Source organism: Peromyscus maniculatus, chromosome 6 (genome assembly GCF_049852395.1).
Source record: "Peromyscus maniculatus bairdii isolate BWxNUB_F1_BW_parent chromosome 6, HU_Pman_BW_mat_3.1, whole genome shotgun sequence".
Classification (NCBI taxonomy): domain Eukaryota; kingdom Metazoa; phylum Chordata; class Mammalia; order Rodentia; family Cricetidae; genus Peromyscus; species Peromyscus maniculatus.
The window spans coordinates 39,696,504-39,768,592 of NC_134857.1; the positions used below are offsets into that span (position 1 = coordinate 39,696,504).

Sequence of the window (72,089 nt, forward strand, 5' to 3'; positions counted from 1 at the left end):
TCATCCAAATGGATCTCAGCTGAACTGCTGCTATAAACCTAAAAGCTTAACAAACTTAGTTCCTGGTCCTCACACCTTTTATACCTTTCTGCTTCCTGCCATCACTTCCTGAGATTAAAGGTATATGTCACCATGCCTGGCGGTTTCCAGTGTGGCCTTGAACTCACAGATATTCAAATGGAACTCTCCCTCCCAAGTGATAGGATTAAAGGTGTATGTGCCACCATTTCTAGCCTCTATGTCTATCTAGTGGCTGTTCTGTTCTCTGACCCCAGGTAAGTTTATTAGGGTGCACAATATATTGGGGGATACAGTATCACCACAGAAGTCTGGTCTTCACTGCCATCATTAACTACTATCACTTCCTAAGTGAACCTAGGGTCCTGTTCCTGCAAGAAGCAAAAAATACAATTCATAATTGGAAAAATTATGATAGAGATTAATAAAATTCCAACTATTTTTAAACTGTCTTTAACATTTGTGTGTAGATGTATACGTGTGCATGTGTGTGTGGGGGGGGGGATGATCATGGTGCACATATGAGGTCAGAGGACAACTTGTGGGGGTCGGCTCTCTCCTACCATGTGACTCACAGGGATCAGACTCAGATGGTCAGGCTTGGCAGCAGGGATCTTTACCCAGTGAGCCACCTTGCCAGCCTGTAAAACTGTAATGTAAAAAACACTTTTCTTTCAAATTAATTTTAATACTGTACATGTGTGTGTGTGCACTCACACACGTGGGTGTGCACATGCATGGATGTCAGAGCACAACTTGCAGGAGTCACTTCTCTCCTTGCACTGTGGGTCTCAGGATGAACACAGGTCATCAGACTTTTCAGCAAGCACTTTGCCTAATAATATATCATCCCAGCCCTAACAAGGTTATAATTTAAGCAATAGGTGTTGTAGTGTTGCTAGGGACAAATATAAACAGTAGCAATAAATCACATGAAATACAAAAGGCTCAGAAGGAACAGGGCAGATGATGGGTAGACATCTGCCCTGTAACACATGAATGGAGGCAGCATGTATCTGTGATGCTAAGGCAGACCAGGGAGGAGAGCCACATATGAGAAAGAAGTCCCTGAGGTCTAGGGCAGAGGGAGACTCAACATGTGCGCCAATCCTCAGCCTTACAGGAGGAGCCCAGTTCACTTCTGCTTTACCTCACACAAGTTCAAGTCTGCAATAGTCCTTTTCAGTCAAGAAATCTGTCTTAAAACACAAAGCAAAGCAAAACAAAATAAGGAATGTTCTAGACAGAGTTAGAAAGAGATGAGGCATGGTGTGGAATCGCCCAGCCCTACACAAGGGGCCTTGCTGGCCCAAGGCCGCCGCCCGCAGCGCCACCCCGCGGCCGTGCCCCGCCACGGCAGGTACCCGAGGCCACCGCAGCACCTGTGGCTCCACAAAGGATTGGACGGCAGGTCCCGGAGTGCAAGACACTGGGCGTCTGAGAACTGACGGCGCTCCCAGCCTCACACCCATGCCATCTAACGATGCCGGGAGCCTTGGGCTGTTACAGTCTCGCCGTTTATTTCGCGCGCGCGTGTATGTGCGTGTGTGCACGTGCGCACGGGCCCGTGGGGGTTCTGAGCCGCACCGACCCGGCCGTCCCCAACAGGCCTGGTCCTAAGCAGCTGCTCGTGGGTCTCTCGAGCTCGCCGGAGCTGGAGTTCACGCCCAGTACCCGGGAACGCGGCAGCCTCTACGGAAGGAGGAGCTTCTCTCACCCAGGACTGCTCCAAGTCCCCCGGGCTGGAGACACGCCTGCAGAGGGAAGGGCGCAGGCGCGGCGGGCTGCGCAAGCGCGGCGCGGGCGGGAAGATGGCGACCGGGTTCAAGTGAGTGGCGGCGAGCACGGAGGCGCGGGTGTGGCGCGTGCCATGACTTCAGATGCTGCATTGCCTGCTTCAGAACTAGAGTCACGTGACTGACACCCAAGCTCATCCTCTTCTAAGTGTGTCAAGGGCCTTGGACTCCAGTCCTCTTGACTAGGGCACAGTTAAGGTGCCCAATGGAGACTGGTTGCTGCTGTAAGGCCTTTTTATAAATGTGGTTAAAACCTTAGAGTGTGGAGATTGGTGTCTCGGCACCACACTCTTAGGGTCTGGATTCATGCTCTAGGATTCTCCTCTACTCTGAAAACCATTCTTTTCTGATACCCTGCGTGTAGACCTGACAGCTGGTCTTTCAAGCTGCAGTGGCCTCTGAACTTTTGACAGGATCAGGTCAAATGGTATTACTAAAAAAAAAAAATCTCAATTTATTTTCTTCTGTCCCCCAATTTGAGCTAACTATATTCAGATCAACTACAAAGCTGGTGTCATGATTTAAAAAAAAAAAAAAAAAAAAATTCTCTTAACGTCTTTAAATGCCTTAGGCATAGTAGAACTGGCTGGAAAAAAAAAGTGGCACACAGGATGGGGGAGGGGTGTCCCACCAGCTGAAATGAAATGTATCTTCACCTATGTTGACAGTTGTGGTTCTGAATTCACCAAGTTCTCTTCCATGGGGATGGCAGTTTTCTTCCTAAATGTTTATAAGGATATAGATTACGAGTGTATTTCACTTATGAAGGGGAAAACACATTAAGCTCCACTAATTTCTACTGCTAGTAGTCTAAGCTGGGGTCATCCTTGTAGATTCCTGGGAACTTCCCTAGCACCTGGTTTCTCCCTATCCCCATGAAGTCTCCCTCCATCCATCATGGTATCTCTTTCTCTTGAAAAGAGACCCATATAATTAGTTCTGGTATTTTTAAAACATAAGTCCATGTTTTCCTTCTAACAGAACTCAAGTGTTATGATGTCTTATGCAAATAGGAAGTGATTCAAATCTCAAGGAAAAAATAAACTCAGTCCCTTCTTAGATGGATGAATGAGTCTATAATACTACCAAGGTCCAGGCATAAACACAGAGTCATTAGTAAAGATAACAGGAGCTGGATCCATCTCATCTACAAGTTGAAGCAAAGGAGGATGAAGAACATAAGACAAATACACATGCTCAGAGACGCTCACAGGTCAAAGCAGCTAGTATTGCCAGAAAGAGACTCTCAGGTGACATAGGGCTCCGTGTGTTTCTTAGAATAACTTTTGCATTGGTGCACAGGGCCTTAACTTGGCCCCAGGAGAGCAGATTTGAATTCTGATGATATGGTCAATATCTCTGGGAGGGTTTCTATCTTTCTGGTGATTCCAACTGTCTCCTTACCCTTTACCATTGTCCTTGATGGCCCAGGACCAGAGGAGCCAAAGAGGTATCCATAGTGTTTCAGTGCATCTGTATTCAATGAAGGACACATATCCTTACCCAATTTCCCTCTTAGCCAACTGGGCTTCCAAGTCTCAAATTGTTCAAACCAAGCAGGCCTGTCCAGATGCAGTTTAGAATGTTCCTTAGAGAAACATTTTTTGAGCTCTTGAACCTTAAGGGAATTTTCAAAAATTGAGAGTAAATAAGGAAAGTGCAAGAATACCACTTGTTACTCCCCTTCTTACTTTTTAATAATTGTTGTTTTAATGTTCTATGTGCTCTTTCAATTATTCCCTGGCCTTGGGGATTATAAGGAATGCCAATGATTAATACTCCATTCTTTACAACATTCTTAATTTTTTTTACTACTAAAGGCTGGTACATTGTCGGTTATTATGGAAGTAGGCACTCTCATAATAGCTAGTTTGTATAAGAGAAGAGCATACTGCAAAATTATTTTCCAAAGATTAAGGTATAGCCCAAAGAAATTTAGAATAAGTATGTGATGGTTTGAATGAAAATGGCCCCCATAGCCCTATAGAGAGTGATATTATTAAGAAATATAGCCTTGTTAGAATAGTTGTGGCTTTGTTGGAGGAAGTGTGTCACTGAGGGTGGGTTTGAGGTCTCAGATGCTCAAGCCAGGCCTAGTGTCTCATCTCTTCCTCCTGCTTGCCAATCTAGCTGTTGAACTCTTAGCTACCTCTCCAGCATGATATCTGCCTGCATGCCGCCATGTTTCCTGCCATGAAGATAATGGACTAAGCCTCTGAACTGGAAGCCCACCCTAACTAAATGTTTCCTTATTAGAGTTTCCATGGTCATGGTGTTTCTTCATAGCAATGAAAACCCTAACTGTGACAATGTATCAATGCAACCATTCAGGTACAGAATCCAAGGTACAAGAGCAAAGTGGGTGATATCCATTTGCCGTAATTTGTTAGGATCATCACCTCTGGGATTGACTCCAGCTACACGGCTGTGATAGCGTAAGTGAGCACAAATGGGACATTCTTACACAATGTGTCTCTCTCATCTCAGTGGGATGTGGCATTGTACGTGAAGTCTATTAGCATTAGTGTGTAAATGTTGATGTTCCTGTCCTGGAGAAGTAAGAATAGGGCAAGTTAATGCATCAGCTTGCTTATTTCCTTCTGCAATAAAACCAGGGAGGTTAGAGTGTGCATGAGTATAAGTAATAAAGAAAAGCTGTGCATGAGTTTTAACCAGTTGTTGTAGTTCCTGTAGTAATGGGGACATAAAAGGGTGTGAAGACAAAATTAAAGCAGTTTCTATTGAAGGAAACAATCCTGTAACATAAGCAGAATATGAAACAATATGTATGGATTTGTGGATTAATTGTAATAGATGAATCAAAACAGCCAGTTCCACCTATTGGACTGAGGAGAAAGAACTATTAATTGATGACTGTCTGAACCATGAATCCATCCTATAGCATTAGATGAGCCATAAATAAAATAAATATCTGCCTGTAGGAGAAGGTTGGACAATTTTTGTAATCACAAATTCAGTTTGTATGAGAAAATCCCTTAGTTTGCCAGCTAGATAATGATTTCCTATCCTTACACAGAAATCTGCAAATGAAAATTGAAAACCCATAGACTTCTGTAACACTCTTAGAAACTGTTAGTTAAGGGTAATAAAATACAGTGAGGATTAAATCCATGTAATTGTTGACATCAGGTCTTCCCCTAATTGAGCAAGAATAGTAAGTAAGCGGTTAGTATTTGATGGCCCTTATGGTGTAAAGAGATCCATTGCAAAGGTTTATCCTTTTGTGCTAAGACATCTGTAGAAGACAATTTAGTGCAGTGGTTCTCAACCTTCCTAATGCTGCGACCCTTTAATACAGTTCCTCATGTTATGGTGTCCTCCAACCATAAAATTATAACTATAATTTTGCTACTGTTATGAATCATGATATAAATATCTGTGCTTTCTGATGGTCTTGTGTGACCCCTGTAAAAGGGTTGCTTGACCCCTGAAGGGGTTGCAACCCAGAAGCTGAGAACCGCTATTTAATGGGAAAAATAGGTTGAAAGGCAGCAAAGGAGCCACACAAGCTGCAAATGCCTCTTTTAGTCTGGATTTAAATATCTATAGTTCTTCCTTTGCCTCTCAAGACTATATGTGAGTACTAGCCAATGCCATCTCTCCTTTAAAATAGATTGGTTAATGCATGATTAGGTATTCCTAAGGTAGGATGTAGCCAATTAATATTCCCTAATAATTTCTGAAAGTCATTAAATATTTTTAAATTGTCTTGCCTAGTGGATATTATTTTTGTGGCTTAACAGTTGGTCTAGTAACTAGTTGCCCCGGATATTGCATAGTGTCTGATCTTGTACTTTTTCAGGTGCAATAATCCCATTTTTGTGTAACATATCCTGAGTCATGTCATATATTGATTGTAGCTCTTTCTCTCTGGAGGTGGCTAACAGGATCTCATCCATATAATAAATAACATAAGCCTTAGGTAAGGTGTGCCTCACAGGCTTGAAAACCTTTCTGAAGTAGTATTGACACATAGGCGGGGAGCTTGTCATGCCATGGGTATCAGATATTGAGAATAATAAATGTGTTTTAAAGTAGTTTCCAGAGATAATGGTAAGACAATCCTGTAGATTCTGGCAGTCCCATGAGAAGCTGAATCAGTATGGAGTGAAAGAGAAAGTGGAATGATTTTTATCAAATCTATGAACTTGGGAATCCATTTTAAAATGTAAACCATTTCTTTTTATGACTACTTGTTTCAAAAATGGGTATGTAGAAAGATGGACAGATCCAGGATGGAAGCGGGGCAAGAAGTGAGAAGAAAGCAAACCTGAGATCTCACCAGAGGTCTCTTGACAAGTCTAACCTGCTAAGGAGAAAGCAGAAGATCACTTCTACCAGGTTGGACTTTTTGAACTATATTAGTCTAATTAATTTAAGGCGACTTGATAAAGATATATGGAAATTTCACTTAAGGCAATTAAAGGGACAGGAAGAGGAGATTCAATATGCCATGGAAGAAATAATTAGGGCTATCCAGTCAAAATAACTGATAGGATGGATAGAGAGGGTGGGGTAGTTCTGAAGGGAATTACCATGTATCTACCTTAGGAAAGAAGGAAAAATAGAATCATATATGCAATCCACCATGTGGGCAAAGTCAAGGACATGGAGCTTCCTGGCAGCTTGTGGATGCTGGATCTCATCCATATTTAAGGTTCTCTTACAGGATAGCCAGTACCTAGGCTGACAATCTTTTTGGTTCACCTCCTCAAATCTGTTCCCTGTTCTATCCTGTCCACTCAATGTAGGCAAAATACCAAGAAGTTTGATATATAAGAATCATTTCTAGCTGAGCGGTGGTGGCTTACACATTTAATTACAGCGCTCGGGAGGCAGAATCAGGAGGATCTTTGTGAGTTTGAAGCCAGCCTGGTCTACAGAGTGAGATCCAGGAAAGGCACAAAGCTACACAGAGAAACCCTGTCTCAAAAAAAAAAGTCATTTCTACCTACTGTGCCCTAGACAATTGACATTATACACTGTGGAATACACATTATATATTGTACATTATATTATATATTATACATATATAATATATATACTATATTAACACATGCTAAATGAAGGATATGTTAGGAAACACAGGATTAAATTAGTTCAAAATGTGGGCTAATCAAAATTGTATGATACTCACTTGGCTTTCACTGGATGTGTAGTAGCCATTGCTTTCATTTCTCTGCAAGATGCAGTTTAAGACAGACTTTGTAGTGATGAAGGCCTTCGGAGTTTACCATGTTTTGTTTGCTACAACATTGGTAGTTGAGTGCAGAACGAAATTTCTCTTTTATTTCTTAAATTTTCTTTATTTGTCTCTTTAGCACATTGAAAATAGAAAATCACTTTATAAAAGTACAGTCGCTATTTGCATTTTATGTTTCCTCTGATTTGGGGGACAGAAATAATGTTATGTGTTTTCTAATTTGTTACTTTCAAATATCTGCACTTTCATTGATTTCATTTTTTAATCTGAAAAACTGAACAGTAACTCAAAGTGTATTACTTTGGAACACAATTTCTAAGTATAAGTTTATCGTCCTAGTCAGGTTTAAGCAAATACTCAACTTTCCTAGCATTCTTTGAGAGTGTGTGTGTTTGAAGATGAAACCACTCTGTTGTGCATATGAACAGCAGACAGACATAACTCTATAACTTTAAGTCTTACTTTGTTTTTCCATAAAAGAAATAATTCAAATGTAGGCAAATGAGAGTTCATCATGTATCTCATGATACGATAATTTTGTATCTCCAAGAAAAAAAATTAAAGCAAACTCCTGTTCCCACCTTTTTTCTATTACAATGACCAGCTTTGGGTACTTCACTGTTACTGAGACTTACTTTTAGATATAAATAATTTTCTATTGAAAAAAGAAAAAGTTCTTTACATATTTTAATGGCAAAGTAGAAGTATAGTCAACTTTATACCAAAGTCATAATATAGAGGGATTACAAGATATTCAAATCATTTACAAAGTCTTGGGGTCTTTCCCCCTTTCCCCAGCTTCTCTAGTGTACCCACATGTGCCATTTTTTCCAACTTTTTAAGAATTTGGTGAAAATCTCCTGGGTAATCTTTCTAAAGTGTATTTTTTCATAGGAAGCTTACATTTTATGAATTAAAAAAAATTCCTCCTTTAAAATTTTACCATTTAAAAATGGTAAAAATAAATATGTTATTGGGGTTAAAGATAAAAGTTGTTTAAAAACCAAGTATTTATTAGTATATGAAATACTGACTTGACAACAATACTTCATTTTATTTCACTTTAAACTTGGACCCTGAGTTCTAGATCTGTGTTAGTGAAATTGTTTGTGAATCAATCTCTCACACAATTATACACAGACAGGTAATTATACTCAATCCCAAGGTCCACCGCTTATTCTCCATGATCTCAGGCAAGTTACTTAACCTCTTTTGGTACCCAGATGGTATCTGCAACATGAGGCTAATAATAGGAGCCAGGGGTGCAGATCAGTACATGTGTGAAGCCCCAAGTTTAATCCACAGCGCTATTGAAGATAAATACACAAATAAATGTGTTGTGGCTAATAGGCGTGAGACTTAGGCAGAGCCTAGATTTCATAATCACCTTTGTGAAACTTCCTGCCTGTGAAAGTGGATAGGACCTATGGTTTACTGGCAATCAATAAAATATGACAAAAGCATTGGGTGTTACTGCCTTGATCATGGTATTATATAACAGAAATCTTAGCAAATGAGCCTAGAGACTTTCTTCGTTGGCTTGATTCTGCAGAATCCCACCATGCAAGGAACCACAGGTGTCTTACTGAGAGTTGCTTATAGTAAAATGCTAGCAAAAGAAAGAGTCTGCCTAATGGAACTTAATTCTACTCCAAACATGGGAACTTATGGTAGGAGGTATGTTTTTCCCTAGTGCCTATAACCTATCTAACCATCAGTTCTTGATGCCATTAACAGGACCACATACAGCCTTCACCTTATGTACCAGACCTTAGATACAATCAGGAAGTAGTTGATTACTCCCATAACATTTGTACCAGTGTTCATATCTTGTCAGACTTCACAGCTTGCAGTATTCATAGCTGGATGTGAGTGATGATTATATTTATCATATGGTAGCATGCACAGCACTTTCAGCACTATGAAAGCTAGCCAGTAGAGATGAGGTCTTCTGGCACAACAATTGCTTGATTTCTCCACATTCTATGCCTCAAGTAATTGATGACTTCAGTAATGATGCAGAGAATAGGAGACTAGGAAACGCTTAACATTAAGTGACATGGCCCCATTACAATCCTTTCCCAGGGTATCAAGGATCTTTATAGATATGGGGGATGAAACATTATAAGAGCCAGCCAGAGGTAGTGGATGACTGCAAAGAAACAGTATCTTCCAGACACAACAGGCAGTTGCACATATGAGCTCACAGTGATCATGAAAGTATGCATATACCCAGAGCAAGCTTAAGACACAATAAATCCAAGCAAGGAGGGAAGGGTAGGCATAAAGTCCACCAGTAGCTAAGGAGCCACTTAGAAACTGAATTTGGTGGGTTTTGGGAGACCAAGAGTTAGGAATTTTTTTTGGTTGTTTGTTTGGTTGGTTGTTTTGTCTTGTTTTTTGTTTTTTATGGTGTGACCCCTGGTAGATTGACTACCTAAAAGTCAAAAACTTGAAGTTGAGTGGGTAGAGAATGAGCTGGGAGGAGATGGGATGAATGGGAACTGAGATAAATATGACCAAAATACATTATATGAAACTCTCAAAGAACTAAAAAAGGTTTTATAAAAACCTGGTGCTAGAGATTTTTAAGAGTATTAAGAGTACTTATGCTCTTACAGAAGACCTAAGTTTGGTTTCCAGCACTCACATGGTGACTCACAACCATCTGTAACTCCAGGTTCAGTGGGTCAGTTGATTCTTCTGGCTTGAGGGCTCCTACATGTGGTACATATACACTCGGACAGATATATGTATATGTATATATATATATATATATATATATATATATATATATATATATATACATATAGATATGAATTTAAACAAATATATTTAATATCATAAAAACAACTAAAAGTTATAATGAAATAAAATATTATATGTAACAACTTTAAAAAAAAAATACAATGCATGCTATGTTCATCCAAGAGAGCATATGAGGAACCTGCCTAACTCCATTTTAAAGGCTGAAGCCATTATGCTGTATTGTTAAAAACGAGTTTCCATTTACTATAAGAGCTGAGTTGTTGTTTTTAAGTCTGTTTTCTGGTATCTGACCTGCCCCAACCCATGATGTTTTTGAGAATATCCTTACCCTCCTTAGCCCTCTTTAGGCCTCCTTGGCCCTCCCTGCCCCTCCCTAATCACTCTCCCTAATCACACAGTATTTTATTTTTGAGATTCTTCTCTATTTCTTAATTGTCCCATTGTCTCTCTTCTGCAAACTTACTTTGCAGCTACTAATGATTTTACTCCTTAAAAGGGGCCCAAGAAATGGTTTCAGGGCTGCCTTCTTTAACCCAACTTAGGAGGCATTTGCTAGCCAGCTCTTGGGTGCACCCCAGGAAAATCAAGCTTGCTTCAAATTTGGTACAAATTGTAGTAGTGGTCATATTCTCGCCCAGTGAGATTAACTCAGAACCCTAAGGAAATTATCTGTCACAGTTATCTCTCTAATTTTTTATTTCTCTGCATTATCTGTAATCCATTTGTATTATATATGTCTATTCATCTATCTACTGATCTATTCCTTCTTCAATCATAGATATTTTTGTATTTCTATCACTTCTGTATATATTTACTATCTACAAATCAACTATCTACTATGTTGACAGTATGTGTCATCTGTCTATCACCAGTATCCCTTTATCTAAAAATTTATCTGTAATTTATAAGGAATTGACTCACATGCTATCCACATGGAGTTAAAAACTTACAGTCTGAGATTCCATCCAAATGTAAAACATGTTTGGTATTTTGGACGTAATTGGCCCCTATAATATCAGAGGGAGTGGCACTATTAGGAGGTGGGGCTTTGTTGGAGTGGGTATGACCTTATTGGAGAAAGAGTGACACTGTGGAGGCAGACTTTGAGGTTTTCTATGCTCAAGATACCAGTGTATCAGTCAACTTCCTGTTGCCTATAAGATGTAGGACTCTCAACTACTAGAAGGTGGGTATGGTGGTATTCTATTTGTACTGAAATGTGATTTTAATTGTATGTTAATAAATAAAGTTGCCCAGGGGTCAGAGCTATTAGAGCCATAGAAAGAGCGTGGCAGTGGTGGTGCACGCCTTTAATCCCATAGATCTCTGTGTGTTCAGGGATACAGTCAGCATTGGAGCCATATGCCTTTAAGACCTGGAGGGCTGTACTTACAGTCAGTGACGAGGCAGTCATGTGTTTGGGTTTACAAACCAATGAGAAGGCAGAACAGAAAGACTATTTAAAGACATACACACAGGAAATAGGTCTCTTTCGGGGAGCTAGGAGCACCGCAGGAGGAAGGGTGAGATTTTAGCTCTGAGCTCTGACCTCTCGGCTTTCTCTTTTACATTGGTTCTGTGTTTCTTATTTAATAAGACAGTCGGTTACATCTACAGGTGGGGCTGTTGGAGTGGGTATGACCTTATTGGAGAAAGAGTGACACTGTGGAGGCAGGCTTTGAGGTTTTCTGTGCTCAAGATACCAGTGTGTCAGTCAACTTCCTGTTACCTGTAAGATGGAGGACTCTCAACTACTCCAGCACCATGTCTGCCTGCACACCACCATGCTCTCTGTACTGACGATAATGGACTGAATCTCTGAAACTGTAAATAAGCCACCCCAATTAAATTTTCTTTACAAGAATTGTCATGATCATGTTTTGTTTTTGGTTTTGGTTTTGATTTTTTTTTTTTTTTGGTTTTCCATGTGAAGCTAAGAATTTCCCATTCAAGATTTGTGAAGAGAAGAGTTGTATTGGAATTTTGATGAGGATTGCATTGAATCTGTAGAATGCTTTTGATTGGAACTGTTAATACCCCTGCTCCATGAGCATGGGCAATCTTTCCATCTTCTGATACCTTCTTCAATTTCTTTCTTCAAATACTTGAAGTTTTTATCATGCAAGTCTTTCACTTGCTTGATTATAGTTACTCAAAATATACTTTTTATAATTTGAGGCATTGTGAAAGGTGTTGTTTCCATGTTTTCTTCCACATTCTCATTTGTACACAGGAGAGCTATTAATTTTCAGCTAATTTTGTATCCAGTTACTTTTCTGAAAGTGTTTATCACCTAGAAGGGTTCCCTAGTGGAATTTTTCATGTCACTTGTGTATGCTATCTGATCATTTGCAAATAAAGATACTTTGGCTTCTTCCTTTCGAAATTGTATTCCATTAATCTCCTTCAGTAGTGTTATTGCTCCAGCTAGAACTTCAAATGCTATATAGAATAGATAAGGAGAGAGTGGACATTCTTGTATTTTTCCTTTTAGTGGAATTGCTTTGAGTTTCTCTCCATTTAACTTGATATTGGCTATGGGCTTTTTGTAAATTGCCTTCATTATGTTGAGATATGTGCCTTATGTATCTAATCTCTTCAGGACTTCTATCATGAAGGAGTCTTGGATTTTGTCAAAAGCCTTTTCTGCATCTAGCAATATGGTCATTTTTTTCCTACAGTTTGTTTATATATTGGATTATATTTACTGATTTTTATATTTTGAACCATCGTTGCTTCTCTAGGATGAATCCTACTTGATCATAGTGGATGATGCTTTTAATGTGTTCTTTTAATGTGTTTGTGAGTATTTTATTCGGTATTTTTACATCAATGTTCATAATGGAGATTTGTCTGTAATCCTCTTTCTTTGTTGGGCCTTTGTGTGGCTTGGGTATCATAAAATGAGTTGGGAAATGTTCCTTCTCTTTCTAATTTGTGGAATAATTTGAGGAGCATTGGTATTAGCTCTTCTTTAAAAGTCTGGAAGAATTCTGCACTAATTCTTATGGCCCTGGGCTTTTTGTTTGGAAGACTTTTAATAACTGTTTATATTTCACTGAGTGATAAATCTGTTGAAATTGCTTATCTGATCTTGATTTAAATTTGGTAAGAGGTTAAGTATCAAGAAAATTATCCATTTATTTTAGATTTTCCAATTTTGTTGTATATAGGTTTTTTCCGTTTATTTTTTTATTAAGGTGATTTTTTTCATTTTACACACTAATCAGAGATTCCCCCACTTCCCCCTCCTGTCCCCCCCAACCTTCCCCCACACAAGAAGGCAAGGCCTCCCCACCCTGGGAAGGGGAAATAGATGAGATATCCATGAGCGAAATGGGGGTGAGGGGTGGGCAATGGAGGGTAGGGCATGGGGGATGAGAATGTAAGTGAATGGGATGGTCGAGCAGGAACAGGGATGGAGTGGGAAGCAATGAGAAATATGCCACAATGGAGGAAGGTATCATGGGGAGAGAAAGAAACCCAGTGCTAGGGAAGTTGCCAGGAATCCCCAAGGATAATCCCAGCTTGGACTACTAGAAATAGTGGAGAGGGTGCCTGAACTGAACTGGCTTGCCCCAGTGATCAGATCAGTGAATACCCTGTCACTACAGAGCTTTTCTTCAATGGCTGATGGAGGCAGATGCAGAGTATAGGTTTTTAAAGTATGTTGTTACAATTCTCTGGATTTCCTTGTTGTCTGTTCTTAAATTCTTTTCATTTCTGATTTTGTTAAGTTAGATATTCTTTCACTGCCTTTTGCTTAGTTCAGATAAGGGTTTTTCTATCTTGTTGATATTCTCAAAGAACCAACTCTTTGTTTCATTGATCCTTTGTATTCTTCTCTTTGTTTCTATTTTACTGATTTCATCCCTGAATTTAATTATTTCTTGCCATCTAATTATCTTGGGTGTTTATTTATTTCTTTTTCTTCTAGAGATTGCATGTGTGCTTTTAAGTTACTAGTATGAGATCTCCACTTTTTTTTAATGTAGACATTTGGTGCTATAAACTTGCCTCTTAGAACTTCTTTCAGTGTGTCCCATAAGTTTGAGTATGTTGTATATTCATTTTCATTCAATTTTCTAGAAAGTCTTTAATTTCTCTCTGTGTGTATCTTCATCTATTTTTTCATTAAGTAGAGTTTTTCAGTTTCTATGAGTTTGTAAGCTTTCTGTTGTTTCTGGTGTTGTTGATATCCAGCTTTAATATGTGTTGGTCAGATAGGATACAGGGAGTTATTTCAATTTTCTTTTATCTGTTGAGACTTGCTTTGTGTCTGAATATGTGGTTAGTTTTGGAGAAAGTTCCATGAGGTGCAGAGAAAAAAAGTTTTTGTTTGAGTGAAATGTTATAAATACCTGTTAAGCCCATTTGGTTTATAATGTCTATTAGCTCCAGCATTTCTCTGTTTAGTTTTTATCTGGATGACCTGTGAATTGGGGTGAGTGGGGCATTGAGAGTGTCCTGAGGTGGCAGAAGATAGAGATATCATGTATCTTGACGTTTAGATCTCTTAAGTCAATATTACCACTATGCTCCAATTCTGTGTTAGCTTTTAAGCAGAGCTGTTTCAAAACTAAAACATTTGATTAGGCTTTCAGTTTCTGGGAAGGAAAGCTGCCTTTACATGTCTCACACAGAGGCTCTAATGGGCATTGAAAAGGGTGATCAAGAGAAGAGAGGGAGGGCAAGACCGGCACTGGATAAGGTTACTGGCTATCAAGAAACATTTCTAGGATCTGTCAGATGTATTTGCAAGGTTCTAAAAAGTTTCAGTCTGTGTGAGATTTCAAAGAAGGCTCTTAACTGGCAATATTCTGTAATGTAGCAAGAGTAGCTAAGAATACAGTTTGCCTATGTTTATGGAGGATGGAGTCAGAGTATTTTTCACCTTCTGGAAATTCCTTGGCTTTTAGGAATTTTCCAAGTCAGTGAGGTATGTAACTCTCAGCCAGGATTTCCTTTAGAACAATCATCATAAACTGGCACATAGCAAGCATATTCTGGAATTAGAGGTTTTCACAAGTATTAAAACACAAACCTTCCCAAACTAATTCTTTAAATGACACTAACGTGAAAGCTTTATCTACTTTACATGGGTACAAATAAAATAGAGCTAAGAAAAAATTTTAGAACTTGCTTAGGTAGAAGTTAAGCCTAAAATCTTCCTATCGTGTTCACACCGAATACAACTCCACACGCTGATCCCTTCTTAATCTTTATAATAGGTCTCGAACGAGAGCATTCTGCATGTGTGCTGGCATAGCTGCCTCTGGTGTCCTTTTAAAGGCCTGCTAGCTTTGGTGGGATGAGTACTCAGGAAAGAGAGATTACTAGCTGGAAACACTCATCAAATCGTGAAGAGGAGGTTGAGCAATTTCCTTGTCTTCGGTTATCCTTTTAGTGAAAAACCTAATGAACTCTTTCCTGAGGACTAAATGGTTTATTTAATTTCATTTCTTAAAAATTATGTTAGTGGTTGGGAAGATGGCTCATCTGTTAAACATACATTCAACTCTTGCAGAGGACTTGAGTTTGGTTACCAGCACCCACATCCAACACCTCACAAGTGCCTATAACTCCATCTCCAGAGGATCTGACAATGCTGGCCTCCATGGGTACCTGCACTGACAGACACCTGCATGACATGCACATAACATACACATAGACACAAACACACACACACACATGCACACACACACACAAGTACACACACCTAAAAAATATAATAAATCAGGCCAGCCAGGGCCTCAAGGCCCAGGCTGGCTGCAGACATTTAGGGGCCCTCCTGATGCCTTACAGCTCTGAGTGGGAGGTGCCATCATGATGAGCAAATGCGTGGTGGAGAAATGGGAGAGAAAGAGAAGCAGAATGGTTCATGTGCTGTACAGAAAGAGGTGGAACTGAAGAAATGAAGGTGGTGAGGAGCAAGCTGATGTGGGTGCCCTGCTTGCCACCTGGGGCCACAGTGATGTCCATGCCTGGGTTGCTGCCAAGGGCCATGTCTGGGTCCGTGGTCCTACTGAAGCTGGGGTCTGTGTGGCCATCCATGACCCATGTCGCCACCAAAGGCCACGAGGATGCCAGGGTCTCGGCTGCCACCTGTGGTCATGCAGGCATCCATGGGCCACTCTGCCACCACAGGGTCCTTACCAATCTGAGTGGCCTGCACTGCTACCCAGTACCATGGTGACATCCGGGCCCTACTTCAGCTGAGGGCCATGTCAGGGTCCATGGCCCTACTGTAGACAAGAACTGAGTTGATGTCCTTGACTTTTGTTACCACCAAAAGCCTGGGGATGTCCAGGGTCTGGCCCACCACCCGAGGCCGTGTTGGCATCCAAGAGCCATGCTGCAGCTATGCCATGCTGATCTGGATGGCCTGCATTGCTACCCAGGGCTATGATTATGTCCTAGCCTGAACTACTGCCAAGGGTCATGTCTGGGTCAGTGACCCTACAGTAGCCAGGTTCACAGTTGATGTCCATGGCTCCTGTTACCACCAAAGACCATGTGAATACCCGGAGACTCGTCAGCCACCTGAGGACAGGTTGGTGTCTGAGAGCTATGCTGCCACCAGGGCCATACTGATCTTGGTTACCTGATCTCCCACAGAGGCCATGGTGACATTTAGGCCTGAGCTGCTGCCAAGGGCCATGTCTGGGTCTGTGGTCATGCTACAGCTGGGGTCTGTGTTGGTGTCTGTGCCCCATGTTACCATAGGGGGCCATAAGAACCATGCATGATGAAATCCAAGGGTCATGCTGAGTTGGACCTTCCCTTCTCTGGCCCTGGGAAAGCTGGCCCTGCCCCTCACTGGATACTGCAGCAAGAGTCCCAGCCCTCATGGGCTGGTCCCAGCCCTCATGGGCGAGCTGGCACCAATGACCCAGACATGGGAGAGCTGCCACCTGCACCCAATCTCCCAACCTCCTACACTTGGGAGAGATGGCCTCAACCCTCACTACAGACATGGGAAAGCTGGATTCCCCCTCCTGCCTCAAATAGGGGGGGGGAGTCCCAGTGGCCATGACTGACCAGCTCAACTACCACCCAGGTCTATATCCAGCACCTTGAGTTGGTTCACCCTAATATCTACCCCATCTGGAGTATGTGAGGGGACTGGTCCTTCGGAATGATACTTGCAGGATCTCCATGACATGGGGCAGCCATGGGATGTATGAGAGGAATTCAGTGAAGGTCTAGTGATGATGGTGTACCAGAAACCAGAGGACTTGGACCAACCAGACCAATGACCCACTGCAATGAACATTTGCAAATAAAGCTGATAGAATAAAAGGGTGTACTAAGACAAATAAAGAGGTGATAGAGAGGGGAGAAAGATGGAGGAGTGAAATGGTTTGTGTTTGTGTTTGGTTGCTTGGTTAGGTTTGCTTTTAAGGGTTTTTGTTGTTGTTGTTGTTTTAATTTGGGGGGATGCTGCAAAGGGGAAGGCCAGATATGAAGGGACTGGGAAATGAGCAAAATTGGGTGCATCATGTGAAATTTCCAAAGAATCAATAAAGAAATTATGTTTAAAAAGGATTTAATCATTTATAAGGCAACTGACTGGTAATTTCCATGTCCTAATTATCTTCAACAGTTTACAAGTTAGTAGCTTTTACAAGATTAGGATTTTACAGTTTTTGCTTGAAATTTTACAGGTGATCCTGCCCTACTGCAATGTTCTTACAGATCCTGAGAGAAACATTTACATTTCAGCAGAGTTTTGACCTTGAATGTGGGGAACATTTTTGTACCCATCCTCATTTTTGTAGGTGGGTTCCCTCCTTATTCTCAGTTTTCTTTACAGATATTTAACCATATCCAATAAGCTTACAAATCTTAAGGTCAGAAAGTTTATAAAATACTCTTATAAAACTTGAGATAAGTTTATATTTTAGCAAAAGTTTTAGAATTAAACAAAGGAGTACGAGATAAGCAATGGTAATTCCTATAGGGAACTGTCTACTTTTTAGCTGTTCTGTTTTATTCTATCTCTTTCTGTCCTAGAGTTAGATGACCTTTTGATTTAGGATACAGATTTGAAAAAATTTTTAAACAAGCATGCCTGAGTCAGGAGAAGGGGCCATAACTCAACTCCAGAGCCAGGTTTTTAGTAATTTAATAAATTAGAACAGCATAAAACAATATTATCCATACCCAAAAGATATCTGAATTCCTTCAAAACTAAGTCAGTCAACCAGATGGAGAAGCCAGAGCAAACAGAGAACAAAGAAAGCTCAGAGATAAGAGATTTTTCAGGACTTTAATAACAGGCTCCATTGAGCCAATGAGAGGGATAGAGACTGAGCAAGTTCTAGGAGGGAGCTGGGAGATGGATTAGTTATCAAGGAGGTAGCCGTGCTTGGTCCTGCTCCCATATCTGCAACAAAACTTATACACACAGACATACCCAGGCCAAGATGACTACTATTTCAAGTATGTCCCTTGTGGTGGTATTGTGTTCACCAAAATATTGTGTACCTTAATAAACTTACCTGGGGTCAGAGAACAGACAAGCCACTAGTTAGTCAGTGATAGCACACGCCTTTAATCCTAGTATTCCAGAGACAGAAATCCCTCTGGATCTCTGTGAGTTCAAGGCCACATTGGAAATAGCCAAGCATGGTGACACGCCTTTAATCCCAGAAAGCCAGCCTTTAATCCCAGGGAGTGGTGGTAGACAGCAGAAAGATATAAGGCGTGAGGACCAGAAACTAGAGGCATTTGGCTGGTTAAGCATTTGGCTGGTTAAGCATGCGGGCTTTTAAGCAGCAGTTCAGCTGAGATCCATTTGGGATGAGGATGCAGAAGCTTCCAGTCTGGGGAAACAGGACCAGCTGAGGAAATGGCAAGGTGAGATAGCTGTGGCTCATTCTGTCTCTCTGATCTACCAGCATGGACCCCAATAACTCGGCTCGGGATTGATTTTATTAATAAGAACTTTTAAGATTCCTGCTACAGTCCCTAATGAGATTCAACTCACCTAAATAATGTAAATAATAATAGTAATAAGACAAGCCACCATGTTCTTGCCCACCCAACACAGCAGAATGACAGCAAAGGGTGAATGCCCACACCTTACCCAAAAGTCACCAGGGCATCCCCTGATGGCATGTAACTCTGGGCTTAAGACTGCATCTGATTATCTAGAAGTTACCCAGAAGAGTGCACTCACCAGAATTCAGAAGACCAGAGGACATAGTAGGCTTGTGGTGTTGAATGAAGACATCTTTTTCAGAGAGAGAAGTGAGAAACCAACCTGATGTCATTTTGTTGCTCAGAGCCATTTTGAATCTGTAGCTAAGTTTCTCTTTACTGTAAAACTTATGTTTCTATTTCTCAGAGCTGGCTGCATCCCACCTGTAACCATGAAATATTGTGTAACAAATGTTCCAGGAAGACTTCCTTAATTGTTTTGTAGAATCCTAACTGCCTGGTCTCCATTCTGTAATCACACTTGCTTGCAGAACTCTTTCCCCTCACCCCATGGTTTTGCACTATGAAAGAGGTATGAGAAGTTGGCTGGAGGCTGACCTCTTGAACTCTGCCTTAGGGGGTGACAGCCACTGTGCTGGTTCTACTGTGCACAGAATAAAGCTTGCTTTAATTTGTCAAAATATACATGTGTATATATAATATTTGTCTCTCTATATATTATATATAATATAATGAATCTTAAAAAAAAACTATCTTAACTGGTCTCTGGGGAAAGAAATATGCCTGTAAATAATATCCTTGAAGCTATTTATATCTATCTAGTAAGCTCCTGGTTTTCTTTCCAAATAATTTTTCCTAAACTAGGATTTTCCTGTTCCAGTCACTGGGAAGAGTCACTGAGATTCTGGGCTAATTGTCTGCTTCTGGTCTCAGCTTCCTGCTCATCTTCCTGTGAAGATGAGGAAATCCACAGGATGCCTGTTGCCCAGGGACTTGATGATTCAGGGGGCAGCCCTCCACCTAACACAGGCTTAGTGAGCAGCATGTGAGTAGGTTTGCGGTCAGAGACGTTGTGCAATCCTGGAACTAATCCTGCAGGAGGTGGGAAGTGGGGAAGAAAGAAGCATCTGAAACTAGTTTATCAAAACCTAACAACAGAAAAGACGAATGTTTAGAGAAAAAAAAAATCACCAGGAGAGTTCAATGCAGATGATTGCAATTTCCTACACTGGCTGTGGTGATGTAGTCTTGGACAGGATCCAGGTCTGGGACTTCCTGGGAATGAGTATTTGCTTAAAACCACATCCAAAGAGCAACAGTAAAAGAGCTATGCTACTAACAATGGGGTGCATGACAGAGCCTTCCTGGTTTTTGTGTTTATAATCCTTTCTCTAGGGCTATCTGACCCAGTGTTGCCAATAGACTCCATGTTTGTCTCTAGCTAATGGTGAGCATCTAGATTTTTGCCTCCTGAGACAAAGTGAATGGATAGTCACTATCCACAGCTCCCCAGGTGTATTCTGTGATTTGGATGCCCTCAGACCACTATACATCCTCTACTTCCTCTCATCTGGCTCCAATCCTCCTAGAGAGTCTATTAATTTTTTCAAACTTTTCACAGGGAACTGCTGAGAAACTGCATTCAGTCACTTGTTCTGCAAACATGTATTGACATGGTTTCTGAGGCCAAGATTCTTATTTCCTATTCTCACTCTAGCTAAGGAAGCATGCGTTCAACAAGAGATTTGTAATACAAAATGTTTGATTTCCAATCGGTTAGCCTTGGCTTCTGGTATGACATGGGATTGTGTAACTCATCCCAGTGGATTAGTAGATTGGAGGTTCAGGAATTAATAAGGCTATTAAAAGCTGGGGATGGAGTGGAGTCTTCAGATTAAGGCGCAAACAGCTAGGGAAACTAAGTTAAATATTAACTTGGAGAATAAATACAGTGCATGAAGCTTGGTTGGATTTTAGTTTGGAAACAGCAATAGTAAAATGTATTTCAGGGACAATTGCAAAAAACATAGATCTAGAGAGTATCAGGTATTTTCAGAAAGATATTAATTTTGGTACATTAATGATGTTATGCATAATGATGCAATATGTATACCTTACTCTGAAATGGTTTCATAAAATAATAAGGAGGAGGAGAAACTTGGCAATGAATCTGTTGAATCTTGGGCTTCTCTATAGTGGATTTTATTACTGTGTGTATACCATTGCTTCTCAGGGGTCTGTTTAAGCTATTTCTTTCATCTCAGTTTAAATTTTGATAGACCATATGTATCTAGAAATTTGTTGCTATCTTCTAGATTCCAGTTTACAATAGACTCCAATGAAATCCAGAGGATCATTAAGGAATGCTTTGAAACCTTACATCCAAAAAGATGGCTTGTAACTTGCTATGTAGACCAGGCTGGTCTTGAAATACAGAGATCCCCTCCCTGCCTATGCCTCCAGAGTGCTGGGGGTGGAGAGCATGCATCTACAGAAGACCAGCTGAGGCACCCAAGCTTGTGGACTGAGCAACTACTGGTCTTTGCATTCACAAAGATATATATATATATATATATATATATATATATATATATATATATATGGAGAGAGATTCATTCTATAAGTTCTGTTACTCTAAAGAAGCCTGACTAATACAAGCACTATATAGAAATTAACTAATACAGACACTATATAGAAATTAATGGGCACACTGATCTAAAAACATTAAACATTTTCCATTTGTAAAGGGGGCCAACACATTGCATTAAATGTATAAGGTGTTATTTCTAAGGGGTTGCCTACAGAAACTAATAAATTATTCTCCAGATAATTAGAGAAAACAATAAAAAAGTATAATAAATTTTAAAAACAAGGCTGGACAGATGGATCCGAGGATAAGAGCACTGACTACTCTTCCAGAGGACTCAGGTTAAATTCCCAGCATCTACATGGTGGCTCACAACTATCTGTAACTCCATATCCATGGGATTTGATACCTTTTTCTGGCCTCCATAGCACTGCATCCAAATGGTGCACAGACATACATGCCGGAAGAACAACCATATAAATAAAATTGAACAAAACAAAGCAAAACATTTCATTCATCAGTATTTCTTCCCTGGGGGGATTAGTTTTGAATTATTTCCCTTTCTATAGTGGTGTTTCACATAGCAAACTATATTGATGGGTAGATGTGATTGATAATACCAGTTTAGATTCTGTAGCCCAGGCTGGCCTCAAACTCACAGAGATCCGCCTGCCTCTGCCTCCCAAGTGCTGGGATGAAGGACATGCGCCACTACCGCCCAGCCCAGTTCAGATCTTTAAAACACATTTGGAGTATGGATTGACTTGGTGGGGTTTAGACCAATTCCCTTTAGATTTCGTATCAGGCACAATTGTGCTGAGTTGAGAACAGTTCTCAGTTTCTTTCCTGGTGGTCTCTTGGCTGGGCAGCATTGCATATGGGGGAAGCAGTGCAAGCCCTGGCTACAGGCTCCCTCTGACATCAGTGGCAGCTTTGGTAGGGTGGCTGTCTCATGTACCACTTCAGCCCCATCTCCTCCTCAGGATTCATCTCCAGTGCTTTGCCCCCAGAGGTGTATCAAGTCCTCAGCCCCTCCTACCACTGAGCTGTGCTGCACCTCTTCTCTCAAACTGTTCTGCAGCCAGATTGTAGTGGGGGGGGCGCGTGTAAACCGTTGCTTGATGAGCCCACTGACTCTGCTGGTACTTATTCATTGGATTTAGTGGTGTTGCTGATAGAATCTAGCACCTTGCTCATACCAGCCAAGCACACTATTACAAAAACAATTTATATATACATATATATAATTTTTAGTAATTCTTTGAGAATTTCATATAGTCATACAATATATTTTGATCATTTTCACCCCCCCTACTCCCACCCCAAACTCTTCAGAAATCTACCCTCCCTCCTTCCCAACTTCATGTCATATATAATATATACAATACATATATATAATATATATAATACATATATATTTTTATATATATTCCCAAGTCTGATTTGTGCTACCTATGTACCTCTGTGATGGAAGATATGAATTGGAACATTGACAGCTTTCCATGGGCCACACCTTAAAGAAAACTGGTTGACCCTCCCTTAGAAGCCCTCAACCGTCCATAGCTACTCAGCCATGAATGGGGCTCATGCGCCCCTCCTCCCCCAGGCTAAAATGTCAGCTCATTCAGTCTTGTGAAGGTCTTGTGTGGACCACTGCAGCTGTCACCCTTCCATTTTTATTTGAAAAATGACAAAATTCGCTGGTGGTCTGGTTGCTCTTAGCGTTTTTGTTTCATTGTCACTTTTACGATAAGCGTCCATGTGTAGAGCGGCAGCAGCGCCATTTTCCAGAGCCAGCTAAGCCTCTTTAGAGACAGATGTTCTGACCAGCTCACTGGTGACAAAGCTGGGGCCCAAGGACTGCTAAGGTGGTGAAATTGGACTTAAAACTAAGTCGTCTTGACTTCAAAACCCGACACCCTAACCTCTGAGTGCCATGTCCAGCTGTGTAAACTACTGATTTCACGGGCTGGATGTTGGCACTTGTCTGTGCCTGTGTGCCCTCAAGATCAGGAGGGAGTGGAAACAGAAGCTGCCTCAGACTGCCTCCTCGCCCCTCTTCTAAGTACCTGCCGTTCTTTCTGTGTGAGTGGATATCTGAGTGGAGAGGGCGTTTTCTACTCTATACACTGTATTCCCCCATTCCCTGGAAGTGCCTGGCATCTAGTAGGACTCCTATTCTAAGATGCATAAACAATATCAAATTGACTAATTTATACACCCATGTTCCCGTGTGTTAAGAAATGATTCAAGAAATTGGGATAGTGGTGTTCACCTAGAATAAATTAAGCATTTTATCAATTAGAAGTTCATGATGAATGATATGAATAATTTTCCCTGGGGAATTCTTTAAACACTAAATGGGGGGAGGGGTCTGGAAAGACGGCTCAGCAGTTAAGAGAACTGGTTGCTCTTGGAGAAAGGCAGAGTTTGATTCTCAGCACCCACATGGTGGTCACAACCACCTCTAACTCCAGTTCCCGGGGATCTGACACCTCTTCTGAGCTCTGCAGGTACCAGGCATCCCTGTGCATACATAGGCTTAGACAAAACACTTGCACATATAGACAGACAGACAGATAATTTGTAGTCATTTGATCTGAAATGTACCCGAGAAGATGTTATGATCACTGGATGGTTTTACTTGATATTTCAGTTGTGGATCCTACCCTTCTTCCATATTTCTTTTTATTTAATAAAAGTAATCGGCACTTATGCAGTCAGACAGGAAATGAAGCCAAGCTTATGTTTGGTGGCCTGGAGCAAAAGCCAGAGGTTCAAGCAAATTTGGAAAAATCAGCCTTATTTAGTTACCAAGTTTTTAAAATGTAACCAAAGACTACCTATAATGTTTGTTTTAGAATGAATCTAAGCAATGTGAACTGACAAGAACTTAAGACACAAAACTGAAAAACACTGCTGTGGTGCCTACTCACTTCAGTACCAGGAAGGCAAGTGCCTTCCTCCGCAGGTGCCCCATCTCAAGTTGTTCAAGCTTGCATCAGCCTAAGGAGGCCCGTCAGTCCGTCGCTGTCTTTACTTCTCTCGGCCACGTGGTGTCACTGTTGAAACCTCCTTACTTCACTAAAACGCTTCTTTCTCAGGGAGCAGATTGACAGCCCCTTCCGGGGACGGGGTGGGGGGTGGGGGAGGGAGGGCCTCTAAGGGCCCTTTGTGGAAAACAGCGGCCTCCTTCAATATTGGGGCTTCCTTGTAGCAGTCCTTCATACGTAGCTGTTTTAGTTTACGTATTCATAGAGCTCTGCATCCACCTTCTGGCCTTGCTTTCTCCTGAGGGCCAAAGGCAAGGGCATCAGTGTTAGCTCCAGCAACCACCTCAAAGAGTCATTTAAGCCCAGGCTTTTGCTACACTACCTAAGCTACTCTTTACTTATGTGTCTTCTGGGACTTAATGGTATGCATGCATCCTCTAAAGGAAAATCCCACTCCGTGGAAGAAGCTGTTTTTCATCCTGCCACTTGAGGAAAAGTCAATGTGCACCATTTTCTAAGTAAAATAATTAGGCGATGCAGGTCAAGGCTACTGTCTCTCGTGGGATTATAACAAATTAGGCCAAACAGATTTTCATTCTCTCGTCTCTATTTTCAGTGATGTTAGAGATTTGTAGTATAATACTTTGAGATTACATCTAGTCCTCTAGGAGTGTTTTGTCCTCCCGTTTCTCCCCCATCCTAGTACTGCCTATATTTTCATTATGTTCCATTTAAGTATCTGGATTGACTCCATATCTATTGAGAAGCAGCATATTTGGAACCAAAGGTCCTGCCTCCTGGTCTAGAATCTTAGTGATACAATTTTGAATCCCCACTTCTGGAGAAATGATCATGCTAGAAAGGTTAAGAGGTGCCTAGAGGCAGATGGAAATGGGAAATGAAACAAGGTGGGTGACTAGAGCAGGCCCCTTGGGATCTGCTCTGCTGTTTCCATTCTACCAGAGAGCACATAGGCGCTTGATCAGGGACCAGTGGATTAGAATGGTAGTGTCACAGAACCACTCCACTCTGTTCCATATTTCTCATGTCTCTCCACCCTGTATGGGATTTCCATGAAGGCTTTTATCGCACCCTTACATTGCTTTGCCTCAATTCCCTTTTTGTGTTTATTTGGGGGCTTATATCTAGCATCCTATGGGATTCTGGGGGTTTGCAAATCATAATGGTCTGTCTTTTTACCCACTAGAATATGCTCATGCCCATGCCTGGGCAGTCAAAATACATTAAGTCTGGGGACATGGAGAATTTGTCTTGTAATCTCAGTCCATTTCTGCAACTGTAACAAAATACCACAGACTGGGTAATTATAAGTGATTGAAATTTATTTTTCTTAGTTTTAGAGCCTGGGAAGTCTAAGACTGTGGCACTATCATTCGATGTCTGAGGAGGAACAGACTCACCAAGAGACAACATGGATGTTGCTTCCCAGATGAGCCTGGGTTAGAGGATCAGCAAGCAAGGCACCTGGGTCAGACTCAGCAAGGCTGGGCCTGGGTATGGGGCGGGGGGGGGGGGGGGGGGGGGTGGAACTAGAGACAGTAAAAAGGAAGCATGTAGATGGGGCACTTGCCTGGACTTGGGCCAGGAGAACATGAGGATGCAGACACCAGGTGGGCCTGGGACTGGGCATTACAGGGTGAGGTTCCTGGATCAGACATTTTCTAGCTTTTTAATAAGGGATACACACCTCACTTTCCCTTTTTTCACCTATAATATAAATATACTACATACATGGGTTTCAAAATCAGCCAGAGGCAGCTCTCAGCTTCTTAGCATAGCACTGTCTGCTTTTGACCACTTCTCACATACATTATCTCAGCAAGACATTCCCAGGCCCATGGACAAACAAGGAAGGAGAAGCTGAATGACATGTTGAACTTGCTTAAGGAAACAAAACTAGACAGGAACGAAGACTGGAGTTAGATGTGGGTCATCTCCTCATTGCCTGTCCCCACTCCCTGTATCTTTTCTAGAGATCAACAGTCTGGTCTGGCCCTTGGCCCTAGAGGATAGTCATAGCCAAGCCGTTTTTTAAAAAGCAGCCAACTCTTCCAAGTTCTCAGAGGACTCTAAACCTGACTTGTGTGTCTAGCATGATGGCTGTCATCTTGGGAACGCTGAGAGTTTTGTAAACACTGTCTCATTAATCCTCATAAGATCAGACAGTTTCAAACAAATGAGTTAATGTTGGCAGGAAGTCCTTGAGATCTGAAGATTGCAAGCACAGTATGAATGAACTCACAGCAGCATCCTGGAACCTCAACAGCCATCCCAAAGTAGATGCCTTGAAGAGCTGTCCTATAAAAATGTCAGATCATAGTGGTGGTGGCAGAAATGGGGGAGGGAGGTCAGATCTAACAAGACTGACTGACTTGAAGGTAGAGTGATACCAAAGCAGACTCCATGGTGACTCTAGTTCTTTACCACTGCCTGAAAAACAAGGTGAATAGAAAAGGGTGCTAAAATGGTGTCCAGGCTCATTGGAAGAGAGTACTGGGAAAGACCCATGGCATTTGCACGTGTGCAAGACTGGAGAATTTGACGTGTGTGTTTCCAGAATTCATCTTTTCTGGTGGTCATAATTCTGCTTACTGGAATCATCCCAAGAGCTTTTAAAACTCTTGACATGAAGGGACCACAGTTTCAGAGGATGGGGCTGATCAACCCACATAGCTTTTAATAGTGCCATAGTGATTTTAATTGATGATTGTGATCTAACATCCATTGAGGATTAATTGGTGATGTCATTCAAATCTAAGAATCACTGTTATAAGGGTGACACTTTGTGCAGAAGTAGTAATTCTCAGCCTTGGCAATTGCTGGAATAAAGTAGAAACTGTTTTTTGTTGTTTTTTTTTTTTTTTAACTGCATCAAGTTCACAACAAAACTGAGTAGAAGTTCAGTCTTCATAGACCTCCCATCTCTGTGTACACAGCTGTTCCTACCCACATGTAGCCTCCCCTGCTAATCATTAGAAATTCTGTAAACATGAGGAAATTAAATGATACATTCTTGAATAACAAATGGCTCTAATAATAAACCAAAATAGAAATTTATAAAAAAAAAACTTGAGACAAAAATTAAAACACAACATCACCAAATATTGGGATTCATCAAAAATAAGTCTAAAAAGGAACTTTCTACCAAATGTGTATATTTGCTAGAATATATATATATATATATATATATATATATATATATATATATATATATCTTTAACTATACATATCACATAGCCAAAAACAAAATAACAAGGGAACTGGTAAAACCAAGAGGCACTTTTCAAAAGAAAAACAATATCCAGGAAGTATGTTTTTTAGTGTTCATATCCCTAGACACCAGGGAATGCAAATAGGTCACTTACAGAAGATATCTACATATGTGCTCAGGTCACATTTGGTGATGTAAAAGCAGAACACACTGCCACCTCAGAAGCCCCATCTTCTCAGATACTGTCAGTGCCTAAGATAATCATTGATCTTGGGAGCCAAACAGTAGTTTAAATGTCCCACGTCAGCCATGTTTTATACTCTACAATAAGGGTTACATCGACAGACATGCTGAGTGTTACTGAAGGAGACAATGGAGTGGCTTTTGTTAAAAAATAAATAAATGCAGGTACCTCAGTTTAAAAGCTAGCTGAACTGGCCCCTTCATCTCCATAGTAACAGCTTCCACCTCGTAATAAAACAATACCTGTGTGTGACAACCTAATGCTTTCAGTTGCAGAGAAGGTCACCCCATAGTTTACATAGAATATTACAACAGCATCTCCAAGGTGACCAAGGCATCAGCATATATATGTGCAGATCACCAGACAGCATCTTTACTACATATCTACACTCCTATATCCCAAAGTGCTCAACATCTAAATCCATTAATTGCATTTCAGTTTGAAACTTTTTCTTGATTTGGTGTTTTAAACACTATCATCAAGTTATCTGTGTTGTTTTTGGCCCTTAATGTAATGAGGTCTCTGTGCCAGTGCATTTTAATATTTTGAACTGGTTGATGAAGTTCACCCCATGGCCAGGTTGCATTTATAGCAGTATACATCAAAGCGTTTAGAACACAGGATGAGCTCTAGCACAGAGACTTGAGATACCTCTGTGCTCTATGGTTCACAACCCCCAAGATGACCTCCCAGCTGGGCTAGTTAATGAGGTCCATGAATGCCTCCAGCATCTTATCCAGGAAAGAAGCTTGAACCAGGCACACTTGAACATGGTGGTAGAGTTACAATGATGTGCTAGAGACCATAATAAAGATGGAGATGTGGCCAGTTTAGGGCTCCTCGATATCAAAACAAAATCAGCAGGGTAGAAATCAGTCAGACAATCACCTTAAATGGCTGTCATCAAGGAAACAGGCAGCAGTGAGGAAATGGGGGGAAGGAGCTGTCCCTCCTTCACTGATGGCAGTATAAACTGGTATAGTCACTATGGAAATCAGTGTAGAGCTTACTCAAAACTGCCATATGCCTCTGCTGTGCAACTCCTAGGCACATACTCAGAGAACTGTATATCCCATTGCAAAGGTGTTTGCTCATCCTTTGCTCAGTGCTGCTCTATCTATTGACCGTAACAAGGAAATGGAATCAGCCTAGACATCTACCAGCAGATGAATAAAAAAAAAAAATGGAGTACATGTATACACTGTGGAATTTTACTCAGCTGTAAGGAAAAATGAATTTATGAAATTTGTAGGAAAATAAATGGATCTGGGAAGTGAGGTGACCCAAACTCAGAAAAACAAAACTGCATGCTCTGTCTCATATGGAGATCCTAGCTTGTAATACATGTATCCCTGTGCGTGAGGGGTTGTAAAAGTGAGTAGAGCTGTTAACAGCTAGAAAGGAGACCAAGAAAGAGGAGAAGGAAGTGCTGGTGAATGGGGAGGGGAGGGCAGAAGGACATATGACCCAAAAGAACAAAAGAGCTTAAGGCAGGGAATGATATTGAGGGGATGAGGAAAAAGGAGTGGGGAAATGAAGAAAAGGCATAGATGTTTGAATGAGATGTCCTCCAAAATTTCAGAGGGAAAGAAATAATAAAGACAGGGCAAAAAGCAATGAAACCAGGAATCTAACAGTAAAAACCTCTGAGAGAAATTAGTTTTCAGAAAAGATAAAAGCAATTGACCTATAATTTTGACTAACCAGGAAAAAAGAGAGAACCCAAGCATATAAAAGTACAAATGAGAGAGAAGATATTACAATTGATACTATAGAAATATGAGCAATCATAAGAGACTATTATGAATAATACATTGAGAAAATTTATAATTTAGAAAAAAACCCAAAAATTCCTAAAAAATACAACCTTTCAAGAGTAAATCATGAAGAAACAGAAAATCTGGAGAGATTAATAGAAAGACAGATTATGAAATCTGTTTAGGTGTCTATCAGTAGATGAACAGATAAGGAAAATATGAGACATGTACACAATGAAGCTTTATTAAGCCACAGTGAAGGAGGAAATTATACCATTTGCAGGAAAATGGATGGGCCTGTAGATTACCATGTTATCTGAAATAAGTTAGTCTTACAAGACAGACATGACATGCTGTGGAATGTAGGGACAACATGAAAATAAAAGAAAGACTACTAGGGATGTAGAAAGGGATGAGACAGAAGAGGAAATTAAAAAAAGGGCAGCAAAGGGGCAAATGTGATCAAAGTACACTATAGATATGTGCATGGAATATTTGAAAATACTTATACGTATATTTCTAAATACTCAAAGAAAAAACATAACATTGACTTCATGGATGGATTTAGTTAAACATTGACAGAATTAGTGCTTATACTTCTCACTCTCCCAAAAACTGGAAAAATACTACAAATGTATTTTATTAAATCAGCATTACACCTATGCCAAAGCAAGATAAGGATTTAAGATGTGCAATTTAAATCAATATCCCCTAGGAACATAAGGGTGAAAATCCCTGACCATCCTAACAAAGCATACTCAACACATAATGAAGTGAGAACTCTCCCTGAAACACAAATATGGTTCAAAATATGCAAATTAATAGCTTGGGTCAGGGAATTTTATTGAGAGGATGAGGAATTGAGGAATGGGAAAATGAAGAAATATAGTGGCTTGAATGAGATGTCCCCCATTAGTCTTGGGCATTTGAACACTTGAAATACATTGTTTTCACAACCATACAGCTATTTTTTATTGCTATGGTTCTGTAGTGTAATTTGAAATTAGGTATGATGTAATTGATGTAATCCCCAGAAATACTCTTTTTGTACAGGATTGAGTTAGCTATTCAGTCCTTTGAGTTTCTGCATGAATTTTAGGATTTTTATTACTCTATTAATTAATTTGCATGTCAAAATATGCAAATTAATAGATGAAATAGGCCACACAAGCAAAATGAAAAGTGGAATCAGACAATTATCTTTTGACAACTTTCTGTGTCTTTTCATAACTAAGTATCTCAACAAATTAGGCAATCCCAGTGGTAAAAAGTTGAGAACTTTCTCTGTAAGACCAGAGACAAGGAGCTCACTCATGTCACTCCTATTCACAAGGCAATGGAACTCAGTCAGTATAATTAGGCAAAAGAAGAGATTTTTTTTTATTCCAAATTAGTGCTGGAGAGATGTCTCAGCAGTTGGCAGGACTTGCCGCTCTTGCAGAGGACGTGGTTCCCATCACCCACACAGTGGCTCACAGTCATCTCTAACTTAGTTTTAGGGTATTCAACACTGTCTTCTGGCCTCTGATGGTAGGAGACAAACATGTGGTGCACAGACATACATGCAGGCAAAACACTCATACACATAGAATAAAATAAATAAATCTTTAAAATTAATGTTTGAATCCAAATTAAAGAGGAAGAAGTTAAATTATCTTTGTTTACAAATGATACTATATTATTTATAAAACTCCAAAGATCCCACCCTAAAAACTATTAAAAGAAATAAATGAATTCAGTAAAATTGCAGAATATTAATCAATATCTAAAAATTTCAACCAAAATTCCAGTGACATTCTTCTTAGAAATGAAAAAAAAATCTTAAAATTCGAGCTGGAGAGATGGCTCAGAGGTTAAGAGCACCGATTGCTCTTCCAGAGGTCCTGAGTTCAATTCCCAGCAACCACATGGTGGCTCACAACCATCTGTAATGAGATCTGGCACTCCCTCCTGTATACATAATAAATAAATAAATCTTTTAAAAAATCCACTATCTTTAAAAAAAAAATCTTAAAATTCATACAGAAACGCAAAAGATTAAATAGCTAAAGTAATCCTGAACAAAAAGAGTATTTCTGGGGATTACATCAGTTACATTATACCTGATTTCAAATTACACTACAGAGCCATAGTAATAATAACAGAATTGCATTGTCATGGAAACAGCATCATAGAGCCATGGAATAGAATAGAGGATCCAACTATGAGGCCAGACAACTACAGCCCCCAAATTTTTACAGGGAAGATGAATATACACTGAGTGAAAGGCAATGTCTTCAACAAATGATATTTAGAAAATTGAATATCTACATAAAGAAGAACAAGACTAAGTTCTTACCTCTCACCCTTCACAAAAATCAACTCTAAATGGATCGGAGGCTTCAACATAAGGTCTGAAACTCTGAAACTTCTAGAAGAAACAGTAGAAAGTACATGTCAAGATGTGGGCATAGCAAAAGACTGAGTAGGAACTCCAATTACTCAGGAAATGAGGCTATGAATCCTCCATAAGATTTGCCTATAGGAAGCTGGGCAAAGGGGCACACTCCTTCACTCCCAGCACTCAAGAGGCAGAGGAAGGTGGATCTCTGTGAGGTTAGCCTGGTCTACATAGTGAGCTCCAGGATAGCAGAGCTACACAGTGACACACTGTCTTTTAAAAAAAAATTGCCAGCCGGGCGGTGGTGGCGCACGCCTTTAATCCCAGCACTCGGGAGGCAGAGCCAGGCGGATCTCTGTGAGTTTGAGGCCAGCCTGGGCTACCAAGTGAGCTCCAGAAAAGGCGCAAAGCTACGCAGAGAAACCCTGTCTCGAAAAACCAAAAAAAAAAAAAAAGTTGCCTATAGGGAAGTCTATAGTGCATTTTCTTGGTTGATAATTGATAGGGGAGGACCCAGCTCATTGTGGGCAGCACCACTCATGGACTGGTGGTCCTGGGTTATATAAGACAGCAGGATGAGCAAGTCATGAGGAGCAAGTCAGTAAGCAGCACCGTTCCACATCCTGCATGAACTCCTGCCTCTGGGTTCTTGCCCCACCTCGAGTTCCTACTCTAACTTCCTTTATTGATGGAATGTGATGTGGAAGTGTAAACTTAATAAACTCTTTAATTCCCAAGTAGCTTTTGGCCATGGTGCTTTATCACAGCAATAGAAACCCTAACTTATACAGAAGCCAATAATCAACAAATAAGATCTCATGAAATTAAAAATCTTTTGTGTAGCAAAGGAAACAGTCAATCTGGCGAAGAAACAGCACCCAGAATGGGAGAATATCCTTGCCAGATATGCATCTCACAGAAGATTAGCATCTGAAGTATATAAGAAACTAAACATCAAAGAAACAACCCTGTGAGTTATTAGTGCTTTCTTCAATCTTCTCTCTGCAGTGGGTAGTAGTTAATGCAGAGATCTCATAATTGGTCAAAATTCAGTGTGAGTGCTCAGTCCTAAATGGGTTGTTTGTGTTAACCCTGTGCCCATTGCTAAAGTTTCAAAAGAGAGGGCAGAAAGAACCAGAGAATGGGGAGGAGCCCTGTGAAGTGCTGCCTCCCGGACATGATGTGGCAACTGCACTCATGAACTATGAACTAACTGCAGCCATGATTACTACACAAGACCTGCTTAATAGGCAGAGCTAATTGGACTCAGTGTTTTGTTTTGTTTTGTTTTAAGGAGAAGACAGAAAGTGGAGAGAGATGTCTTGGGGGGAGTGGAATGGGGAATTGGTGATGGATATGGCCATAGTGTCTTAGTTGGAGTTTCTATTGCTTCTCCTTGGCTCTTACACTCTTCTCTGACTTCGGAAAACAGAAACAAGGAAAATGAGCCAGTATTACAAAAAGTTCTGACTTTCAAAAATGCTCAAAGTGAGAGTGCACCACCAATTTCATTTTTTAAAAAGAAGATACATAGATGCTTGAAGAAAGAAAGAAAAAAGGTACTAGACTAAGCAGAAGTTACATGCCAATGTTCTCCAAACACTGTGCAGAAATTAGGGCTCCCCTAATCTTTTTAGTCTAGCAACCCTTCCAGCCTTGCCTGGCCCATCCATCCACCTATTTGCAGGTGTAATTACCTCCTGGTGTCTCCTTTAGAATGATTTTTCTGTCTGACTATAAGGACAGTGGCTTTCTCCTGTACTTAAAGAGATTGCTTTAGGGACTGTAGGTAGGTTCCTACATGATTATTTGGTATGCATCTTCCATTTCTTCATTTTGATTTCTTTCTAAAAGCAATGTACACTTATTGTAGAACTTCAGAAAGTTTAAATAAGTCAATTAAATCAAGACAAAAAAATCCTAAAAGTAGATTAAAGTCATTTAACATATTAAATATCTATGCACATATAGATATAAATATAGAATGCATTATGCTCTGTTTTGAAACTTTTAAAAAACAATTACTTTATGTTTTGCCTCCATGGTAAGTAAGTAAGGTGTCGGATCCCTGGAACTGGGGTTCACAGACAACTATAGAGCTGCCATGTGGATGCTGGGAATTGAACCTGGGTCCTCTAGAATACTAACCAGTGCTCTTAACCACTGAGACATCTCTCCAACCACTTTTTTGAAGCTTTTTAATGGCTATATGGTCTATATTACTTACTCTGACTTAGTATCTCCTTTTGATCACACTGTTCTGCTTCCATTTCATCAAAACAATTCTTTGTTATCAGACAGTATTAGTTTTGTCATGGTGATGAAAAATCCCTGACAGAAAGCAAAAGGAGAAAAGACAATTCTCATTCACAGATGCATAGAGTTTGGTTCATTTTGGCAGGGGAGCTATGCCAGGGAAGTGGTGGGAACATGGGGCAGAGACTATTTGCATCACGCTGGGACAGGAAGTAGAGAAAGGGGCTTGGTCCAGGGCCTTGGCTAAAACCTTCAAAGGCTCACCCTCCGAAGCCTATTGTTTTTAGGCAGGTCTCACTTCCCAAAGGATCCATAACCTCCCCCAAGTAATTCCATCAGCTGGGAACACTCAAAACAGGAGCCTGTGGGCTTACGATAATCTCTGGGATCCAAACTATTGTGAGCATTCTTGATGATGTTCCAAAAAATAAATTTCTAAAGGTAAAAATATCAAGTGAGTGTAGATATACACACTGTATACAATCTGCTGTTCTGAAGAGCTGCACTGAGCCTCATAGTTCTCTACATGAGAAAAGGGTGGTGGAAATGTTATCAGAAACCTAACCTACATGATGATGGCAGCATACCATGATCTTCTTAGATTTCACTTCAGGAAATGTTTTTTATATAGATGGACATCTGTGATGTGGTAAAAAAAACAAAAAACAAACAAACAAAAAACAAAAAGCTACAGACATTCAGAAGCCATGCCTGCTCTTCAACTGATCAGAATCTACAATAGTTTTTATTATGCTTTTGTGTTGCCAGATAATAAGGAATTATTTTGGTACAATCTTCCAAGGGGGTTCTAGACAAATGTAGATGGCTAGAGCATTTCAGACCCAGAGTACTGGCTAAAAACAGAACTGCACAATGATGTAGGCTATCTTGTGAACGTTGTTTCCTCTGAACGATAGCAATGTCTGTTAATAGGGAATACATAAACGAAGGGAAACTTTGAGTCACTTAAATTTGGACACTAAGGTAAGGATGATGGAGAGTCAGTCACAGGAGTGGAAGGGATGGTGTTCAGTGTGGGAGTGGCTGAGTTCCAGTGTGGTGTGGTGAGACCTTGCACTGAGCAGGGGGGCATGCAAATAAAGACAAGGCGGGGGACTGAGTGGATAACCTGTAAAGGGCAGGGTCTTGAACTGATGAGAGGAAAATGTCAGCATTAAGTCTAAATTTGTGGTAGAATCTGACAGAAAAGGTGGAAGCCAAGGCGTTTCTTTCTGTGACACACTTAACTTCTAAGATTTCCAAATAAACTTAGGCCTGAAGGCTCCCTGTTACCCACCCTCGAATGAACACTTTGTGTTCTGTTCTGAAGAGCATATTATCTATTTAAAGTTAAGAAAGGTAGCCAGGCATCAGTGGCACACGATTTTAATCCCAGCACTCAGGAGGCAGAGCCAGGCAGAACTCTGTGAGTTCGAGACCAGTCTGGTCTACAAAGTGAGTTCCAGGACAGGCTCCAAAGCTACACAAAGAAACTCTGTCTCGAAAAACCAAAAAGAAAAAAAGACTTGTGTGGCCTTGGGTAAATAGAGCTACATTAAAACATGTTGCTGATACATGGCTCACACATTGTTTTTTAAACAGAATATGGAGAGAAAACACTCATGATGAACTTAAATGTATGTCTTAACTCCTGAAGAGAAAAAAAAAAAGTATCACTGGTTTTGGGTTAAGTTTTAAAAGTCTTTGCATATTTTAAATGGTTTTAGGCTAACTATGCTAGCATGGTTCCTATATGGCAAACAAATTAATTTTTGTCTGACTTAGTTTTAAAACTAGCAATTTACTTTTGCCCAGAAGAGCACACTATATTGTAATATACTATTAAAACTGAATTAAGTAGAAGAGGATGGAACTTTTCAAGCCACACCTTCTTCTAGGGCTTATCAGAATATATAAATTCTGCTCTCCTCAGAGTGAACTTACTCTTACTTTGAATTACTTTCTCAGTTTTTGAATGCCTAAACATCTCTGTTCCCATAGTGCAGAACAATCCCATGCTGCACACAACTAACAGTCATGGGACTGAGCCATTGTGGAGTGCTTTCTCCATGCTCTGTAACTTTTGAATAGCTGGAACTGCTTTTGTATGGACAGGACTGTATTTTTTTTTTACATGCTCATAGCTTATAACTTGAAAAGTAAAATAAAATTTTCATTTTTAAAAGCTTTCCAAAATGGGATGGGATGGGAAGGATCTTGAGATCTGTGGCCCAGTGCTTCTGAGTCCATGCATTTCCCTGGTCACTAGCCACAGCCATTCTTAATAAACTCTCTTTCTTTCTGTTGCCTTACTTATAACCTTGGTACAGTTGTTGGCCTTGGGAAATGAGAAACTGGAAACTTCGGTTTTGGCTCCCAGCCTCCTTCAGATCCACGCCCTTGGTAACTGTCTCCCTTCTGGGTTCTCATACCTTCCTTTTCCAGTGGGTCCTGGATGCCCTGTGTTTTTCTGAAGCTCCTTGTCTCTCAGGAATGAGGCAAAATGGAGAGGTGGAAAATTACGGGGGAGTGAGAAGGGAAAGGAGCCCCTCACCTGGGGGAGAAGCAGGAATTCCAGGGTGACGCTGTGGTGGTTTGAAGAAAAATGGCCCTCATAGGCTCATAAGAAGTGGCACTATCAGGAGGTGTGACCTTGTTGAAGTCGATGTGGCCTAGTTGGAGGAAGCATGTCACTTGGGGTGGGCTTTGTGGTTTCAAATGCTCGAGCCAGGTCTAGTGTCACACTCTCTTCCTTCTGCCTGCCAATCTATATGTGGAGCTCTCAGCTACCTCTCCAGCACCATGTCTGCCTGCCCGACATCATGCTCCCACTATGACAACAATGGACTAAAGCTCTGAACCTGTAAGCCAGCCCCAGTTAAATGCCTTCCTTTATGGGAGTTGCTGTGGTCATGGTGTCTCTTCGAAGGAATAAAAGCCCTAACTAAGACAGACGGCAAGTGCTTTAGGCTTTTTCCCTTTCCATCTAGAAACCTGCAGTTTTCTAGGAATCTTGTCAGAAACCAATCTACATGAAAAGGACATGCACTAAACCCCTTGTCAAGCTCTAGGAGCTCCTGGTTTTTACCATGTTAGATTACAATTCCATCCCAGGTGTCTCTGGAAAAACCTATAATTCTCTTATTTTTTTTTAAAAAAAAAAGGAAAAAACAGTTTCTTAACCAAATTTTTCTTCTTCTTTCTTCTTCTTCTTCTTCTTCTTCTTCTTCTTCTTCTTCTTCTTCTTCTTCTTTTATTTTTATTTTTCGAGACAGGGGTTCTCTGTGTAGCTTTGCGCCTTTCTTGGAACTCACTCTGTAGCCCAGGCTAGCCTTGAACTCATGGATATCTGCCTGCCTCTGCCTCCAGAGTGCTGGGATTAAAGGCATGTGCCACCATTGCCCGGCTCTTAACCAACTTTTAAGATGCAATTTGAGAGCCATTGAAATGATCTGTATGACTAACCCTGACAATTTCTATGCTTCCTGGGAAAGCCCATACCTACACTTGGGTCTCTCTGACACTCTCTCTTGAGAAGCCCATACTGACACTTGGGTATGCCTTTCTTTCTAAGTGGCACACAGTCTTAAAGCTTTCTAAGACCCACAGTCTTAAAGCTTATATTAAACTCTCTTAAACAAAGTCACCAGTTCATCTTTATATTGGCTAATCCTGAAATTCTTTTCTGCACTGAAGCCACAAATCACAATTGAGGCTACATTGGGGTCTATAAAAGACTTCAGTTTCCTGGGGCAGAGCTATGCATCTGTACCCTCACCACTGGTAGGAAGAGAGTCTATTTTTTGTTCTCTAGATCCTTTTCTTTCATTGGGTTACACACAGGCAGCTTCTGATCTTTATCTTATCTTTCTGGATTTTTTATTGCAGAGATTTTAACCCCGTGCTTAAGAGTTCCCAATCAGCCCATGGGTAGATATTTAGGAGATGGGATCAAACTTCAGTGTAAAAGCAATAGCAGCATTACTTTTTATAAGCCTCTAACCAAAATGCCGACTAGATTTCCTTTAATTATGACTACACGCAATTAATCAAAGTAGTATTGAAACTAATGTCACATTTTGATCTAGCATATTCGTATATGTTTTCATATTACACTGAACATGGTTCCTCAAAAATCTCAGTTTAATTGACATCTTGTTCTAAAGGTGTAAGTTGTTTTACTTACTAGGCTTTAGCTAGAACACATGGACAACTGTCTGCTTGTCTACAGATGTGAAGCCACACAGTAGGATATCAAGACAGCTACTATATAATTCTATCTTAAAATTTTTTATTTTATTTTTGTGGATGGATGTTTTGCCTACATATGTGTCTGTGCACCACATGCAAGCAGTGCCTGTGGGAGCCAGAAGAAGGCATAGGGTCCACTGGAAGTGGAGTTACAGATGGTTGTGAGCTGCCATGTGAACGCTGGGACTCAAAACTAGATCCTTTGGAAGAGCAGTCAGTGCTCTTAACCACTGAGCCATCTCTCTAGCCCCAATTTTAATTTCTTTGATAAAATAGTCCAATGTATTGGTTTACTACTTATGTCCATATATTTTATTTTATGTGTTTATAGGTATTATTAGAAAAAAGTCTTCAGGCTTCACCAGACTGCCAGAGTGATCCTAGCACAAAGATGGTAGAACTCTGGGTCAGGAATCACAACAGATTTACTGCCCAAAGGAAGAGTGCTCCTGTCTATCAGTGAGTAAAACTCTTATTAGATTTCTTCTCTGTTGCCCAGGACAATGAACCAAAGCTAAACCCTCTGTATAAAATCCCAGACGTTATGATGATCTGAATGCATCTGTTTAACAGCTGGTCCCTGGATGGTTTTAGGAGGTGGTGGAAACTTCAGAGGTGGGACCTAGTTGGAGGAAGTGGGTTGTTGGAGGGCGTGCTTTTGAAGGCTATATCTGTCCCCAGTCCCTTACGCAACCTGCTTCCTATCTACCATGAAGTGACCAGTGTCCTCCTCTCCACGCTCCTACCACCTTTCCCAAAAGCCTAGGATCAGCGCAGCCTGTGACCCCAGACTGAAACCTCTGAAACTGTGGGCAAAATAAATAATTCTAGCTCCTTCTGAGTAGTTCCGCCAAGCAGTGGGTTAAGAAATCCTTTTACATCAAAGCAAAACCAGAACAAGATAAAACCAAACAAAAAATGTAGTTTGTGCACTAAGAGAGAAAAAAAAACATGCTACCTTACCCAGGAGTTTGATTGTTGCAGCACCCAGCAGAAAAGAGAGATACCTAGCTGGCTTGACAGCCTCAAGAGATAGCATAGCCGTGATCATCTGTTGATAGGAAGAAGGTAGAAGAGAGGATAAGACAGGGAAAGCAGGAGAGAGGACCCAGAGGAAAAGAAGACCTCAGCATAGATGCCATTCATCCTGTAGACCACAGACAGGGAGGGGAAAGCAGGAGCTGGAGGACCACACCATTGGCGTGTCCCACTGGGTATATTCACCGTGGGTCACCTATCAAATCAAATCCTACCAAGTTAGAAACCAGCTCTCCGGAACCCAAAGCTTGCACTCTGAAACATACTTTGTCTTCCACAAAAGGTAATAGATCTTCCCAAGTGTTGGGAAGATGTCCTCTCTACATGACTGATCAATTACCTGACCAGAGTGGTTGCCTCTTCTCACATAAAAAAACCAAATGACAGCTGAGTGGTAGAGAGTACTTCATTTTATGTTCAACAACAAGCAAGTTTGAGGGCATTCCCATGTGATCTTCCACCCCTACTCCACCAATCCCATTTCCACATCTTGTTTTATTCCATTTCCCATCTCCCTTCTTGTCCAACTATCCTGGCTTCCTCTTGACATACAGTCTTTGCCTTTGAAGGGCAAAAAGCTTTCTACATGATAGAAAACTTCAGCATCTAGTAGCATTCACAGCCACTGGCAGCTTTACATGTTTTCTCTCACGTACTTTGGTTACCGCTTTCTCAATGAGATTTCCAAATCTAGGCAAGTGCTTTTCTCTCACCTCTGAGGGCCTCTTAGTGACTTGTATACATATAAATAGGAAACACCATGAAAACAGATAAAAAACATCTTTTCAGGGTTTGGGATTCTTCTTGGTCTTGAAAAGGAAACCGGAGATCTTTTATTTAAAAAACAAGTACACATATGCACAATAGTTAAATGTGATTTTTATCTTAAATATTGACAAGTCTATCTCAGCTATGCTGAGAACAGTCATTCAGTCTGTGAAATACCTCCAGAGTGAGTGCAGTTTGTTGCCTCATTCTTTAAAACAAAGTTTGCTTGATAAATGCAAACACTGACATCATACGAAGATGTCAGCACATTTCTTTATAAAAGCAGAATGTATGGAATATGATACACCAGTACAAAGTTTCATAACACGAGTAAAATATACAAGTTACAATGCAATAAAGGAAGCATGTGGCTCTCTCTGTCTTGTGTTCTTTTAGCAGTCATATTGCTGTAAAGAAAATGAAATTTACATTAGGTTATTATCCGTGTCAACACACAGTGAAATTTGTGTACTTTGTGTCCCTATTCAAAGCAAACATAGCATAGAGCCACCTCAGTTTTGAATGAAACTTAGCCAGCCTCACGCTTAGAGCTCAGACAAGGCTCACAAAATGTTTCCTAACAAACCCGACCCACGTTCTTCCCCAGGAAAATTACAGAAAGTGTTCAGGGAAACTGCGGGATGTTGATACAGAATTAGCTTGTAGTGTGTTTGTGTGGGTCTCTAATCTGGAGGAGGAATTTAAAATAATGCCATGGAAACTGTGCCCTTGTGTGGGCTTACTGTGGGTAACCTTTCAAATCAAATGCTACCAAGCTGGGAAACAGCTCTTGTGGACTAGATGTCCTGTCCTGTGAGAGCATCTTTTGTCTTGCACATAAAGGTAACAGATCGTCCTAAAAGTTAGGAAGAAGCCCTTTCTACATTGTCTCCGAAGAGGACCCATGTGCTTGCCTCCAATTCAGGAGGTTATCTCTCCTCACAAAGCACAGAACCAGTTCTGTCCATGAATCCTTCTGCCTGTACCCCAAATGCATGGAAGTCCAGAAGCAGCTGAGTTTATGCTCCTATGAGTTTCAAGAGTGAGTAGGGGTTTGCATTTGGGAATCATTCCCAAAGGTTTTATTCTGTTCTCTTTCCCCTCAGTTGCCTGAAAAACAATGCTATATTGATGTTTTCCAACTTGGCTTTTTTCTTGGAAACTTGGCAGGATCCCAAAGGAATTTTTAATCTTGAGTTACTTGCCCAATAGGGAAAGCTAGATATGTGTTCTAACTCCCTCTCAAAATGTATAGAAAGTTCCCATATATTTACAGCAAAGGTTTTCCTGGTAGCAGTGACCTTTGGTTTTTATTAGTTTTGTGTTTGTTTGTTTGTTTGTTTGTTTGTTTGTTTGTTTGTTTGTTTTTCCTTATTTTCAAGGAAAGTCAGAAGATACTGAATCAGAGGAATACATGGCATGGGATGGAAAATATAAATGAAATACGTTTGCTTACTTCATCTTGTTTTAAAGGGTAAGACATAAAACAGCAACTTTCCCAAATGGGCCAGACCTTAAATTCCTATCTGGTCAATAATATATATTTTTAGGAAGATAAGGAAAAAATAACTTTCTCCATTACAAACAAGTAGATATTTCACTCCTAAGTCATATCCCCAGGAAATCAGAGCTTCCTGGCTTTCTTTCACATAGAAAGTTGCTTTCGCAAGGCTATTCAAAGGCTAATAATTGTACTCCATGCTTAGTATGTAGGCATTTTTGTTACTCCTTATTAGGGCAGAATCACAGAGAACCCAGCAGGACAGGAAGTACAGCATATAGGTTGGAAGGAAGGGTTTGGGCTAAGAATTGAAGTCTGTTACCTCCTGCCTGAGTGATCTTAAATATCTTGTTTAATGCCTGAGTCAGACTCCCATGGAAGGTGAGTTTAGTGTTACATCTGATGGAATCCATAATGGTTACTATTCTTCATGTGTACTTAGGAACATGGGGCAAGCATCGTGGACACTCATGTGTAGCTGTAACTAGAGTGGGGTGAGTGAAACTTACAGGGATTGACATGAAAGAGGTACTGTGTGTGGTGATACGTTGTGTACCCTAATAAACTTGCCTGAGGACCAGAGGACAGAGCCAGCCACTAGACTAGACATAGAGGTCAGGCTGTGGTAGCACACACCTTTAATCCTATCACTCAGGAGGCAGAAATCTGTCTGGATCTCTGTGAGTTCAAGGCCACACTGGAAACAGCCAGGTAGTTGTGGCAAACAACTTTAATCCCAGTACTGGAAAGCACACATGCCTTTAATCCTAGGAAGTGATATCTGGGGCAGAGAAAGGTATATAAGGTGTGAGGAAATACGAACTCACAGTCTTTAGACTGAGTATTTCATAGAGGTAAGAATTAGTGGCTGGCTGTTCTGCTTCTCTGATCTTTCAGCTTTCACCCTAATATCTGGCTCTGGGTTTTTTATTATAAGGCATTCTAAGATTCGAACAACAACAGCGTTCCTGCGCTCACAGAGCCATCTACAAACCAGGATAACTGAGTTTGTGAGACTCAGCACTGAAGCCAAATTGAATTGATAAATTCCTACCTGCAAAGACAAACTAAGAGTAAGTGCTGGTAGATTGAGCGTGCCTGGTTCTTCCTTTTCTCTTTGATGAGAAGAACAGTGCCATGTGGCAACTGAACACTACAGGGCTAGGCCTCAACATTGTCACACAAGTTCTCACCTGTTGGCGGGAGCAGCAATAGCCACATATGCCTCCCAGCACTCCATTGATGACTTGGATGAGACACAAGATGAATTCAATTCCACCGAGTGCCAAGAGAATAGAAAAGAGGGTCACATTCCACTCCACAATGTTCTCAGGCTCATGACACTTGGACCATGTATCGGGCTGCATAAGGTACCTGTGGTCAGAAGAGAAACTTCAGGCACGTGACTAGAGCATGGAGGAGATCTCATGACCTACTTTTTTGTTGGGAAGTTTTTATCCAGAAACGCAGAAATGAATTAACATAATATTGTGTGCTAGATTCTTGTACAACTGCCATTCCAACAAATGGCAAGCTGCAGCCCAAATGTTATTGTGATGATAAACATACAATTAAAGCACAAGTTTTGACATGAATCTAGGATTCTATGGCTAAAAAAAAATATCTCACATTAGAGATTTTCATATTCTTTAAAAGACGCAAGATTTCTTGAAAGAAAAAAGGCAAAGCTATGTTTGCATCATATTTAAAACTAAGTCATATAACAGATGGATGGAAACTGAAGCAGAGATGGACAAATGAAAACAATTCATGTTGAAAGGTAGCAAACTTATAAAGCATATTTTTATTCTGTTACCCCCACTTTATCATTGCTTAATTACTATCTAGAGGAAAGATATTCAATATTTATTTGGAAAATATATTTTACATTAGATTTTTAAGCTTTAAGGTATTAATTTTGGTCATTTCATTAAGATACCAAATACCTTCCTTTTTGAAAATTATCCAAATTCTGCCAAATTAGAATTCAAGGGGCTTTTATTTTCAAATGAAATTGTTGACAGTTTTTTTTTTTGAAGTTTTTAATCAGAAAGTTAATTGGCAATAGAAAGTCCAAGGGTTCAAGTCCAGGCCCTTTCCTCTCATGGTGCCTCTGTGACAATGTGAAAGTCCTTTCCTCCAGCTGTTTTACTGAGATACTGAACTGCTGTGTGAGTTCAAGTCTGGACTGGAGCTGCAACATAATGGTGGGTTCTGTCCTTCAAGAATATGGACTCTCACAGAAGAGCAAGGGTTGAGAATGTCCATGCCAAGTGCATTGATGGGGGGGGGAGGCTACAAAGGAAAACCACTTTCCAGAGAGAAGACCTGTTCTTATACCACTCAGCAAGGCTGAGCTCCAGTGAGACAGGAGCCAGGCCTGTTCTCCTTTAACCCAGCCATCAGCCCAATGTCTGGAGCATGGTGCGTGTTAAAAACCACAGCATGATAAATAACAACCTGAACTCCCTCTGTTAAAAATCATGAGGTGTGTGTGTGTGTGTGTGTGTGTGTGTGTGTGTGTGTGTGTGGTGTATGTGTGGTGTTAGATTTCCTCTAGAATGTCAGCCCTTGCTACCTCACAGAATATTTGAATTCTCAGAGAAATAGGATTCAACCATGTGAGGACGTTAAGAAGTGACATAAGCCCACAAAGAGGCCTGGTACAATTCCTTATCACTTCTTCCTACCCCAGCTTGAAACCAGACATCTAAATTTGGAACAGTACATTGAGCCAATAAGATATTCAACTTGTTGATTTAAAACAAAACACACTGTTACCACTCCACCCCTAAAAAACAAAACAAAAATCAGTCATTCTGGCTCTGTGTTTCTGCTTGTCAATAGAACAAAGTCTGTTTTTCAGGTCACAGAGTCAAATTTTCTTTGGCTCTATTTAACTACTGAAAAATTAATGGGTGGTTTGAAAGTGTTAGTCACTCTACATATTGAGATCCCTGGACAGGTTCAAATAAGGAATGATCTAGAAGAAGAGGAAGTTTTTTTGAGAAGCATACATGAGTAATGGGAGAGGTGTACAAATGACTCCTAGAATGTGTTGATAGACATAACCCTCCATGCATCCCAGCTGCATGCATCATGACTGCCCTGGGAGGTAGTATCATGCAACAGTTCTACATGTTTGTACAAACATGAATCATTTTCTGTGAGGACACGGTGTTCTGAACAAAGATGAATCATACTGGCGACACTAGAACCCCAACTCCAGTAAATACTAGTTTTCCTTCAGAGGCCATCATTCCGCCATGTTCATCCTAAGTTAATGCTGGCACTGCTCACAGTGTGCCACCCTTCACATGAACAATTCACAAGTACATCATCTCATTAGTGCTCATGACCACTGCCATTAGTTCCTTTCTACAGAAAAATCAATTCACTTCTTCCTGCTCTTAGAGAGTGAGTGTGGAACTGAGACTGGACCCAAGTCTAATTCATGTTTTTTTTTATTTTATCTCATGAAGGAAAAATTAAACACACACTCTCTCTCCCCAATCTCTTTTCGCATCCTTGTAGTACAATTCATTAGAAACAGTCTTATTAATGATATAAAGTACAATCCATAGTCATTATTATTTTTTTCATTTTTGTCTTTCAAAAACAACCTTTCAAAATTCAAACTTAAGAAGCTGAATGAGGCCTTGGGAGATGGTCAAGGGGTTAAGAGCATGTGCTGCTCTTGCATAGGACCCCAATTCAGTTCCTGCCACTCACATCTGGTAACTCACAACCACCTGTAACTCCAGCTCCAGAGTACCTAAAACCTCCTTCTAGACTATGTGGGTACCTGCATTCACACACACACACACACACACACACACACACACACACGCATGTACGCACACACGCACGCATATACTCACACACACACAGACACATGCACACAAAAATAAAAATTAAAAATGAAAATAAAATCTCTTCTTTTAAAAATAACCAAGTCAGGAAAGAACAAACTGTACTCGTTCGTTTCCACCAGCTTTTCTATTGTTTCTTTGTCATAACTGATAAAAAGAAAATTCCAGCACAAGACAATGGGGCCTCACTTAACTACACTGAAGTTAGAATTGTGGATAAGACCTTTCCTATATCTCCTGGTAACTTAAATCAAGAGTGCTTACATGTTACACGTGAGCCAGCAAGTGCAAGTGTAGGGTGAGAGCATTGTTTGTCCCGGGCTTGATTACATAAGGATATTAAAATAATTCCTTATGAACTAGTAAAATGTGTTGTAATTGATCTCCGCATCGTTGTGCTTAATGTACACAGTATCTGAGCATAAACTCCATGAGGCAGACAGCCTGGATCCAAAGATTCAGTGGTTCTTTCTGGCAATGAGACCTTAGATAAGTCACTTCATCTTTCTCTGCCTCTTTTTCTCATTTGTAGAAGGGGAGTAACTATGGGAGTATCTATATCTATACAGGGCTGTTGGAAGGTCAAAGTTAATGCATGTGTTCAGTAGTTGTTAGGATTTTCCTGGGTTAATGGTTGCCTATCCATCCTTACACACTGCATAAGTTGCTGTAAGGAAATATTGGGCTGATGGATAGACAGATGACTTAGTTTTATGTGTGGTGCTTAAGAATGTGCTGCTAGGTAGAGAACAATCACGTACCCTCCCTCAGTGTCGGCAAAGGTGTAGTTCCACACACCGTGGGAATCACTACACTTTGGTCCTTCGGCCAAGCCCAGCGCCGCCACAATGATGCAGTAGCCAGATCCCGCAATGCCGATGAAAGCAGCCAGTACAGAAGAAAGCATCTAGGGAGAGAAAAAGCAAGAAGTAAGCCACAGTCCTGCATCAGGAATGGAGGAGCGCTTTCACCAGGAGACAGCGCAAGTAGACTTACTGTGCATCTCTTGCCGTAGTTTTCACAGCTGCAGCAGCCACAATAGTCGTCTTCCTCCAGCCCAATGAACACAAACGCTGGCAGGAGTATCTAATCAGAAGGCAAGCAGAGTCAAGTCATTGTCTTTCCCCGAGCCCATATGGGCGGGGTTAGGCATTCCTGGAAAACATAACTATTTCTAATTATTAGAGTAACCAAATACCACAAATGATGGGAAAAGCCTGAGTAGAAACAAAAAATATTACATTTGCTTGCTTCCATGTACAGTGGGTGAGCATACAGAGTTTGAAATAATAGCCTATAAATGTGAGCATTTTGGAAGAATTCCTAATGTATTTTCATATGAAAGCTGTTAGCACTGTTAAATCTGAAAATCTGTCTTTAAATCTGATTTTCCTCCTTGTCAAACATAGAAGATCAAATCTTGAGGAGAATGGCTGAAACATTTTGAGTAAGTAAAAAAGGTAAAAATTTTCTATTAAAAAAAATGTTTTGCTGGGCAGTGGTGGTACATGCTTTTAATTCAAGCACTTGGGAGGCAGAGGCAGGCATCCTCTACGTGAGTTTGAGGCCAGCCTGCTCTACAGAGCAAGATCCAGGAAAGGCACAAAGCTACACAGAGAAACCCTGTCTCAGAAAAACAAACAAACAAAAAAAACTGTTTCGAGGGGTGGTGGTGGCACACACCTTTAATCCCAGCACTCAGGAGGCAGAGGCAGGCGGATCTCTGTGAGTTCGAGGCCAGCCTGGTCTACAGAGTGAGTTCCAGGACAGGTTCAAAAGCTACACAGAGAAACTCTGTCTCAAAAAAAAAGTTTCAACTCAGCAGTGATGCTCTTCAAATAAGGATAAACTACTTGAAGTTTAAGTCCAAAGACACTAAGCACAGTGGATGTTAAGCAGTGACTATGTTTGTTCATATAATTGCATTCGTATTAATTGTGGGAACATGAATGATAATGATGTTTACATTCAAAGCATATTTGCTAAGCCATGCCACAGTGAGTATATTCAGTTTAAATGTCTTAACATCTTTTACTTGGCAAAGAAAATAGTATTCTCTATGACAGCAACAATTCCATAAAATTTCTCTTTGCAGTTCTTAGTTCCTGCATTTTAAATGAGCAGACTCAAATGTGTCCACATTCCATCTGTGTTGAGGTCGAAGCTAAATGTGTCAAGTAAATTCCTGTCCACTTCAACTAAAAACAAACTGTGGAAAAACAACACATTCCATCATTAGACTGATACCAACCTGCTTCTCACTCCAAACCCAGAGAAAGCCTACAGTTACTTGAAAATGCCAGTGCACTCACTTAATATTTTCCCTATACAGATGCCGGAAAATAAGCAACAGAGAATAATTTAGAACCCAGACTGCTCTCTTGGAACCAACCACCTCTCTTCAGCTCCCTGGAGCAAATGAGAAGTGACAGTCACTCCCACACTCAGAAACTCGATAGCCTCTAAAAGCTTTAGAGAAAAGAGTTCACTCTAAGATAAGAGATTTTATTAAAACAACATCTAATGAAATTAGCAAAAAGTTTAACCCAACCTTGGATCATTCTGCTTTCCAAAGAAAGAGCAGCGACAACGACCAAATGCATAGGATTTACAGGTAGGCACGGCAGAAAACTTCGCGTGAGAAAGAATGCACACTGCCGTTCAAGAGGAGAGGAATTTTGTAGTGAAAACAGTTCGGAGAAACTTACCAGTATGCCTCCGCCTACAATGCCGGTAAAGTACCACACAAAGCGACTGAGGTGGTCCTCATAAGCATACTTCGTCTCCCCATTAGGAAAGTAGAGCAAAATATTAGCTACGATGCAGAGGACAGCAAGCAACACCAGAGAGTATCCGATGTATCTTGCACACTTGCCAAAGCACATGGCGGCAGCGGGAGTCCTGCAGGCTTTCTGACTTCCCTCTCTTCAGCTCAGAGATGCCCCAGATCAGACAACAGTGTGCCCGTTTGTGGAGAAAGCAGACGCGACTCACAGCCCATTCCTGCTACCACTTAAATAGTGCCAGTTCTTAGTGCTAGTAAATGAGGTACTTTGCTTTCATTGGTCCAGACTTCAGGCTCCGGTTGGGGTGGAGGGATGTGAAGGAATGCCCCGCCCTTTAAATGAAATCCTTGGGTTGAAACCAGGAGTAGGATGTGAGAAAATAGCCTCAGTCACAGGCAAGAGAGAAAATGAGTAATCACGGGGCAGCTTGCTTACAGGATAGAGATGACGGGCAAGTCTGGCACAGCTTCCAGTAACTGCCTAGAGACCGTGGTAGGATGCTTTGAGGCTTCGAAAGAGCTGTGATTTTTCTCTTGCAGCCATTTGGACAGCTTCCAATCCTAGGCTGTGTTCACGTCTGCATCAGCATGGATTTAATTTGCAACCTGGGGCAAGTTTCCTCAGCTCTGAGCTCATTTCCTTGTCTTTTTAAGACAAGGTGCCCAAGCTGTCACCCACAGATTTAAGGAGGCTGTTGGGGAAATTACAGAGTGGCTTCCTTTCCTCTGCCTGCGGCTAGCTCTGCAGGACAGATCCCAGAGCCTGTTTCCCTGGACTGCGCTGCTGAGGGCATCTGCCCCACAGCAAGATGGTATCCAGCAACATGACAGCTCAAACATCCCTGACTAATGCTGTGCCGCCAAGCAGTGCCAGACACAGAGAAGGAAGGCCTGAAGCATGGCTTAAGGGGGGGTATGGAAGAAGAGAGGGGATTCGTGTGCCCTTCCTTCATAGGTCAGAAGAGGAAGCTGAGAAAGGCTGCTGAACCCAGAGACGCCAGCGTAGACCAGACACAGCCCAAAACTATCGAGTAGAATACATACTAACCACGAAACACTACACAAGGAGGCCAGCAATGAGTGGGACAGTTTAGTGACATGGGATTCAACTAGGGTGAGATCACAATGCCAACGGGGCTGAAGAAATGAAGGTAAATGCAGGAAAGCCTGAGCCATCTGGATGTGTGCAGAGTGAGTCCCCATAAAAGCCCCACTCGGTCGCCAACACTTCTAACAATGGGGTCTGTGGTCTCTCTGTTTGATTGTGAGTCCTGTTTAGAGACAGCATCCCAAAGCTGATAAGGCTGAGATGGCGATATAGGCGAATGACTGGGTTCTTTTAAAAGCACTTAGAGACCGCTTTTCCTGAAAAGAACCCGCTCCTCACTTTGCCTACAAGGTTAATGAAGACAGAAGAGAGCCTGGCGTCTCTACTCTTGTCTTGTCTTTATCTCCTTTACTCTAGGGGCCTTACTTACCTGAACATGCTGATACATTAATGGCTCAAGAGGTGTCTGTCTAGAAACTGGTGACACCCAGCCTGTCTTATTCTCCTTTGAGGAGACAAGCACAAGATAACGGACCAGGCATCTTACCGTCAAACTTCTAGGCCTCCAAAAGGCGCCTCATGGTCCCTGGTCTTTGGTCATCATGTGTTACAGAAACAGCTGAGCCTGGTAGAACACAGCACACTCCACATGAGGGCAGTTATTCACAGCGGGAGGCTGCACTGTGGAGCTCTCCTAATAGTCTACAGGGACCCGGTTTGCTTTCTCAAGCCATCAGAACCTCTTCAGAACACTTGCAGAACCATCACCCTTACCCCACTGCTCCAGTTCTTTCTCTAAACATAAAACTCACCTCAGTACACTAAAGATGAACTTGGGGTCATTGGACAACTATTCACAGTACGTTGATAAAATCTCATCTCTCTCTGTTTATCATAAGTTATCTCTCTAAGTGGCATATTGGGCCTTCTGCTGTCCAGTTTTGTAGACTGAGGCAAATCACTTACCTCTCAGGAATGTCCCCTGGTCTGTTCAACAACCACACTAGATGAACTTCTGAACCAGTGGTTCAGACTTAGCAAGTCTGTGAGTGTGTTGCTAGAATAGCTTTTCTCTTCTCAGGAAAAAAAAAATGTTCTTGTGTGTAAACAATCACTTTCTCATTGTTTCTAGAGATTCATAAACTCTAATTGAAGCTAATAATAGACCCTTCTCACATTTCTCAAGGTGTAGCCAGTCTGGAGACCACTTTAATCACACATGAAGATTCACCCTCAACACAATGAATAGAAAGTTTAGATGGGGTGTGGCGATATGCATTTTGGTTTTGGTTTTTGAGACAGGGTTTCTTTGTGTAACAGCCCTGGCTGTTCTGTAACTCATTCTGTAACTCTCCAGGGCTGGGATTAAAGGTGTGCACCACCACTGCTTGGCTCATTATGTATTTTTATAACTCTACATGAGTCTTTTGTTCTCTCAAGTTCAGGAACCAAAACCCCAAATAAAGTATCGCTCCTGCCTGAAGCTCCCTGAGGACCTCCTTTTAGGGTCTTCACTATGGCCACCTTGTGGTAGAATGTAAGCTGCTTAGGCAGGGCCTGCTGCAAAGGTTGGGTGCAAGGTCTTTTCAGATGAACTGACAAAATGACCTTATCCTTTTGGGAGGACAAAGGGAGAGAGGCTTAAAACTAAGTATGCTTTTGGGGACAATTTCTTAACCATGTGTCCATGGTACTAACCAAACCTTAGTGGAGAGCTAATCATGGGCTTCCTTTGGGCCATGAACCTGTTTGATATGCACAATTGCCACCTCCACTGAGCCTTTCTGGTCTCAGTTCATGCCACAATCCCTGATGCTGGTCCTGCCTCTATTCCTGCCTCTATTTCTGCTCTGAGCACCATCTTCTCTTCAAGCATCATTTTGAAGGATTTTACTCACAGGCAAGTTAAACTTCTGTGATATGAAAGTCTGAAATCTGGAATGTGCTAAATTCCAAAACTTTTTCAGCACTGATGTGATAGCCCATGTTGAAAAATTCCACATCTGATCTCACGTAGTAGGCTGCCATCCAAACACGGGCTCAGGGCCCGGGGATGTGCTTCATTGGTACTTGCTTTGCATGTACGAGGTCAGAACATAGTCACTAAGTTGATCCTCAGTATAGCAAATAATAATAATAATAATAATAATAAAAGAAAAAATAAATTAAACCTCCAAACTAGGGATGCATTGAAAATACTTACTGCTAAAATTAGCTTTAGTCCATGTGAATTGTGCTAATTGTACACTTGTAGTCCATGTGTATTGTGCTAAGTGTACACTTGAAAAGGCAAGTGAATTTCATGCTCCAGTTTGGTCTTATTCCCCATGTATCTCATTATACATATGAAAACATTCCAAATATGTAATCTGGAAGCTCTGGTGTTGAATAAAGGGTGATAAACCCATGTAATTTTCCTGAAGGCCTCTCTGAAGACTGATCCGCTGATGCTCTGGCCCACTCCCACTGTTCTCCATCCATCACACCCTGCTCTATCAACACTGCAGAACCGGCCCCCTGGAACCGTCCTGTGTGATCACTTGCCTCACTTCTCTCTCTCTTCCGCAGACTGCAGGCCCCTCTGTGCTCCACCACGACTGCCATGCTTGACACAATACCTGGGGCGGCGAAAGGACTCAGTAAAATGTTGTCACACATTTGAATGCACAAAACAAGTGAATTGATGTTCTTTACAAATATTTTTGAAGATTTATTTATTTTTATTTTAGGTGTGGGTGTTTTGCCCGTGTATATGTCTGTGAACCATGTGTGTGCATGCCTAGTGCCTGAGGAGGGCAGAAGAGGGTGTCCAATCACTGCATCACAGGGAGCTGAAGTGACAAGTGGTTGCTAAGTGTCATGCGGGTGCTTGCAATCAAACCAGGTCCTCTGGAAGGGCGGCCAGCACTCCTGACTCCTGAACCATCTCCCTAGTCCTTGATGGCCTTCTAAGCTTTATTTTTTTTAATGTATCTTTGTGGTATGATTGAGCATTCCTTGGGTATATGCCCAAGAGTGGTATGATTGGGTCTTTTTTTTATATTCTTTTTTTAATATATATATATATATATATATATATATATATATTATTTTACAATACCATTCAGTTCTACATATCAGCCATGGGTTCCCCTATTCTCCCCCCTCCCACCCCCTCCCCTTACCCCCAGCCCACCCCCCATTCCCACCTCCTCCAGGACAAGTCCTCCCCCGAGGACTGCGATCAACCTGGTAGACTCAGTCCGGGGAGGTCCAGTCCCTTCCTCCCAGACTGAGCCAAGTGTCCCTGCATAAGTTCCAGGTTTCAAACAGCCAACTCATGCAATGAGCACAGGACTTGGTCCCACTGCCTAGTTGCCTCCCAAACTGATCAAGCCAATCAACTGTCTCACCTATTCAGAGGGCTTGATCCAGCTGGGGGCCCCTCAGCCTTTGGTTCATAGTTCATGTGTTTCCATTCATTTGGATATTTTTTTTAATAATTGAGTAAAACTGAAATTTATTATATGCCACAGTCATCCTAGGGACCTCCATACTATATATATATAGCCTCTATGGTTCTATGAGTTGTGGTCTGATTGTTCTTTATTTTATATCTAGAATCCACCTATGAGTGAGTACATACCATAACTGTCTTTCTGGGTTTGGGTTACCTCACTCAGGATGATTTTTTCTAGTTCCATCCATTTGCCTGCAAATTTCATGCTTTCATTGTTTTTCTCTGCTGAGTAGTACTCCATTGTGTATATGTACCACATTTTTTTCATCCATTCTTCCGTTGATGGGCATCTAGGTTGTTTCCAGGTTCTGGATATTACAAATAGTGCTGCTATGAACATAGCTGAGCATGTATCTTTATGGTATGAATCAGCATTCCTTGGGTATATGCCCAAGAGTGAGATGGCTGGATCTTGAGGTAGTTCAATTCCTAATTTTCTGAGAAACTGCCATACTGATTTCCACAGTGGTTGTACAAGTTTACATTCTCACCAACAGTGGAGGAGTGTTCCCTTTGCTCCACATCCTCTCCAACATTGGTTGTCATTGGTGTTTTTGATCGTAGCCATTCTAACAGGTGTAAGGTGGTATCTCAGAGTCATTTTGATTTGCATTTCTCTGATGATTAAGGATGTTGAGCATTTCTTTAAATGTCTTTCAGCCATTTGTAGTTCTTGTTTTGTGAATTCTCTGGCTTTTTTTTCTGTTGTAGAATATTATTTTAAATTTTTTTGTATTCACTTTACATAACAACCACAGATCTCCTCTCATCCCTCCTCCCCCCATCCCCCCATCTTCCCCTCTGTCCCTCCTCCCCTCCTCCAAGAGGGTAAGTTCTCCAGGGGGAAAACAGCTAAGCCTGATACACCCAGGTGAGGCAGGACCAAGCCCCTGCCCACTTTATCAGGGGTGAGCAAGGTGTCTGACCACAGGTGAGGGGATCCAGAAAGCTGGCTCATGCACCTTAATAGGATGAAAATCCAGTCCCTCTGCTTTCTGTGCCTTCTGCGAGCTCGCGGTCCCCTCTCTAACGCCTTCTTGGCTACTCACATCTTTTTCCTTGGCTCTGACATCACCTGGCTACTTAGTCTGTTGCAAGTTATCTGTGCCTTGGTTTCTGCTCTCCATTCATTTCTGATCATTGTGTTCCTAGGATGTCTTTCTAATGAACGGCTGAAAACACAACCACACGCAAAACAAAGCCTTTGCTCTTAAAGAGTGTTCATTCCATGAGGAGACTTTTTTATAAGTGAACTACAGACTGTCTAAGATTGTTAATGCAGAAGAGGGATTAGGTGAAGGACAGGATGGAGAGGACCTCTCTAAGAGAGATAATAAAATTTACCTCATGGAGTGTGATGTAAAGAAATGAGTCTGTGGATAAAGTTTGAAGCACGTGGTGTTCAGCAACAGCACAGTTCTCATTATTTATTATTTTCTTCCTAATTTCAGCCACCCATTCTCCCAGGTAAGATGCCTTAACTTCATTTGTGATACATTTTGTTTATTTTTCTAAGATTCCATCAGTCTGGTATCATTGGTTCTCTCCATTGTTTCTGATTAATATTTAAATACTAAAGTCTCAACAGCCCTGGTTCACTTTCAGCTCCCACAAACCTCTGGGATTAATGCACAAATGCCCTGGAAGGATTGGCTTTGACTACAGTGTAGACCTGCAGATTCTTGAGCACTGGTCACAGGCTCTCAAACCCATATTTCAGGATGCTTCTCCACTGCCAGAAGAATCTGCTTCTCCTGCCCTCCACCCTACCCCTGTTCCCTGACCTGCACTCATTGCTTCTTCAACGGTGCCTTCCAGTGTACTACACCGCCACCCTCCCTCCCCGACTGCTCAGGATTTTGTTTTTGACACTACATAACCCGCTGAGATACTCACCGTACCGTGATGTTGACTATGTATCCTGGTCAACCCAGACTAAGTCTGACAATCCCAGAGATTCATATCTTCTACTCACTCCACAAAGGCAGAATGGTTGACACAATGTCAGGTGTTTCAGTGACTGTTAATAAACGTTGCCAAATGACTTTATATTTGTTCACATAAGTAGGTAGAAGTTGAGTATGTTTGGTTCTAAGGTTATTTGCCTTTAAGAAAAGTCAACACAGCTTGAAAAGCTAGGCCAAGTCGGTATTTATCATGTTTGTGTTCCAAACTCAGATCCTCATGTTTGCACTGGAAATACTTTAGCAACTTTCCCATCTCCCCAGCCTTAAAAATAGGAGCATTTCAATCTGAAAACATTTCAGTGTTACTCATCATTCACCAGCATGTGGTACACACTTTTATGCTTGTTTGTACACTCCATCTGATATGCATGATAAATGTTCAAGAATAATTCCCAAGCAAACTCCTATGGTTCCAAGTACCATGTTAGTACAGCTTTTCATGTTGAAAGGAGCCTCAAGAGAGTGACTGGCTCCACCCTCACCCTTTCATAGACCACAGGGTCTTACAGTTAAGGATGTTAAATAAAAGACATTCCCCGGGGTTGTTGAGCTCGTTTGCAATGGAATGGGGTAACTTTTAATGACTTAAAATTGGAAGCCTATGGTTCCCTGTGTTTGTGAGAGTCTAGAGAAAGATTCAGACTTGGTTCTCCCGCCTCCTGGTTGTATTTGTCTGCGTTTATTTGCTTCCTTGTTTAGAAGACACTGGTTTCTTACTCTGTGAGGGTGATAAGTGTTGTAACTCACACATAATAACCATGCTCATTAGAGCTTATGACTATAAGTAACAAAAGCCAGCTCAGCCACCTTAGCTAAAGAAGCATTCATTATGAATTTGAAGATGGAGAATGACAGATAGGATCATGGGACTCGGGGACAAGGGGAAGGCAGAGGGCCTTCATCATTCTTACTCCTGCACCCTTGATTCTCTCTGTCCATGCGCCTTTCTTTTCTGATCAGACTCAAAGAGTCCACATGGAAGAATACTGCTGTCTATTTTCCTCAAGTCATGAGACTTGTACCCAGAGCCGGTTCCGAGGAACCGAGTTTTACTGGATAAGACAGCATCAAAGATGCCATCTATGAGCCTGCACAATTAGCCATCGGCTGCAGGGAGCCATCTCTGCAATCACATGAGAGAAGTCGTCACTGCGCTTAGTCACTGTGCCTGAAGCCATGCAGAGAAGCACACCCCACTGGGTGAGTCTAATGCACACCCAGAGTTGAAGTCCACTAATGCAGATGATCTGTAGTTTCCTTTATTTAAAACTATAGTCATGGCATACAACCGAAGGAGAGTGGGGGAGAAACAGTGTGAAGATGTCTTATACACAGCCTCCTGGCTTTCCCCTTTAGATGGCAGCTCAGTTTGCTCTTGGGTTGAAATACAATTCTTGGTTCAAGATTAAACCAGAGTTAATTTCACCCTCATCCTCTTATTCCTTGACTTCCTCACCCTCATCTGGTAGTTCTGGTTGAGCATCTCACAGCAGCCCCCTGCTGAGGAATCTCCAAGGCCGCCTCTGTGTTTTTCAAACAAAACACTCCCTGAGTTTCCTGGACCTCAACTGAAAGCTCAAGATGTGAGTGTGCTCCCTGCCCAGCAACAGGCTTGTCCCAGTGGATGGCGTAGATGGAGGTTCTCAGAACATGAAGAGACAACTGGAGAACAAACACTAAAGAGAAAGAAAGATTTGTTTCCCCAATGGAGTATCATTTCCTTGGGTTTTCAGTAGCTGTAACCTGGCATGTGGGCCTGGCCTTCCACAGAGGGTAGCATAAACTCTCCAAACACACTTCTGCTGACTTGGCCCTAGGGAAACAGTCTCTGAGGCCGGTCAGGAAATATATTTTAAGTTCCACCCTCAAGGGATTCTGATGAACAGCCAGAACTGAAGGTCACCGATGGAGGAGGTCCAAACTGACAGTTATATAAATAATGCTACTGGGGGCCAGTTGAAAAGAAAAGCCAAAGATTAAAACAAAGGTTGGGAGGGACTGGGAGGAGTGGAGGGAGGGGAAACTGTAAGCAGGATATATTGTATAAGAAAAGAATCTATTTTCAATAAAAGTGGCAGGAAGTTACTTTACATAATAAATGAATAACTGAAGTATGAAGACTAAATAAGCTGTCTGTCTACACATTTAGGATCACATGGTTCTTTCTGTGAAATGGGATCAAGAGGCATCAGACTCCCACTATCCCTCCATCATGTGAGAGGCCAAGTTCTCTCCCCCTGGCTTACTTTTTGCTACAGCCTGGGCACGATGTCAGTATCTGTTCAAGGCTCCCAGGTAATACTTACTCAGGTTCATTGCATTGGGGACAGGGCAGCAGAAGGAGGATCAATATGCCTAGACTCCTATGTTGGTAGCTAAACTTCCCAGGTGAGAAAATTGGAGCTCATGTGAGCTAAGCAAGCAGGCCAGGGCCACAAGGCTGGTGGGTAGGTAACAAACAGGATTCTTCTTCCTGGGGTCACTCTGACTCAGACAGCGGGTCTCTTTTCTGCATGTTTGGTTCATTTTTACTGCTTCTCCTCGCTGATGAGAATCAGACTTGGATAGACAGACTCAGGGATTTCTTATCTGAAAAACATGATTTCAAAACGTTCACCCTTTGAACTTCACTGAGACACACGGTTTTAAGGTTAACTTGACAACTTTTATGTTAGATGCTCTGCTGATGTGAGCTGAAGGGCCTGAAACCTGGCCGACAACTCAAAGCTTAAGTGAAGGCTGGTGTCCAGGCGCTCTGTGTCAGTTACTACAGCACAGTAGACTCTTGGCAAACAAGGGCTACACAGGTAAACAACACCACCTACATTCAGAAGAAGACATACGTAACAACGCTCATCCCAGGCATGGGCAGGTCTGGATTTTGGCATTTTGGAGGCAGACAAAAGGATCTCAAGTTAAAGACAACCTACATAGCTCTCTCTCTCTCTCTCTCTCTCTCTCTCTCTCTCTCTCTCTCTCTCTCACTCTCACTCTGTGTGTGTGTGTCTGTCTCTCTCTCTGTGTCTCTCTCTCTCCATTAAAAAAAAGAAAAAAGCCTTTCATTTCTTTCCTGCTGATCTAAATTGTAAGAGGATTTACCTACCTGCCTTGCCTACCTGCCTTTTAAAGCCTTAGGCAATAATATGCTTGCTGTTACAGGGAAGCTTGGCTGTGGATCTCTCCCTCTCCCACTTTGGTGCCATTGAAAGCTCATTGGTGCCACAAGAATGAGAAATGAGGGTGATTTTCAGTGCCACATTTCACTGATCCCTGGTGACAGAGAAGTTTCTTCATGCCATATGCCATTGGGTTGTGAATGAAAAGACGTCCTATTGAACATCTGTGTCAGGTGTTTCTCTGACATCAGAGCTCTTAGAAACTGAGCTTGAAGCATACATAAGATGCAGTGTGAGCATGCTCCAAGTAATCATTATGAATCAGTGAGTTCATACTCTACTGAAAGCTCATGGCTCCGCCACTCTCAGTCAAACTGGTTTTTGTAGCTGTCAAATACCAGCGTGGCAAATTTCCCACTGATACTGACCAGATTGAAAACTCAGGTTACCTCTGATATTGCCCTGGGGAATTTTATCAGGAATGGCCTCACAACAGTGGAAAGTTGAGACGTGTGTGTGTGTGTGTGTGTGTGTGTGTGTGTGTGTGTGTGTGTGTAGTGGCAGACACCATAGAACAATGACAGATGTTTAGACATGTTTAGACAGGCTACGAGGTTCACTGATGGCCAAAGTGAGCATTTGGCTTGCCTACCTCCTTGCTTGGATGCAGGATAGCTGAATCCAAACATTAGCTTCGAGTCTAATATAACAATAAGGCCTCAGCTTCCCTACCCAGAAAGGGAGCTGAGATTCTAACTAGATGAGTCATCTAGTGACAATCGCCTTCATTGTGCTAGGTTACTATAGGCAGCTTAATGGAAAATCCTTCCCACTTTCTGTTTGAACCGTTAGCCTGGGCTGTTCCAAATGCCTATCAGATTCGACAATGCCAGGATTTGTCTGTAATGCCTTCTGGGTAAGACGGAAATTAATTTTTCAGATGTGGGCATGTGAAGAATTGCGAAGAGATTGAAATCCCATTTTCAACATAAAAGTTGTCTGGAATTTTTATAATGCATTTACTTCTTACTCAAAGGGAACCAGATAAGTTTGCCTATGGAGACCCTTCAGGATAGCTGTCCCTCAGCAGAGTGAAATCAGGCATTTGGGAGTACGGAAAAGATCTCAGTAGTCAAGCAAGCTCAGGATGTGGGATCCACATACTGCCTTGGTCTCCTTTGCAGGTGTAGACTCCATCGGTTTTCACTCTTCCGTGGAGGGTGGACCTCAGCCTCCCCAGCTGACTTACTGGCCATCCTTTTAGTGATCCTGGTGTGTTCTTTGATGGTTTGTTTTTAGGAGTTAGGGGCCCAGACAAAGTCACATCTGGGTTTGGTATGAGGCTTTCCTGAGTTCCTTTTTCCCCATGCCATTGGTGCTCTATACCAGAAACAAACAGATATGTTTGTGTTTTCCACTGTGTCAGACTTTGTTGTAAAGCAGTGAATTCACAAGTTGTATCAGTTTTGCTCCCGCAATTTACCAGGTAATTCTGATTTCTCTTGGTGGCTGAACATTGCAATCACAGTTTTTTGGATTTTGTTGTTGTTGTTTTTCCGGTTTTAATTATTGGTGGAGTGTGTCAGTGCATGCCTTTAATCCCAGCACTTGAGGAAGAAGGAGGCAGATCGCAAATCTCTGCGAGTTTGAAGCCAGCCTGGTCTACATAGAGAATTCCAGTCCATCTAGAGCTAAAAAGTGAGACCTAATCTCAAAGACCAAAAACCAAACAAACAGAACAACAAAACCAACCATAACTGCTAACATTAACTCTTGGGTCACATCTTATTATACTTTGCACAGGTATATGCAGAATGTTATATAATATGCAATGTGTCATAGAACAGAATGGCGTAAAGGGGGTTAAAGAAGCCTCAGGTGGCAGAGGCAGAGAGCTGAGGCATAGGTGAGGAGTCACTGCGGGTGTTTAGAGTAGACCCCATCAATCTGGCTGCAGACTTTCTGGAGACCCACAGAGCCAAGCTCTTGGGTTGTAGGCTAAAGTAGAGCCACAGAGGCATAGGACCAGGACCTGACGAAGAACAGCAACTCTGGTGGGTGACATCAAGCAGCACGCTGAGCCGAAGCATCAAAGACTTCAGAGACAAGCAGGAGTTCTATGCCTGTCAGTCCCCCAGTACACACCCGAGATAGTTGACAGGTTCATAGGAATATCTCCATTACAGTTGTCATTTTATATGGCTCAGGTAAGCTATTGTTCACTTTGTTGTCATGATGTGTTAGGTAAATTCTCAATGGTTTCTTTGGTATGGCTTTAATACACCATGTGCCCAAACATTCCCAAACTGCTTTGTGGGTATATAGGTGACACCTTTTAACTTTTGGGAATAGTGTCAGTCCATACCTCACAGGCAGTGATGGACAAGTAGGTGGTGGTGTCAACACTTATAACGTTGCTTGTGAGAGTCATCTCACTTCTGTGTTTGCACTCACAGTAGTGCCAGATGTCTTCTTTAAGACAGAGTTCCTGGGGGAAGGTAAAGCTTTGAAAGGCACTGCTTTACGTGATATATTGTCACTTAGAGCAGGACACAGCCCGGCCTCAGCATGACTTTCCCTAGAATCCTTATGTGACGTTTCACAGGGCGATCAGTCATTTTTACAAAGCACCCTAACAACATCAGCAGATGGTTGGAGATGATGGCTCCGTGGGGAAAATGTCTGCTGTACGATTATTAGGACGTAAGTTTGGACTCCTAGCACCCACATAAAAGCAGCCCGTGCGACATGCACCTGCAGTCCCAGTCACAGAGACAGGTGATCTGGGGGTTCATTGGTCATACAGCCTAGCCCCAAGTTCAGTTAGAAACTCTGTCTCAAAATCAGACAGAAAAACAAAGTGGAAAGCAATAGAAGACATCCGGACACCAATGACTTCTGGCCTCCTCATGTACTCACACGAGCAAACATGCCTTGTACACGCACCAATGCACACAAAATAGAAGGAAATTATTTTTGAAACATTTATGTATGTATTTGTGGGTATAGCTTAATGCATGTGTGTGCACCGTGTGCATGCAGGAGCCTGCAGAGGTCAGAAGAGCATCAGTCCTGGAACTGGAGTTGCTGAAGGCTGTGAGGCACCGGCTGGATTCTGGACACTGAGCCTGTGTCCTCAGCAAGAGCAGCAAGCAGTAAGCTCTTGATGACTGAGTCATCTCTCCAGCCCCTAAAAGGAATTCTTGAAGGGAAATGGTCTCCCAAGAGAATAATGTCTCTGACAAATTTGCTTTCTTTTTTTAAAAGGATTCGGAGCAGGCTTTTCCATTTGTCATTCCTCAGTCAAGTTCTCATCCATGGAAAGTTATTCAAAGACTGCTTCCTGAGTAGTCACAGTGCCGGGCATGAGTCTAGCCTTACATGTACTTCTCATTCAGTTCTCATGTTACTGGAATTGCTAGGGTCAGAGCCTGTGGCCTGGCAGCCCTAACAAACCAAGATCAGCCATGCATTCTCAACAGGCGAGTTAAAGAGACACATTAATAGTGAAAAAAAAAAAAAAAAAAAAAAGATTCCTTCAAAGCAATCACACTGAGAAAAGAAACATGAGGTTCAAGTGACCCCGCCCCCCTGTGATGGCTAATCCTGGCAGTCAAATTGACAGGACATAAAATCAACTAAAAGGCGAGTTGACAGGCACCCCTGTGAGGGAGTTTCTTAATCAGATTATTTTAAATGGCAACACCAGTCCTAACTGTGAGTGGCACCTTCTGGTGACAGCATCTGCTGGTGGCAGCCCAGGGAAAAGGACATGGAAGAAGAACAGCTCTGCTCTTCGCTTGCTTGCCCTCACTCTTTCAGGAAATTCATCTAATCCGCTGCTGTCATGGTTGCATTCCTTCACTGACAGAACCATTTTCTTCAACTTTCTGTGTGTTCTGAAATCCAGGAGCTCTCCAGTAATCCGCCAGGCCCACAATGCCAAACTGAGACCTCCAGCCTCACGGACTGAAGAACTACTGGATTCTCAGTATGAATCAGCCATTATTAGACTACCCAGACCACATTGTGTAAGCCAACCTCATACTTCCCCTATATTCTTTCTATTGATTCTGTTCCTCCAGAAACTCCTGATTGATATAGAAAGTACCAAGGAAAATAGGATGTTGCTGTTTTGGGACCTGACCTTGCTGCATTTTATGCCTTTAGGCTATTTTGTGGATAATTTAGAACCTTGGGCTAAAAAAGTCATCGAGTGCCCAGAGCTTAATGAAATCTCATGGGAGCTTGGAAGATAATGTGCAATGGAGGTCTGCCTTGTGAAGTTTCAGAGGGGAGCAGAGACTTAAGAACTAGACTAGTGGCCATTTATACAGATTCATATTTTGACTAAGAATCTGTAGTTGCTGGTCACAGTGGGCCTGAAGAAGCAGCTGGGGTTTTCAAAGAGGTCAGCATCACTGAGGTGAAACCTTTGCTTTACTAGCATCATCAATGTTGGTTAGACGAAAAGTGAAAAATTAGCAGTGATAAAAGATTTCGGCATCACTGAAGTGAAATCTTCTGGGAAGTATTTCCTTAGGGTTAGCATGCTAAATCTATCCTCCAGAGAAGCCAATGCTGGTAGCCAAGCTTGGCAATGCATATGTCTCCCACCAGAAACTGGTTTTGAAGGCATGAGAGATGCAAGATTATGGGGTCATGAAGAGAAGCTAAGGACTGATGCCATATGTCAGGGTCAGGGTCCTTGAAAAGAGGCCAAGAGAGGACAGCGGAGAACAGGAAACCATTCCTTTGGGGGAAAAAAGTAAATATTAACTTGTTTTTTATTTTATGGGCTCTTATAGTTAAGAGACTTTAAATTTTTTAATAGACATGAAACTTATGAAGTCTTCAGGTTTTTTTTTTTAAGATTATAGGACTTTTTAAATGAACCCAAAACTGTGAGGAGTCGAGTAAGTCTTAAATGAATGAATATTGACATGAGCATGGCCATGTCAAGTACCTTAATGCTTCAGACCCATATGAATGCAAAGCCTGCTCCTGATCTATTTCCAATGTTAACAGTGTAGATAGAAATGATCAACTAAAGCTTCCTCCTACTCTGGGTGACTGAGTTTCCCGGCTGCTAGTGTGTCTTCATCAGAGCACATGGCCCACCTGACCCAACCATTCTGTACATTTGTCTGTGTGGCTGTGTGGCTGTCCTTTACTTCATTCCCTCATTGCCCTGATAGTTCAGTCCCTAAGGTCATTCAAGTCACAGCACAAACCCTAATTTAGGAAAAGGTAAACTGGATGCTGTGACGGCAACTGCAGTCCCAGCCTCCTGTGGAGACAGAGACATAAGAATCACCTAGAATTGGGCCAGCTAGCGTCTGCAGAGGCAGAAACAACAAGAAAGATCCTCCCTTAACAAGGTTGAAGATAAAAGATGTCTCCTGAAAGTTGTCCTCTGAGCTCAGATACATGCTTCACTGCACGTTTGTGCCTGTACACACACACACATACACACACACACAAACACACACACACACACACACACACACACACACACACACACAATCAATCAATCAATCAATCAATCAATAAATAAATAAATTGTTTTTAATTTTAAAAAGAACATTTTAGGGACAATTGATAAACTTGAGTGTTGACTGTAATGAGATAATAGTATTGTATAACTGTCGAGTTAGCTGATTTTGATTATAACATTGGTTAACAGTGGCAAAATCTTCCCAGTCTGCAAATGCAGCTAACGAATATATGGGAGGCTTAGGGAATATTCTTAAAACTTCAGTGAGTTTGTAATCATTTCAAGAAAAATTTTTAATGCTAGATTTCATTATTAAAATTATATTAGAAATAATCCTGAGAGCTTTGGCACGTGGAGAATGCCAGGACTGTGAAATGCAAGACACTGTGTCACAGAAAGGGTATGACTGACACATCACCTTTGGTCACTTCGTGGGGCTGGCTGTGCTCTCAGGAATCTGAGGTAAAATACTGGCCAGTTGTGACTAATTTCTACATATTGTTTACCGAGGACCTATAATTCTGGGCTTGGTGGGCAGTAAAGATAGTGTGATGGTGTGTTGTAGCATTCTGTGGGGCACTGTTGGGATGCCTCCCGACCTGAGGCCCTCACCCTCTTACCTTCTGGCAAGATGCTGAGATAAAATATTAGTCATGCATAGCCAGGATTCTTGGGGTTATCCCAAGTCTAAGCAACTTGCCTGATACAAGGCAAGCCCCTTCCCAGAGAGCAGTCTACCTGCAAAAACTGGAGAAGAAAAGCACACACAGCTTCAGGTCTCAACTGGAACAATCCACAAGGCCCACCTAGCCACAGAGCTTCCTAACGGGCTAAGCTTGGGCTTCTGTTGGACCCATGTGACAAGTAACCTTTTGGTGACATCTGGCCCTTCTTCCTGTGATCCCTGTATCTTACAGGTGATGACTACCGGGTCAAGATACCCAAAAGCTACACATTCCTAACCATGAAGAATCTGCTTCTTAGGAAGCTGGACTCACCATAGTCTACATTCCCATCTCTCACTCCCTAGGTTGCCTAGCCACATGGCTATTCCTGCCTATGAAAGGTAGGCGGAAACATAAATCAGGAGAATTTTAAAATTTGTTTTTTATGTTTTTAATGTAGCAATAGGGCCTGAAAGAAACAAGGTAACTCAGCTCTGCTCATGCTACAACATCCTATTCAAAAGAGAATGGATTGTACTGGTTTTATTTTAAAAGTTTATAAACATTAAATTAGAATAACATATAGACACTCACAGATTCCCCTCAACCAGCTCCAACAATTATCCATGACCAATGTTAGTGCTTTAATACCCCAATTTATTTCACTATTATTTGAAAAATATTCTAAGCATATTATTTCATCCATAAGTTTTTCATTATATATCCTTAACAAATGGCTTTCTAAAATATATCTACTATAATATGCAAAATAGTACAAATTACTAGTAATTTTTCCTTTTGAAATATTTTAATTATTTAACCCAGTTTTTAAATTTGAATATATTTTTGATTATATTCCTCCCCTCTCCCAAGTCTTTCCAGATTCTCTCCTTCTCCCTGTTCACCCAACTTTAAGTTCTTTCTCAAAACAAAAAACCAACAAACTCCCCCAAAACAAGAAAACAAAATAAAACACCACTCAAAAAGAAAAACAAAGAGGGCAGTGTTGGCTCATGCCTTTAATTCCAGCACTCAGGAGGCAGAGGCAGGCAGATCTCCGATTTCAAGACTAGCCTGGTCTACAGAGTGAGTTCCGGGACAAGCTCCAAAGCTATAGAGAAACCTTGTCTCAAAAAAACAAAACAAAACTATAACCAAATAAAAGCACACAAAGAATAGTGATATCTAATTACATGTTGGTCAACAACTCTTGAACATAAGACCTGTCCTGAAGTGAAGGATATACCCAGTGTCATTCCATTGGAGAAAACTGATTTTCCCATTCCCAGCAGATAAAAATGATAGCTCAGTTGTTAACCTTTACCTTAGTGTATAGATTTTCATTCATTCATTCATTCATTCATTCAACCATTTTTTTAAATATAAAAAATGTAATATAAAAAGATTTTTTTAAAAATCTATCACATCAAAGTTGGACAAGACTAACTGGCAGAAAGAAAAGAGCCCAAGAGAAGGTACAAGAACTACATATGCACTCGTTCCCACACTGAGGAATCCCTAAACACTAAACTAGAAGCCATAATATATGTATGTGGAGGACGTAGCTCAGACTGTACAGGCCCTGTGCATGCTTCTTCCGTATCTGTAAGTTCATATGAGTTTAGATCATGTTGATTTGGAGGATGACGTTTTCCTGGTGTCCTCCATCCCCTCTGGATCTTATACTCTTTCCACCTCCTCTTCTGTTGGGTTTCCTGAGCCCTGAAGGGAGGGATTTGATGGAGACATCCCATTTAAGGCTTAGTGTTCCAAGGTCTCTTACTCTCTGCATAGAGTCTGGCTGTGGGTCTCTATTTTTGTTCAGTCTGCTGCAAGAGGAAGTATCTCTGATGATAGCTACACAAGGCTCTGATTTCTGAATATAGCAGAATGCCATTAGGGGGCATTTTTGTTCTGGTGGAAGGTCCACCTAAACTCCCGTACACCATCTCTTTCCTCAAACCCACCCCGTCAAAGCCTGACAAACATGGCTCCTCGCTCAGAGATGCTCAAGACCACTCCCATAGGGTATTTAAACTGCATCCCAGAAAATAGACACATGGTTTTCTGATCTCTTATCCCCATCTCCTCTCTAGGGGGCTGGAGCATCACCTAGGAATGCTCTACCCATTAAACCAGGGCTTTTTCTAATTTGGCCTAATTTGGTTTGATTTGGATTACTGGGTCAGCAGAGAGGCTTATCGGGGTGCAAAAAAGCATCAATTTTATCACTCCATTTTTTTTTCTTATTTTAGACCAATATTATTTAGTTTTATCCTAGATCTCTGGGCTATCTAGTCTCAGGTTGTGGTCTCCCAAGCAGTACCTCATATGGGTTTCATCTTGTGAGGTAGAGCTTAAATCAAATCAGTTATTGATTGGTTACTCCCACAAGCTTTGTGCCACCATTACACTAGACGATCTTGCATGTGGTATGCCATTGTAGATAAAGAGTTTGTGATTGGCCTGGTGTTTATGCTTCTCTTTTGATAGTGTGCAGAGTGCATTCCTGTACCAAGACACTGCAACATAGGGGTGAAGGCACTATTGTAGTCAGAAGTTTTCCCGTGTCCTGCCCGGTCCCAGACTACACTCTATGTAGGCACTACCTCAATATCTGTTTTCAATGGGTTGTGTAGGTGTTATCTTCAGCAATGGGGCCTTCCTGTCCATTTGTGGAGAGTAACCTATAGCCTTGGCAACAGCTTGGGTTATATGGGGATTCCTGTGGGACCCCTTTGGATAACAATTCAATTAGATGTAATCCATTCAAGGTATTGGAAACTTCATTGGGCAACAAGAGATGACCAGGTGGGACTCTGTCTCCCGAATTATTTGGCAGTTTCATTTAGATTTCTTTCATATACATATATATTTTAGGAAGCTTCTACTGTATTAGGTTTCCATACAACTTACCCTTCAAAAACCTCTTAATTTTAACTGTCTCTCTCTGTAGTCCCTTCAACAGCTCTCACTGCCTCCACTTATTCCTTCCATTCCATCCCCCTCTTCCATCCTTATCTATCTATTCTATTTCCCTTTCCTAATGAGATCTATCTGTTCCCCCTAGTCTATGTGGTCCTCATAGTATACTTTATGACCTACCCTCTGTGGTTCTATGGATTATAGTTTGGTTATCATTGGCTTCACAGCTAATATCCACATATAAGTGAATACAAACCATATTTGTCTTTCTGTATCTGAGATACCTCACTCAGGATGATTTCTTTTTCTAGTTCCATCCATTTGCCGGCAAATTTCATAATGTCATTTTTTTAACAGCTGAGTAATACTCCATTGTGTAAATGTACCACAATTTCTTTATTCATTCTTCTGTTGAGGGACATCTGGGTTGTTTCCAGTTTCTAGCTATTAAATGAAGCAGCCATGAACATGGTTGATAAATGTCTCTGTGGTAGGATGAAGCAACCTTTGGGTATATGCTCAAGAATTGTATAGCTGTGTCTTAAAGTAGATAGATTCCCATCTTTCTGAGGAACTGCCACATTGATTTCCATAGTGGCTGCAAGAGTTTACACTCCTACCAATAATACCAACCTCCTAAATGTTAGTTGTTATGTCCCCTTTTCATTTCTAATTTTGTTAATTTGTATCTTCTCTTTCTGCTTTTTAGTGAGCTTGGAATAAGGGTTTGTCAATCTTATTGATTTTCTCAAACAACCAAATCTTTGCTTCATTGATTCTTTGCATTGTTTGCTTTTGTTGTTGTTGTTGTTATTGTTGTTGTTGTTCTATTGATTTCAGCCTTGAGTTGGATTATTTCTTGCTATCTACTCCTTTTGGGTGTGATTTCTGATGTTTGTTCTAGAATGTTTAGGTGTTCTGTTAAATTGCTAGTGTGAGAGCTCTCCATATTTTTATAGGCTCTTAGTAGTATGAATTTTTCTCTTAGAACAACCTCCTTTGTGTCCCATAAGTTTGGGTATGTTGTGTGTTCATCTTCATTTAATTTTAGAAAGTCTTTGATTTCTTTCTTACTTTCTGTCTTCACCCATTTTTTATTCAGTAGAGTGCTTTTCAGTTTCTGTAGGTTTGTAAGCTTTCTGTTGTTTCTATTGTTAGCATCTAGCTTTAATATGTGGTGAACAGATAGGATGTAGAATTGAAATAATGTAAAATTATTTCAGTTTTCTTATATCTATTGAGACTTGCTTTGTGTTTGAGTATGTGGTCAGTTTTCCATGAGGTGCTGAGAAGAAGGTATATTCTTTTGGTTTTGGGTGAAATGGTCTGTTAAATATCTGTTAGGCCATTTGATTTATAACATCTGTTAGCTCCAGTATTTCTGCTTAGTTTTTGTCTGGATGACCTATCTATTGGAGAGAGTTGGGCATTGAAGTTTCCTAATATTAACGTGTGAGGATCAATATGAGATTTATGATATAGTAGCGTTTCTTTTACAAACTTGGGTGCCCTTGCAGTTGTGGCATAGATGTTAAGAACTGAAATGTCATCTTGGTGGGTTTTCTTCTGATGAGTTTGTAGTATCCGTTGCTATCTTTTCTGATTAGTTTTAGTTTGAAGGCTATTTTGTCAGATATTAAAATGGCTACACCAGCTTCTTTCTTGGGTCCATTTGCTTGGAATCTTTTTCCATCTTTTTACACTGAGGTGATGTCTATTCTTGATGTTAAGGTGTATGTTTCTTGGATTCACAGAAGGATGGACCTGTTTATAGACCCATTCTGTTATTCTGTGTCATTTTATTCAGAATGTGAGACTGTTGATATTGAGAAATATCAATAACCAATGACTGCTGATTCCTGTTAATTTGTTGGTGGTGGTAGTGATGGTTGTTGTTGTTGTTGTTGTGGTGGTGGTGGTGGTGGTGGTGGTGTGTGTGTGTGTGTGTGTATGTGTGTGTTTCTTCTTCCTTTTTCTTAACTTTGCTGGTCAGAGATTATTTATTCCCTGTGTTTTCTTAGATGTAGTTAAGGTCTTTAGATTGGATTTTGACCTTGAAGCACCTTCTGTATGGCTGGATTTATAGATAGACGTTGCTTAAATTTAGTTTTACCATGAAATGACTAATTTTCTTCATCTGTGTTGGTTGAAAGTTTTGCTGGATATTATAGTCTTGGCTGGCATTTGTAGTCCCTTAGAGTCTGCAGCATGTCTATTCAGGTCCTTCTGGCTTGTAGTGTCTCCATTGAGAAGTCAGGTGTCTTTCTAATAGGTCTGCCTTTATATGGTACTTTTTTCTCTTGAAGCTTTTAATATTCTTTCTTTGCTCTGCAGTTCTCTCTCTCTCTGTCTCTGTCTCTGTCTCTGTCTCTGTCTCTCTCTGTGTCTTGTTTTGGCAAGACAAGTTTTTCCATGGCATTTTGTTCTTTTTTAGACAGTATCTCCAGTCTGACTAGTTGTTTTGCTTGCGAAATGTTTGCATCTGTAGTGACCAATGTCAAGACATTGGCAAAATGACAAATGGCACATTTTATTATATTATCTTCATTTGTTTACTGGACTGCATTTTATAAACAGAACTCTCTTTTCATCTATTTTTGGTGAACAAAGACATGTCTGCACAAGAAAATTAAGATAATTATTATAGTCTAGAGTTGGGATATTGCTCAATGGTATATTACTTGCCTAGCATATATGCATAATACCTTGGGTTTGGTCCCTAGTGCTGCAAAAACTGAGAAAGAAGAAAGGGAGGGAGGGAGAGACAGAAAGAAAATAGACCCTTTTTATTGACTTACTAATTTTCAAACTAAACAGTTGGTTCTTCAGTATGACCAGTTAATTTTCATTTTGTTCAATATTATCAGAATGCCGTGAGTTTCTAGCATCTTTCAGGCTGTTAAAATAGGTTTTTCTGCCTGTAGGTGTCTCTTAAGTTGATTCTGAGACCTTTTCTGGCCCTGTCTTCATCTCCATGGGTTTCTCGCCTCTTAAGATAGTGGGCTCCCCTTGCACACTCCTGTCCTCACATGCACTTGGTCACTTCTTTAAGGGTGCTGGTTGTTTCCAGTGGGAAAGATACTTCAAAATACTATACAGGTTGAAGGAGGAGTGGCCATTCATTGACTTTAATTCATATGTTGAAAAGAGGCAGGAAAGGGAATTTTTGTGCTATTCTTTTTATATTCTTCTTTAGTTTTACCATGTATACTTATTTTATTTATTGCATGTAAGTCACACATAAATACATATTTCAAAAAAGTCATTAAAGATTCTTTTCATACCCTTCCCATGACACCCTCCCTGTGAGAAATGACAGTAATTAGCAGTTTGTTGTGCATTCTTTTAGATGTTTTCTTAGCCGGGGTTGTTACCCAAGAAAGAGGTCTGCTTAGGGTTCTAGATTCTGTTTTAGTCTATTCCAGGATTTAAACACACACACACACACACACACACACACACACACACACACACACACACACACACACATCAAATAGGGAAAACATAATAGAAGACAATGGCACCAGCATCCAGGTCTCTGCACTGCCAACTCCAGGGGGTGCTGTCTACCTGAAGGCTCCCTGGGTGACTTTCCCTGGCATTTACAGCACACAAGCCTAAGGAACCAAAGAGCAAAGAACAAAGGAACTGAGCACATAGAAAAGAAAACAGCTATTCAATACATGAAAATGTGCTTGTTTACTTGTAATGAGGTCGATGCAAAGTGAAACATAGGCCAAAATAGTATTTTACCTATTAGACTGGCAAAGACTAAACTACAAACACACCCTCATTCAATGCTGTAATGACTACATCTTTCTGACTGCTTGGTACACACATATTCAATTATAAATATGGTCACTGTTGCTGATTCAAAACATGTCTAAGAATTTACCCTACAGGGATGCTTGAAAATTTGTGAAAGAATATAGAAATATGGTAGAATTTTTTAATGCTAAATGGCATGTATCTTTATGAAGTAGGCAGGAACCACAACAGTATTAACACATCTTGCCTTTACCAATAAAAATCATAGGCATTTTATATCACACCATAATTTCTGTAGATATGTGACATGGAATTTGTGTCCATTTTGTACCCTGAAATACAATCATTATTAGACCCATTGTGAGATCTTCTTATTTAGTTATAGGTCCTTTATATATTAAACTTTGTAATTCTGTTCTAACATTAAATAGATAAAATCTACTACTTTAAAACACCTTCCTAAGCAATACCTCTTATACTCATACCTCCCCGCTTCTTTGGACTTCAGCCCATTCAATAGCAAAGTGGAGAAAGGTTCTGTCATAGCAGTTTTCAACTCTGAATCCCTAGTGAAAACATTCTCAACAACTTCCTTGACTCTTGCTTTTCTTCACATTGATAGTATTTTCCATTTCAGAAGTAAATCTTAGCATACTCAAAGATAAAGCAAGCACACTATCCTGTCTCTACTTTCTGAATCATAGGTCCTCATAACCAACTTCTGGTAGCACTATTTTCTATTTTTATGACTTTATTTACTTATTTGAGAATTTCATATACGTGTGCTATATTTACATCATTTCTACCCCTCTCTCCCCCTCCCATGCTCCCAATTCTCTCTCAAATTCATGACCTCTTCTTCCACATATATATTCATTGCCTAGATAAAACCCAGTAAGAAGTTTTAAAGTAGTAGATTTCATGTATTTAATGTTTGAACAGAATATATAAGGTTAAACATACACACACACACACACACACACACACACACACACACACACGTGCGTATGCGCACACGGCTGAGAACATTTGGTGTTGTTTCTATGTGTATTTATATAGGGATGATCCCTTGGAATTGTATAAACTATCAAGGAGCTTGTCCCTGGAGAAAGTTCCTTCTTTCTCTCTCAGGAACAATGAATTGCTTGTAGCCTTATATCTAGGAGTGGGACCTTGTAAGGGTTTCC

General features: G+C 41.1%; 1 protein-coding gene and 1 pseudogene across 1 annotated transcript; both read right to left on the bottom strand.

Annotated features, from left to right (window-relative positions):
- Positions 1-27,598: 27,598 nt before the first annotated feature.
- Positions 27,599-33,169, bottom strand: LOC121830440 (proliferating cell nuclear antigen pseudogene; annotated as a pseudogene).
- A 7,181-nt stretch (positions 33,170-40,350) lies between these two features.
- Tm4sf1 (transmembrane 4 L six family member 1) lies at positions 40,351-48,771 on the bottom strand. Its single transcript, XM_006977548.4, has 5 exons — positions 48,341-48,771; positions 46,629-46,718; positions 46,394-46,539; positions 42,954-43,134; positions 40,351-40,666 (listed from the first exon to the last, which is right to left on the bottom strand). The coding sequence occupies exons 1-5, from the start codon at positions 48,515-48,517 to the stop codon at positions 40,652-40,654; spliced, it is 609 nt and encodes a 202-aa protein (XP_006977610.1). The 5' UTR covers positions 48,518-48,771; the 3' UTR covers positions 40,351-40,651.
- Between the last annotated feature and the right edge of the window lie 23,318 nt (positions 48,772-72,089).

Excerpts from the sequence above, each read along its gene's own strand:
- Tm4sf1 (XM_006977548.4), bottom strand. The coding sequence starts at position 48,517 with ATGTGCTTTGGCAAGTGTGCAAGATACATCGGATACTCTCTGGTGTTG. Across the intron at positions 46,540-46,628 it reads ACTACGGCAAGAGATGCACA|ATGCTTTCTTCTGTACTGGC; the intron begins GTAAGTCTACTT and ends TTCTCTCCCTAG. Across the intron at positions 43,135-46,393 it reads TTTGCCGACACTGAGGGAGG|GTACCTTATGCAGCCCGATA; the intron begins GTACGTGATTGT and ends TTCTGACCACAG.